Consider the following 60,948-nt stretch of genomic DNA (forward strand, 5'->3'; position numbering starts at 1 on the left):
TCCGGGGGGAAGCCTAGCAAGAGTCTGGCTTCATCGCCTTGCATTTCTGAATTTTTTGTGAGGCTGAAATTTTCGGTGATGGAATTTATAATTAATTAAATTAAAAATACTAGTAATAATTAAAACTCCAAGCGATGCTGGGTTAATTCTAGTACGTGTCCAAAGGCGAACCTAAAAGCGTGGCAAATCGAATTCCTTCCAAGCGTGGTAAAATCATGAATTTTCCCAAGTTCAAAAAAAAATCCAAGTAAAATGTGTCTTGCCCAACTTTGCCTTGGATGAATTTTCTTCCTCATCAACTAACCTAAAATCAAAGGAAATGAATTTCAAATCGAACTTACGTCAACAAATCGTCTAAAACAAATTAAAATTGGTAATAATGATTTTCCATACTTTTTCTTCCCACCAAAGCTATTACTCAACAATTAAAGTGTCATTCAACATGGATTATTTATTTATTAAGTTAAAATTAAGTATATAAAAATATCTATATTCATTTAATAAATGAATAACCTCAAATAAAAATAATGTTTAATTCATTTATTTTCATAAATAAATTCGTTTGTCGACTTTTTATATAGCTCTTATTTTTTATATTTTTAATAATTAAAACTGTGAACCCTAATGAATTTAAGGATTACGACATAATTTCATCATTTTTCTTTGACTTACAAAGAAAAATAATAAGACAGAGAGTTGATTGTTAAATATTAAACTAAAGTTAAATGAATATGTTTAGGAATATTTTTATAAATATTCAATAAACAAACACTAACCATTTTTAAAATAAATAAATGAATATGATATTAAAAAATTATAAAAATATAAATCGAATATAAAATAATTAAAAAATAAATATGAGCAAGACTCGCTTAGCCTCCCTTTTTTTCATTCCAACAATCTCAACTTCTCTTCCCTTTCGTCTTAACATCACACTTGAAGAATATTTCACGACGAACCCCCAAAATGAAAAACAAAGAATATAATAATTTTCTTGAAATTTTATATTGTAAATGCAAATGCCTTACCTAATTGCTTGCAAAAGTATCCTCGATCTTTGACAAAGGTTAAGAAATGTGGTAACTTGTAAGCTTAAAGGAAGCTTATCTATAAAGGAGATGGGGGAAGAACGAAGGAGATGACTGATGAGAGGTGTAGAAAATTTGATTAAAGAAGGCATGTAAAATGAATAAAATAAATGTGTTATATGCTTTGGGTTGGGCCTATCCAATGGGCCTGTACCATCAGCTTGATATTTTTTAGATTTGATTCTTTTAAGCTAACAGGTCAAGCTTGTCATTTCATTCCTTCTCAACTCTAAGATAATTAAAATAATAAAAAAGATATGTATTTTAAAGCAATCCTTCTAACTATAGTTTTTTTTCATTTAATTATTTTTTAAAAATAATTTAAGATAAATATAAAATAATATTTATTTAAAGGATAATTTATCGATAACATACGTACTCTACAAATACAATTATTCAAAAAAAAAAATTTTAGACTAATCAATAAGTTTATTTATTCATTAGATTTTCTAAAATGTATATTTTTGTTAAAATATTTTCGTTGATTGATATCTTGGTGTGACAAAATCTAATATTGGCATTAATACCTTTAATGACATGTAGCATAGGTTGATTCAATATTGTAAGCGAAGTGGAGATTTAGGTAAAGGGTTATTTATATTTAAATAATAATAATTTATTGAAAACTAATAGTAATACAAGGTTAGGAATGTCAATTAGGTGTAGCAGGTGTGGGATACTCCTCCCACGTTTATCTCCTTCAAAAAAGTTTATCTTCAACCAACGATATGTTGTACGTTGATAATCTAAAATCAACCTTCTCTTATAACTTTTAAGATTAAAATTATTCTCGTCCAACTATTTATTTCTCTTAGGATTTTTCTAATCTTCGTTGTATTACGTTGTCACTCATTTCTTATAATAAATTTATAAGTATTAATTGATTAAATATAAATAATATTTTAATAGAAAAATATGGAATGCATGTGTTTCAAACTCTCATTACGTATGTACTATTTTTTAATTGTCATAATTTTTTTAAAAAAATTAAATGATTACAAAAGTAGAAATATAATTTTAATAGAGTTTAAAATATTTAAAAAAATAAAATTTTCATATAATACCACACACAAATGATGATACGAGACAAATAAAGATAATATAATCATACTCACATATATTCCATCGTCTATAATAAATTTAATTTTTATCATCATCCCTTTTTCATCGCCTATATAATCTATATTCATCTATGTAAGTTAAGGGTAAAATAATATTCACTCCACTAGTTTCTCATATTGAGAAATTAATTTTTGGACTCGATTCACCACATCATCTATAATCTCAATGAATGAGAATCACAATCTATACATATCACACATCATCGATGATCTTAATGAATGATAGTCACATTCCGTACATATCTACTAAGCGTAGGTCAGATATAACTTCAGTTTTTCTCTGGACCGTACTTCAAACAAAAACATAGGAATCTAATTTATTAATATTACTTGCCATATAAGATTCTGCAAAGTACTAATCCACTGTACATATGTAATCTCTTCATAGCATAAAAGTTATTTAATTAATGTCAAAAATTCAGAATAATCCCCAACACAAACAAATACTTGAAATGTTTATCCACCAATTCATTCTTACACCCCACTCTAAGCTTTCGCTATTCTTAACAACATATATAATTATATTCTCTACAGTAATAATTATCTATTTTATATGTAAGTATCTGAAAACCTTTTCTTAAAGCTATTAGCATGGGAAAATATTGAAACTGTAAGGCCGATTGACCCACTCACCAACCATCAATAGACTGTTTGTATGAAAATTCTTCTATACGATCATAAAAGAGATGCATGGGGGACTTCTTCCTCTCCAACGGCCTAATTAATTATACCCAGCATTAGCAAAAGGTTGTGCAAAAGAGAAAGGGGGGGGGGAGTAACCATTATCCTGAGCATGGCTCAAGCAAGACCCTAAAATGAAAGTAATCAGCCTGGCTTGTTACTGCATGCCTTGGTGGAGAAAGTGGTGCATGACTGTTGAGCCTGCGGTGATCCCGGTGCTGCAAGGGCAGGCGCAGGTACCCCATTGGAGGAATTGTTGTTTTCATCGTTGTTGACTTTACTGTTTCCGTTGTTTCCCGGTGGCGCTCCCATAATGGTCGAAATCGCTGCTGCTAGTGCTGCGGTGAAGTTCGGATCGGAGGTAATGGCTGCAGTGACTGTTTCCACCATGGAAGCTGAGCGTTGCCCTAACTGCATTGTCGGTGATGAAGGTACCTTGGGAGGAGCGAACATGGTGTTCCCTAAAAGCTGCGGATAACCGTGCAAAGGTAAAGGGAACGAAGCTGTGGAAGGTGGTTGGCGTAAGAATGGGACGGCGTTCGGGCCCTGAGTTAAGTCAAGGGTTATGGTGGGAAACGGGGCGGAGGCCGAGAGAGTGGCCATCGAAGATGCGTAAGGCAAGGAAGGGAAGTACGCAGAACTTGGTAGGCCGTCCTTGCTTTTAGTTGAACCCGATAGCAACATGGCTGCTGCGGCGGACGTCGTGTTAGCAATAGCTGTGGCTACTGCTGGAAGAGGGTGATTGTGGTTCCCTTCGTATGTTGTTATTAGAACGCTTTTATCATCCGCACATCTTTGCACCTGCTTACGGACTGGGCAGCCGACCGCCATGGTGCAACGGTAGTAGGCTCGAGGACAAGGGTTCCCCTTTGCCATTTTTTGACCATATTTTCTCCATTGGCATCCATCACTTATCTGAACCAAGAAATATTAGTTGTTAGTACTGTCAGGATACAGATAAACTGGGATGCAACGAGGGGTTGATCGGACCGTCATCCTTAAAAAATTTAAATTTGTATTCTTTAACATAAAATTTTATGTAATAAGAATTGTGCTACATAGGTGTATTACTCACCAAGGGAGCTTCTGATCTTGCTCTAATAGACACCCTAGCCTTCCTAAAAGGGACTTCAGAGCCTTGTTCTTCACTCTTGGACTGATCTAGCTTTGGACTCTTGAGTGACCCCCAGCTTTGAGATGATTGATCGGTACCACCATCGTCGATCGAAACGTGCTTTCCCGGCATACTTTGAACCATTCGATGGTCGCGTTCATTCGAGACAACTTCCATGGCGTTTTCTTGTGATGCTGCTGACAGTTCTTGAGTCTTGTCGTCTGACACCGAAGGTTCGTTGACATCTAATGGAGCCGATGGCCGTGGGTCCATGAATTGTTGGACAGACATTATGGTACTTGGCATCCCATTTACTGCATCCTTCTGTTTGAAAACCAACTCGTTTGATTAGCATTAACCAATCACCACCATGAATATCAAACAACTAAAAATATATTTATGATATAATCTAAATATCTGAAATGAAAGTACACAGATAAATTATCTGTGCACACGAGTGGTCGGAAAATATGCCGAAATAGGCAAAAGAGGTTGAGCTAACGCCGACTATCGTAGCCTTTTACTCTATTTTCGTTTACTAGGACAACTGGTGGCACATGCTGAATCATATAAATTAGGGGGATCGATTTCTTTATGAATTTAATGAAATTTTCGCTTTAATTTATTTACAGTTTCCAAACTTCAATGTCGCTTTGCATAATATTAAGAAAGGTTGAAACTGAGATATTACCAATAAGATATTGAATAAAAGATTCCAATTCAATTGAAGCACATTAACCAATTTCTTTTATGCATTAAAAAAAACCATGAATCAGAGCCTGGGAAACTGATGATGGAAGACTATGGTGTAATCAAATATGTTATGTTTAAACATAAATCGAACCTGTTCTTGATTTCGGTGAGCCTTTTTTTGGAGCGCCATGCATAGTTGACCTTGAAGTTCATTGTAGTTTTTGGTAATCTGATCCAACGTGCTTCTTAATCTCCGATTCTCTTCGTTCAACGTTTCTAACTCGATTTTAAGAGCACCCTCCTGAAGAAAAAAAACCCCCAAATTTTCTTACCAAGTTTAAAATCAGAAATTAAAAAAAATAGCTCCATCTTAAGAATAAAAAATCTCCTTAGAAAACTTACTTCAGCGTTGCTGTTAACAGGTTTCTCTTCATTTGTTGCTCTTGAAACTCCTGGGCTTGAACTAAGAAGGTTTAATCCAATCTGAAACATCATAATATTAAGTAAATGATGAGTGAACTCAAATTTCCAAATATCTAAATTATCCCAGATAGGTTAAATGAATATATATGAAGAATATTAAAGAAATAGTTGGGATAATGATCCAAAACCTTACGTTTACACCCGAATCAACAAACAAAGACGATCCATTATTATTATTATTATCATCATCATCGGTCTTGCTCTCTTGATGATGATCGTGTGATTGATATTGAGTAGAAAAGAAATCCATCTCCTTGATGCGTGGTTTAACGTGATCGCTAGAATCATCAAGGCTGCGATCGGGCACACCAGAATTCTGTCGGAGGAAATCACCTGAGTGCAAGAACGTCAATTCTCGACGGTGATGCTTCTCCATGACTAAACCAGAAAATTAAAGGGAGAATACTAAAATAAGAAAAGGAGAGAGAGAAGAAGAAGAGTAGTTATATAGCTTTTTCAAGTTCTCAACAAGAAAAGAAGTATTTACGGTAAGAGTAGAAGATGTATAACTTAAGTAATAATAATTCCAAAAAAGGGCAAAGGGGTTAGCTTTTAAGGTGGCCCAGAAAAAAAAACTTATTAGAAAAGAGAGATTGAGAGAAAGGGTAAGCGAAGACCAGCCGTTTTTCTCGCGGGAGATATGACGTAACAGTTGATGCATAACGCTACGTGGCAAGTTCTGAGTGAGGTAGCCCGGAGCGAGGAGTGAAACAGTGGGGAGAAAAGGACGGGAGAGACGGAACGACGTTTAAGATAACGGGGTCGGATTATGGCAGATTCCCCCCCACCCCCATTTCTACTGCTGTTAATTTGAAAGAGAGGATTACGCCACGTGGGATGGGCGTCGTGTTGAGGTCAAGGCAGTTGACGCCCGGCTGAATCTGACGGTGGTTATTTAGGGATTAAAATAAAATAAATACAAGGGGTCTAGCTAGTGGGCATTACCTAATATGACTGACTTATGAATCTATCGTATTATATATATTTATTTATAATAATTTTTATTTAACTCGTTAAATAATTTTTAGTAACAAAAAATTACTATTCTTTTTATAAGTTTTAAGTTCAATTAAATGTATACGATATATATATTGATTAAAAAAAATCTAAAATTCTATATTATCTTACGATTATCTATTTAATAAATAAATAATTCTATATTAAATCATTTTTATTATATTCTAATTTTTTAAAACATTTAAATCATTTGGTGATTATGTTTTTATATTCATATGTATAGAGAAATAATTACATTTGGGGGATTTAATTAGTAAAAAAGATCGTCATCAGAAAAAATATTTGTTCATACATATTTACATTTGGTTTAGGAACCTTCCTTTCTGGGATTAATAAAGCATTTTCTATAGTAGTTCTCTTTTGAGTTTCTTTTGAGAATATAATATTTCCTTATTTTTTTAATGTATTAGATAATTCTTTCTCTTAGATAAGAATACCTCTTGAATAATATAACTATTTCAAAATGGTTATTTTTCTATGCATAATTATATCAGTATAAATTTATTTTATTTATTATGGAACAAAATGATGCCTATAAAATAAAAATAACTCAATTTTTTATTTTAAGTATTTATTTTGTATGTGTTTGATTCAAGTTTTATTTTTAGTATGTTTTTTATTGCATTTAATATTTAGGATTAATCTCCATAAAATGTTTTTTATATTATATCTTTATGTTCTTCATTAATTTTTTCGGATTAATTGATATGATATTTCAATGTACAATTCATACTTGTAGTATAAAAAATATACTATGTTTTTGTATTCCAAAGAAAAAAAGAATATTAAATTGTTTATGAATTTTTTTATAATATATATATAAATTAGTTAAGACATGAATATTGTAATGATTTTTATGAATAATTAATTTAAACTTATTAAGACATGAATATGTTAACAAAATTAGTTAGGTTTTCAATTAGATATGTCACCATCAAATTAAAAAAATCCACAACATAAAACAAGATAAAAAAAATAAAGGGGCCAAATCAAAAACTGAAGTTTGTACGGCAGCAAAGTGTATAACTTCACCATAATAATATACCAATTATATAAAAGCATAGTATTTTTTTTTTTGGGACGAGGGTCGCGATTATTTATTGCATTAGTCGTTGTATAAGATTAATTGCACGAATTAAATAATTTTAGTAGTTAATAGTTTTTTTTATTTTCTTTAGATATTTTAAGTTTAAACACCGACAATAATATAATCATTCATTGTTAATTAATTTAGAGTTTTTGAATATATATTATCTTATATTCACTTCAAATTTATATAAAAATAATGGCTTAATATAAAAATAAGTGCCTAAACTATAGCTAAAATTAACTTTTGGTGCATAAAGAATTTTTCGCTAAAAATAGGTGCCTAAAGTTTTATCCATTACACTTTAGGCACCTACTATTAAAAAGAACTGTTAAGTGACACATATCATGTCTATATTTATTTACAAAAATATTTTCAAATAATATTTTATTTTTAAAAAATATGGGTGTGACACGTGTCACTTAACGTGTTTTTTAAACTGTAGGCACCTAAAATTGTAACAGGAAAAACTTTAGACACCTATTTTGAACGAAAAAATTCTTTAGGCACCAAAACGTTTTTCGAGACATTCTTTAGGCACTTTTTTTGTATTAAGCCAAAAAGAATATATGAAATTGAAACAATTTTAAACTTTGAATGAATTAAATTAAGGGTGAAGTATATAAATAGTCCTTCAATTATAGGGCACTACTTTGTTAAATCTCCAACTATTAAAAGTTACGAAATGATCCATTGACTATAGGACATTATTTTGTTGAGTCTATTGACTATTAAAAGTTATAAAAGGATCGACTATTCATATATTTCAAACTCGTCATTTTTCATTAAACAAATTGATGATAGTTTATGTTGGACATTAACTTGTTAACTGAGATATGATAGTCGTTTGAGATTTTAACATCAAATTTTATCATATCACAATTAGTACGTTAACTTTCATATTAGACTGTCATCAAATTTTTAACAGAAAATAACGAGATTAAAACATATGAATAGTTATGTGACTATTTTGTAACTTTTAATAGTCAAAGACTTAATAAAAAATACCCTATAATCAAAGAATCATTTTTTTAAACTTCTAATAATCGGATAACTCAATAAAATAATACCCTATAACCATAAGATCATTTGTGTACTTTACTCTTAAATTAAAAATTTTAAATTTAAAAATATTGAAACTTAAAACAAAAATAGCCTAATTCTCCTATCTAATACTTTTTGCGATCAAAAGAAAACGCGAGGATCATTTAACACGTGTAGAGTACGTAGTGATATTAATATAGGCTTTGGTTAAAGAGTATCATTAATTATTTTTAATTTTACCTAATGTATTATTTATAGTAATGAATACTTTGTTATTAAATAGGTGAATCTTATTTTTAGTAATAATACTATTATTATAATATAGTAAAAGTAATAAATTTAAATATATGTAAGTATGTAATAATCTTCCATATAAATATTTGTTAGTATTATGATTAATTTACGTATTATATAAAAATAAAATTTTGGAATTATAATAGTTAATAAATCTTGATATTTTTCTTAAATTTTAAATTTTATTTTTGAATACAAACTAAGATCCAAGGCAGCATATAATAATCTTGAAAAATACCCAAAAAGAATCCGGTTGAAAATTTCTAATAATATATACACATCAATATAATTGACCGGCTAAAAATATATTAATATTATGCCAAAAAAAATATGGCAATGCTTTCAAAAAAAGAAAGAAAGAAAGATGACATGGGACTCCAATATTCTGATAGCTATATATTTTTGAAAATGGGTGGTATGACCATAAATGTGTTTAATTTTTATAATTAATTAAATATTTAATCTTGACAATTGTTTTTTTTTTTTAATTTAACATTGCTGTGTAGATTGAATATTTAATCTGCTTTCATTTCAAAGTTGTTTAATTTTTGTTATAAATTTTCAATCATGCTATCACACGATAGGTGCTTCCAAATTGTTATTGGTTGAAATTGAAATTCAAAGCTACACCTTATTATTTATGTTACTATTTTTCCACAAGTAGTGTTGCAGTATATATCAACAAATGTTTTTAAAACCTTTTAAAAGTTAATTTAATATATTGAAGTTTAGGGTTAGTAGGGTGGCAAAAAAATCCGAACCCGACGGGGAAAACCGAAAACCGAATTAAACGGGTCGGGTTCGAGGACGCTAAACGGGGACGGGGACGGGGAAAAATCGTTTATGCTAAACGGGGACGGGTTTAGTAATCCCCGACCCGATTACCCGATACCCGACCCGATACCCGGCCCGATAAATATTAAAAATAATTATTATATATATATAATATTAATAAATTTAATTTATATTAAAAAATATATAAAGGAGATTAATACAGTATTATAATGTTTATATCGTACTTGGTGTTAATTAGTTTGACTTTGTTAATCCATGTTTTAGGGTTTCCAGCAAATTAAAATCCAATATACCTTTGTGTTGCCGCCTCCCCCCTCTCTTTCTCTCAAATCAATTCGTCGAGGTCTATTGGATTTCCGAAGGTATGTAATTATAATTTTGTTTGATTTTTCTGCATTCAGTTTTGTTTTCCTGCTTGTGTATCTTTGATTTATATATGGTAATAAGAAAGCTTGAACCATCATAGGTATAGAAGCTCGGGGTTTTATCTTCGGTCCTCCCATTGCACTAGAAATTGGAGCAAAGTTTGTTCCCTTGAGAAAACCGAAGAAGTTGCCCTGTAAATAGATTTGTATGTATAGCCACTTCAGTCGTGCTCGTCGTTTCTCGAAAGTATCTTTTTTCTAATACTGCAAATTTTAATTATCATTCATATATGTAGATTTTATTTCTCTTTAATTTTCAAGGTTATGAAACAGTCTCGTAAGTTTCAGGCTCTAGAGTTGCAATTTTACAGCAAGTGCAAGTTCATTCTTAAGTCCATTTTTGTATGATAGTTGAGCACATTAATTATCTAATGAATGTAGAATGTGACTGTTTGATCAAAATCCTATGTTAATGCTTTGATGTTATCCATGTTTATTCTTTTAGATTGCACATGTCAATCTAAAGGGAGAAATGTACCTCTGAATCATATTGGTTTCCATTGACCTTTAGAAATTAAGTAGTCGTAGATGGTATATCTGCTGCTGCATGTACTTTTTGATTTAAAGTTCAGTGGTTTAGATAAATCCTTTTGTATAGAATTAGTGCTTTAATTTCCAATTAGATTCTGATTATTATAAAAAAAATTAATTATCTAATTATTACTACTTCAAACCATAGAAATCACATGCTAAATGTTAATACCATTTCTGATTATTAATAGCTACTTTTCTTTAATGAAGGTTGTTTCATAGCAATAATGGAAGGTCAACGATCCATAGATGATAATTCTAATGCGCGGGCACAAGCACAATCACAAGCTGAAAGCAATAACATGACTCAATCATCTCCGATGCCAAATAACCAAGGCCCATCCATTTCACCCATAGAAGAAGAACAAACACAAATCGATGATAGCAATATTGGTACAAATAGTAGAAAGCGAAAACTTACTTCAATTGTATGGAATCACTTTGAGAAGGTGAATGTTAACGGTGAGGATAAGGGAGAGTGTCGTTATTGCAAGAAAAAATTAGGAGCAAATAGTAAGAATGGGACACGACACTTGCATGATCATTTCAAGAGTTGTCCAAGGCGAACTTGTAGAGATATACGTGAACAAGTGATTAGGATGGGGCAAAAAACAACGGATGGACAAACAAATCTATCATGCTTAAATTTTGACCCCGAAAAATCAAGAAAAGATATTGCAGAGATGGTAATAGTGCATGAATATCCACTTGTAATGCTGGAACATCATGGGTTTCGAAAGTTTGTGGTTGGTCTTCAACCTTTATTTAAGGTTCCATCTAGGAATACCTTAAAAAATGACATTCTCAAGATTTATGACTTCGAGAAAGAAAAAACAATGCGGTATGTTTATTTGTTTAATCGGTTTCTAATTTGTATCTTGTATTTATTTGGTTTCTAATTTGTATGTTGTATTTATTTCAGTCTATTGGAGAAGAATCGAAGCAAGATTGCCATTACGACAGATATGTGGACATCAAGTAATCAAAAAAAAGGTTTCATGTCAATCACATCGCATTTGATCGATGATAACTGGGAGATGCAAAGCCGAATAATGAGGTACTTTAAACTTACCTTTTCTAGTTAGGTACTAAATATAAGAACTAAATTGATTATAATTACTTATTTACTAGGTTTATATACGTGCCTTGTTCTCATACTGCTGAAGTTCTTGCTGATGTGTTGTATGAATCTCTATGTGATTGGAACATTGATAGAAAAATATCAACAGTTACAGTTGATAATTGTAGCACAAATGATCTGATGATTCATTTATTATTAGACAAGTTGTCTTTGAACTCGTTGATTTTAGGAGGAGAGTTATTTCATATGAGATGTTGTGCACACATATTGAACTTGATAGTTCAAGATGGTTTATCTGTTATTGGGGATGGAATTGAGAGAATTAGGGATAGTGTTTATTTTTGGAGTGCAACACAAAAAAGAATAGAAAAGTTTGAAGAAGCGGCTCGTCACTTGGCAATTGATTGCTCAAAGAAATTGTCTCTTGATTGTAAAACACGTTGGAACTCGACATATTTGATGTTGAGTGTTGCTATAGTGTACAAGGATGTTTTCAAACGTTTAAAGCAACGAGAAACACAATATAGAAGTTTACCTACAGATAGAGATTGGGAGTTAGCTTCAAGTATTTGTGGAAAATTGCAACTCTTTTATAAGGTGACTTTGATGTTTTCGGGTACCAAGTATCCTACAACTAATGTATTTTTCCCATCCATATGTGAGATAAGAATTGCATTAAGTAGGTGGAGTGAAGATCGAGATGAATTGATAAAAGCAATGGGGGAGAGGATGCTTGTTAAGTTTGATAAATACTGGTCAGTTATACATGGAGTTATGGGAGTTGCAGTTGTATTAGATCCAAGATACAAGTTCAAAATGATGGAGTATGCTTTCCCGAAGATTTATGGTTTTGAAAAGTCTGATGTTGAAATTGTAAAACTAAAGGAGCTTGTGTCTCGTTTGTTTCAAGATTATGAAACGTGTAGTTATGAAAGTTCACGGAATCGAGATGTTGATTCAAGTCGCAACACTAGTGACATGGAGGTGGAGGGGGGGTTTTTCAACGACTATTTTACATTCATTGAAGAGAATAATTATACAGGTATCACTATATGAGTTCGTTTTATTTATCTTTTGATTTTTTTTATTTATCTTTTAAATGTATAAAATTATTACTGTAGGTATCACGTCGGAGCTTGATCATTATATTCAAGAAAAAGTAAGGACACAAAATTCGGAGCTTGATATTTTGTCTTGGTGGAAAACAAATGGTTTCAAGTATCCAACATTACAAAAAATTGCCCGAGACATATTAGCAATTCCAATATCCACTGTTGCGTCTGAGTCTGCCTTTAGTACAAGTGGTAGATTGGTGAGTCCTCATCGGAGTCGTCTTCATCCAAAGACGTTGGAAGCGCTAATGTGTGCCCAAAGTTGGTTAATAAAGGAAATAAGAGGTAATCAATCAATTCTTTTACTTATAAGTTTATTTTTTTCAATTGTATTGTTGATATGATATGTTATATAAATTAATAAATACAGCAACTTGTTCACAAGAGTCCGAAGCATATTGTAAAAGCATCGAATATGACCGTGATGATGGTGACGAGGTACTAAATTGATATACAAGTTATACGTGATATCATTAACTTTTTTATATAAATTTTGGTGGCTTATAATTTTTTTTGTGTAATTGTAGCAATTGGGGGTCACAATTGTTTGATGACGGTGGTGGTGTCGTTGACGTGACTTGGAAATTGGAACTTTGGAAGAATGATTTCGTTTATGAAAGTTGAAACATTATATTATTAGTCGTTGTCATTATATTTGTCTATTTGAATTGTTTTGTTTTTATATTTTGGATGCATTTGGTGGTGTTTGGCGTTTCAAGTAAATTTAGATCCGACAATGACATTATTTTTTAAATAACTCGTCATCGTGTGAAATTTAAACGGTAACGGGAACCCCCGCGGTGAAAAATAATCATATAAGGTAAACGGTTATTTAAACGGGTATTTTTCACCACGGTTATCCCCGCGGTGAAAATTACCCGTTTAAATAAATGTTTATGCTAAACGGGGATACCCGTTTCCCCGCGGTTTTCCCCGATTACCCGATGGGGATCCCCGTTTAAATCCCCGTGGTTTTTTAAGCGGAGACGGGTACGAGTTTTTTAAACGAGGACGGGGACGGGGGGACCAATACCCGGCCCGAACCCGGCCCGTTGCCATCCCTAAGGGTTAGGCTTTCATCATATAAACTTATAGTTAACTAGTGTATTAAATGAAAATATTATAATATAATAACTTAAGACAATATAATATAGTCAGTAATAAAAACAGGTAAAATTTTATTGATTCGATTAATTATTAAAACCGTGATTCTTTCATTTGAAAAAAATACATAAAATACTTTCGGTTAATTATGAACAAGATTAATGAGTATGAAGGGATATAAGATTAATGCTAGGGGTAAATTTATCAAATTTTAAGAGAGGTTTGATAAAATTTTAGGGGATGAAGATGAGTAATCAATAAAAATAATTAAATTATTTGAGAATATATGGAGTATTAGTCTTCAATAAATTTTTTTTTATCACAAATGATTCCCATTCATTCCATGAATTACCCACAAATTTTACAAAACGTATATCCTTAAATATAAAACACATAGGATTTAGAAATCTTATCTAAAATTGGTCTTTGAAAGTTAATTACAAAAGGGGTGAGTGAAATAGTCACCTCTTAAAATTTTAAATTTTTTTTATATATTTTTAATATTTTTAATATATTTTATTGAAAATTTATTTTAACCTTTAGAATTTAATAAATTATCCTGAACTCTTAAAATCTTATAAATCTATACCCTTACATCAACTCTTAAATAGGGGTGGACCTCCATGGAGTCCGGGGTATCTCGGGCAACTCCTCATCCAGGGGTGGACCTCCATAGTACCCGGGTATCCCAAGCAACCCCTCCACAAGTGTCACCCCTAATCTAAATGTCACCCCTCAAAAATGTCACCCCTGAAGCTCTTGTAACCCCTGACGAAGACTCCTGGGTCCGTCTCTGCTCTTAAATTCACTTTTGCCAATAGATAAATCTCATATACCGATAATCACCGAGCTTTATTTTTTTTTAATAAACAAAAATATCAGTTTAATTTGTGGAAAATTTTGGTCAATGGTTGAAAGATGTCCTTAGACACTGAAAGCCACAGCTGGAGCCCGGAAAGTCTCTCTTTCTTTATCTTGTTTATATAAATAATTGTTTAAAAGATAGGTATTTAAGAATGACCAGATTGTCTCCAGCTTTACACAAAGAGAACAGTCCAAATCTAATTAATTTATACATTTCCGCATGTGAAGGATTCCTGTAAGTCAATGTGTTCAATTAAACAAGCCAACGTCGTGAACTGATATATTTATTGCAGGGATTAATTTCTTCTGACGTCCTGAAAATACAATTTGAATTTTAAATTTATCACCAAATTTTAAAATCTTTTAATCGAAGCTTCAAGTGTTTTGATAACTCTAAATGTTTGGAGAAACTCTAGACACCTTAACACTTGATAGGTGGAGAAATGACAGTAGATATGTGAGGTTCGGAGAAGACTCGAAGAAAGTATAATAAATATTAACATTAAATGCCAATTCAAATATTACAGGAGTATTTAAAACAAATGAGTTAAATTATAAAAATCTACACATATTGTATCGTTTGCCTTTTAAAATATAGTAAATTTAAAATTATTATACAAGTACACATATATTTATAATTTGATTTAGTACGTTAGATTAAATTGACATTTAAAGTTTGAGTTAACAATTAATCTTATAAAAGAATTTTATTATTATTGAGAGATCTTGACAACCAAAAATTGTTGTTGCGGGATACACTTAGGGCGGATGTACAATTTTATATTAGATGTAAACTTAAACTTATAAAATTTTATGGGACGAACTTAAATTTATAAAATTTAAGGGGTGAAAAATAATTTTTAATAAAAATATATAACAAAATTTAAAAGAGAAAATAACCTCAGTGACCAAAAATCTTAGATAATATACGATTTTGACCAACTTTTTTTGGATTTGCGAAAATGACCAACAAAATCGCAATGCGATCTCTAATTCGCATTGCGATCTCCACTATCGCAAATTCACGTTGCATTTCGCATTGCGATAGTTGAAAATCGCGTTGCGTTTTTCCATTTCGCGTTGCGATAGTTGGAGATCGCGTTGCGATTTTCCATTTCGCGTTGCGATAGTTGAAATTGCAACGCTATCTCCATCATCGCAAATTCGCAACGAATTTGGAAAACCGCAACGACAACTGTAGACTATCGCAACGAATTTGGAAAATCGCAACGACAAGTAGACTATCGCAACGCGATTTTCAACTATCGCAACGCGAAATGGAAAATCGCAACGCGAAATGGAAAATCGCAACTCGATTTTCAACTATCGCAACGCGAATTTGCGATAGTGGAGATCGCAATGCGAATTAGAGATCGCATTGCGATTTTGTTAGTCATTTTCGCAAATCCAAAAAAAGTTGGTCAAAATCGTATATTATCTAAGATTTTTGGTCACTGAGGTTATTTTCTCAATTTAAAATATATAATAATTTTAAATTTTTAAGAAAAACGATCGTCCTCACTCGTCACGTCTAGGTCCATTTCTAAATATACTATGTGGTCTGTTTGGAAGGAACATTTGTATCTTTCAAAGGCGCCCATGTCTTTCTTCTAACGAAGAAGGAGACAAAGAAAAAGGAAGAAGAAAACAAATTATTACTAAGTCCCAAGCTTTTTCATTCACACATTCCTCCATCGGAAAAAGAAAACTGTATATGAAAATATGAATATAAAAGGACAAATCTCTCGACTGTTATACACAAAACAAACACATCAAATGGTTTATTTTTTTTAATATCCGTCATGCAATTAAATCATCATCTCGGATCATGTGTGATTCGCACTAGTTAATATTATCTGCCACATACATTAATTAGAAACAAGTCTCCTGCACTTATTTCATTACTACATTATAAAAATCAGTTTTTTTGGGTGATGAAACATCAAATTTAGTGTCTGGAAGAAAGATTGTAAGTCTCAAGTAATATTAATAATATTTAGAGCAAAAGATTAAAAAATTTCGGTTAATACTTTTACTCTTTTTTATGTTGTGGATTTAATATTCATTATGAATAATTTTTTTTCTTCTTACTCTAAATAAGAATTGTTAAAAAAAGTTTCATGAAACAGTTGGAGCAAACCCCTTTTTGGTTTTATATTAATTAAATGAATAAAGAAAGAAAATAAAGAGGCTTTCGTAGAGTTCCATATTAATGAAAGTAATTAGGCATATTGGTTGTAATTGGTAACTGGAAAAATAATAATTCAATGAATATATTAAAGGGTGGTGAGGGAAGTCACGTGCATGACGATGCAAACGTGGGACTACCAAGACTTTTTGGTTAATTACAGTCAAAAACTTCCAACAGAAAGCAAAAGAAAATTGAATCTAAATGAACATTGAAGTAGAGCCGCGTTTATATAGCTTTTTCTTATATAAAGATTTAGAATTTTATTGACAATTTGTATATATCTTGTAAATATAAGTGTTCGAATCAAATTTTTTAAGAAAATAATATTATTTTTTTATCTATACAGCCCTGTCCAAGCAGTAATGGGGAAAAATCATAGCCACATAGAGCAGTTGGAGGAGAATCGGACCCGCTGGTTCCTCTGGCGCTTGGCCACACATACAGCCCCCCGTCTCGGGCTAGCTATATGTCTATGCCGCCCCCAAACGAAGGCCTAAACGCTAGAAAGGAAAGAAACCGTTGCGGTTTATTACTCACGTTGACGCCTCTTTGTTTTATAAAGTTATATAAAAAAATTAAACCCTAAGGACACTCTATAACCCCCCAACTTGTCACGCACAATTAGTCGTTAGATCGACAGCTAGCCGTGCCCTTTGCTGTAGATGTAGGTCAACTTACGTTTACATGACGTTTACATACTATCTTTACTACAAACTAGTCCAGACTAAACATGTAAATGTTATTACGGTAAACTACATCATATATATAAGTCAAGTATTAGTAAGAATACAAATGAATAATTGAATTTCAAGAAAGTTACAGACATGTCACTCGATTTATCGATTGTAACAAATAGGTCACCTGCCATTAAGTGTGTAATAGATGTTAACTTTTAAATTACAATTGAATTATTTGATTGTTACAATCGATGAATACAGTGACCTAATTTGCAACTAAATATTTAAAGTTGTTATGCACTTAATGACGTAGTGACTTGTTTGTTATAATTGACAAATATAGTGACTATTTTGTAGCTTTTTTAAATTTAGTGATGTATTTGTAATCTTACTAGTAATTTAATGAATGTGGTGTAATTTATCCATGTTATTAGAACCGTCCTTTTATTTCTTTCGGCACGGGTCAAATTATGGTTTTGGTCCCTCTACTAAGTTCAAATTTGATATTTAATCTATGCACTTTAATTTGGTATTATTTTATCCATATACTTTTAAGATGTTATTAATCAGTCAAAATAATTAACAATGTTAACCTTTTCGATTAAATAGTACTGTAGATTTTATATATATAAAAAAAACCCCTCACAACTCATCATGCTGACATTGTTAACCGCTAAGACTAACCAATGACATTATAAAAATAAGAAATCAAATTATATCAAAATAGAACGGCTAAATTTCAAATTTTGAGTACAATTGAGGGATCCAAATCATAATTTGACCTAACCATTATATCGATATCAAAATGATTAAATAGCTTATATTTTGATCCCTAAACTATACTTATTTTATTATTTTGGTACCTAGACTTATTATTTGTCCTACTTTGGTACCTAGACTATCACTTTGGCCCTAATTTACTCAAAATAATTCCAATAAGAACATGACATTTGGTACATAATAACTAGATGCCAGTAAATTTTTGGGTAAAATGGGATGGAAATGATAATTTAGGTATCAAAGTGAAATGAAAAAGTTTAGATACTAAAGTGGAAATGGGATAGTTCAAGGATCAAACGTGGAGTTAAACCAGAAGAACTAGATGATCAGCATGTTTTGGTGGGGAGTTATGCGGTGCGGCGCCTAAAAACGGCTAATATACGGCGTGACCGGTTAAACAAGTGACCGGTTAAAATTTAGATCGATTATGTTATATTATTTAACCGGAAATATTATAAAGTATAATAACATACTAGGTAGCACTTATATAATGTAATAGGTAGCGATTATATTTACCTATTTTATAAGTAAACCGGTATATTTATACCGATAGCAATGCAAATTTACCTATTACATTATAATATGTTGAAAGTGTCCATACTTTTTATAAAAAGGATCGATACTTTTTCTAAAGTTATGTAATTTATGTTTCAATTTTTTTTAATAGTGTTTCATGTTTTCCACCTACAATATTAATTTAAGAATTTCATTTACACAAAAAATTATTTGATTGTTTTGATATTTTATAAAATAATATTTAGAATTTAAATTTAACAATATTAACCAAAGATAATAATAAATATGTAATATATATGTTTATTGTTTTTAATTTAATAATAATATATATCGTAACGTAAAAAATAAATCATTAGACGCCTATAATTACTAAATTAATATCTTAAAACTCACTCAAAAGATAACCTTAAATTAATGTTTTCCACAGTGAAAAAAGTATGGACACTTTTATAAAAAGGATAGATACTTTACAATATAAGCACTACCTATTACATTATATAAACGATACCTATTACATTATATAAGCGCTACCTATTACATCATATTTTTACCTATTATATTGAAAGTGTCCATACTTTTTATAAAAATGATCGATACCTTTTTTAAAGTTATGTAATTTATGTTTCAATTTTTTTTAATAGTGTTTCATGTTTTTCACCTACAATATTAATTTAAGAATTTCATTTACACAAAAAATTATTTGTTTGTTTTGATATTTTATAAAATAATATTTAGAATTTAAATTTAACAATATTAACCAAAGATAATAATAAATATGTAATATATATGTTTATTGTTTTTAATTTAATAATAATATATATCGTAACGTAAAAAATAAATCATTAGACGCCTATAATTACTAAATTAATATCTTAAAACTCACTCAAAAGATAACCTTAAATTAATGTTTTCCACAGTGAAAAAAGTATGGACACTTTTATAAAAAGGATAGATACTTTACAATATAAGCACTACCTATTACATTATATAAACGATACCTATTACATTATATAAGTGCTACCTATTACATCATATTTTTACCTATTATATTGAAAGTGTCCATACTTTTTATAAAAAGGATCGATACTTTTTTTAAAGTTATGTAATTTATGTTTCAATTTTTTTTAATAGTGTTTCATGTTTTCCACCTACAATATTAATTTAAGAATTTCATTTACACAAAAAATTATTTGATTGTTTTGATATTTTATAAAATAATATTTAGAATTTAAATTTAACAATATTAACCAAAGATAATAATAAATATGTAATATATATGTTTCAATTATCAAACTAATGAGGTCCGGAACATTAGAGGCCTTCAACAAATTTTCCAAAATATAAATACACAAGAATGTTCAAATAATGTACCGACGAACAAAATTAATCCGATGAAAAAATGTTATTTCTAACGAAGTCCGGAACATTAGAGGCCTTCAACAAATTTTTCAAATACTCTCGTATGTTTCTGCCTTTTTCTGAGGACATACATAAATAATTTCAATTATCAAACTAATGAGGTGCAATTTTACTAACAATAAACTAAATTCGCATAAGCATGAATAAATTTGTGTCATACCTAGAGCATTGTCGTTCGAATGGGAAGCAGCGTAAAAGGTATGTGGACATATGCAATTGTATTTCTATATAAACACATAAGTTGTTAAAATAATCAATGTCTGAACACATGTTCAACTGGAAAAACATATTGCATAAATACAACTTACCGGATTATAAATCATTTTTTCCGCTGAATCATCGACCAAAAGTGTATTTAGCTCGTTAAAATCTGGACACGAGTTCCAAACATCATTGAGATCTTTACAGTAGGTAACAGAATCGTATGTTTTGCATTTTTTTTTATCCTGATCACAAACAGTCGAACATAAATATGTAGGAATCATAGACAACGAAAAGTCAGCAAACTGTAATGACATTCATCTTACCCACACGAATAGAAAATGCTCAGAAAATACAGGTAGTTTCTCAAGTACACGGTCGACGTTATGCCTGAGATTGTAATCAAGTTTGAATGTTAACATTCAAATGTATATTAACGATTTTGACTACAGTAATTCAATTGTTCCAAAAATGTTCTAACCTCATCTTTGAAGACCAAAGGGCAACAACAAAATTGTCGACACAAAATTGCATAAATTCAAATAATCCTCTTCTGAGGACAACATCTACAACATGAAGAAAATGAGATTAAAGTTCTACGCTTATATGTTAAAATAATGGATACAAAAGAATAGAATTAAAACCTGCAGGCAGTCTTGGGATGTAGGCAAGGACACCATTGAGATCAAAAATTAAAAGTTTTCTTGAAGGCGGCGTTGCAGACACGATATACTTGTTTGGATCATCATCATCATCATCATCATCGTCATCATCTTCATCGTCAGCTTCATCGTCATCATCATCGTCATCTTCATCGTCAGCTTCATCTTCATTGACCGCTTGGTTGTCCACATCTGTTAAAAGAAAATAAAATACAATTCAGAACGTGTAAATGTTTAGAAACATAAATAATGAATTACCTAACTCATTTGATTTCGTTGACGTAATTCGTTACGCAACATGGAGACTTCATGTTGCAATGATGAAATATCGGATCACATTCCACTCACAAGGGAATCAATATGCTCCCAAAAATTGACCATGTATTCCATCACGGTCTTAATTGTGACATCCTCTGCAACTGGAGCTTCTTCCATCATTGCGTCTCTACTTGGTTGCTCTTCTTCATGGCCAACGGGGTCCATTTCCTCCCTCTCTTGATCTAATCCGACCTCCTTGACACGCTTCCAACCGAGTTTTTCAACAAAATCATATCCCGCTTTTTTAATAAATACAATGTCAATCTTGCGGGTTAATCGAACAGGGGCGTCATGCGAAAAATCAACTTCCTTCTTCTTCAACAGATGGGTGATGACACATCCATATGGTAGTGTAGTTGAAATTGTTGCTCCCTTTGTGACCATATATACAATTGTATTAAATATGAGTTTTGCAATGTTTGGAGCCGTTTTGGATTTATACTTTGCTATCCACCAATAATCGTTGTCTCGAAGCGTTGAATGTTTTCCTCCACTAGGCCGGATATACCATGTGAGCATTTTGTGAAACACTCTCGACTCTACATCGAGGTGAATTGGGCTATTTCTAGCAACCCGTTTAATTGTAGACCAATCTACACCATTTTCATCTGAATCCCCTTTATTCGCTACACCTAAACCCTCCGCAATAGTTTCTGGAGATATATATATATCATTTCCCATGACATGTGTATTAATTCATATTATATTAGTCTTATTAGGCTCGTGCTGTAAGGAAGCATTGTTGTAGAAGACTCTAACTAGGTTGGGATAATATCTTGGTTATACACCAAGGAATTCAAGCCAACCCCAAGATGTAAATATAGATTTAAAACTAAATGCATATTTATCATCAAACAAGAAACCCAGGTCAATGACACGTTCGGGACGAATCTTCCTTACTTTAAAACTCATCTGCCATCTTTGTTTCTCCATATCGGATCTAAAGTTCAGAGTTTCGAAGGACCTTATTTCCTCAGAAGAATCGTTTGTTACATAAGGAGGTTGTGGTTGAGAATAACTGGGTAGAGAAGAGCTTTGAGAAAGACCGCGCTTCTGACGCTGACGTTTTGGAGCCATTTTGGTTGGATGCTATTACAATGGAACACAAACACATTCAGGAAAAAAACTCCAATATAGAAATCAATCAAACCCATAAAATATCGATAAATTTACCTGAATATCTGATCGTCACTTATGATAACGCTAGAAGAAAGAGGAAGAGTCATCTTCTGCCTGCTTGCCTTTATGTTTAGGGTTTTTTGATTTAGAGTACTATATATAGTGAACGGTGGAAAAACACTTGATATTTAAATTAGTATCGACAAAACATTAAACAGTGTCGATACATATTATATACCAATTCTCTCATAAAACCGGTATACTTGTACTGGTTAGATTGAAAAATTACATATTACATTGTACTTTTGGTTTTCGATGTTTTTGGGATCGACACTTTCTATATATGGATCGACACTTTATGGTTGCACCCTGTTTTCCATTCATTCTGGACCAAAAATATCGACACAAACTAAAAAAGTGTCGACACATTATTTAGACATATTCTCTCATAAAACCGGTATACTTGTACCGGTTAGAATGAAAAATTACATATTACATTATACTTTTGGTTTTCGATGTTTTTGGGATCGACACTTTTTATATATGGATCGACACTTTATGGTTGCACCCCTGTTTTCCATTCATTATGGACCAAAAATATCGATACAAACTTAAAAAGTATCGACACATTATTTAGACATATTCTCTCATAAAACCGGTATACTTGTACCGGTTAGATTGAAAAATTACATATTACATTATACTTTTGGTTTTCGATGTTTTTGGGATCGACACTTTTTATATATGGATCGACACTTTATGGTTGCACCCTGTTGGCCATATTGTAAATTTGCCTTTTACTTTAAAGTATCAACATGACCCTTAATGTGTATAAGAAACATGTACAACAACATACTGCTAACTTTTCTCATCTCATTCATAATTATATTCACATACAAAATTATAAATCGTATACAAAATTATAAATCTTATACAAAATTAACCCTACATTTACATCATTGCATCATTTTGTTATTCTTATGTATCATGGCAGCTTTTGTTATCTCCTGTCTTCGTTCATTTTGATTGTGGCTTACGAGATCGTTTAATATTCGCGATCGATCCCCCTCTCCAACAACCTATATTCAAATTGTCAGAACGTTAAGTATTGTAAACTACAGCATTCAATCTACGACTTTTAACAATTTTACCACAAACAAATTTTTCTTTCCACTTACAAAATCACCAGTTGCCCCTGTAGAACCGATCGATTCCATCCACATCATCACATACATGCCGCAATCATGTCTGTTACAAAATTTAAAAACCACACATGTCAATTATGATGAATACTGCATAAATTAAGCTTTCTATTTGTGATAACATCTCATACCCATTCAATTGCTTATTCTTCTTATGCTCCACAAATTTGAAATTTTTCAAGGGATACTTTCCTAGAGATCCACAGGATTCAACCCAAATGCGTTTCTTATTATAAGAATCTAATATTTTAATCTGCATTAAAATAGAAGAAGTTATGATCCAAAAAAATTATGCATTATAATTTACATAATGTCATTTCATACATACATACATACCAATCTCTTAGCATCCTTCACTCTCTGTTTAGCTGCTTCAGTTGTAAACATACTATCATATATTATTGCAACACGATCTACCATATCCAACACCAACATATATCAATGTGAATTATGGTAGTTTATTGTGATCATGATCTGCAACAAATTTCACACCCAATTTGACAAAATTCAACATTCTATATCCGAAAACATCATTTGCAATTGGTATGGTGTCTTACCTTCTCACAGTCGGTGAATTTCACATAGTTATTTAGTATGGGACCCCAGAAGGTAGCAATACTCTCAATACTTTCTTTGCTGTTGGCATCCAATGCCTGCTGCTGCAATTACGCAACAAACATTATTAATTTACCGTCTATAACACTACTTATCTCCATTTATTAATTTAACTCACCGCTAAGTGGTATGGAAGGTAGCCAATCCTCCGGAGTGACTTCTGAGAATCGTATCATACTGTCCAGGCGAGCAAATCAATAACCTAACAAAATTAATTACACAATCAGAACATATTCAATAAGTTTTAACATTTTCTACTTTCTACTTACCACATCGCCAACCCATTCTGTAGGCTTTAACGTTGCAACGTCGTATACACTAGCGAATTGATCTCCCATTGAGATTACAGAATATCTGTATGAATCATTAGGATTAATATGTTGTCATGAAATATTTAAATATAACTCACAAAGCAATATATTTCACTTACTCCGATTCTAACTCACTATTCCATAAATAATCACAAATTGCAGCTTCGATGTCATAAATTCCGCTTGGAATATCCGCTTTTTCAACCTACAATTTTGCATACAAATTTTTGTCACAACAACATAATAAAAACCAAATTAAGTTTTCTTTTATTCAACTTACCTTCTGTTTCTTCTTCTGGGGTGCAGGACATTCCGAATCCAAATCTGCTGCTATAACACTCTCCGGTGTATAAATGACATCGACTTCCTTCCTCCTCATTTCTTCCATCTTTTCTTCTTCCTCCTCCCTCTTTTCTTCTTCATATTTTTTCAGTTCATCGTATTTTTTTCTACATAGCTCTTCATCTCTTTTATTTCACCCTTCAATTGATCTCCTTCATCCAAGTATTTATCAACCACCCCCTTCACCCCCATAAGTTCACTCTTCAATTCCACAACCTCCTTCACCACTCCCTCAAATTTTTCACCCGTCACCATCTTAATATCACCCCTTAACACAACAACTTCTTTCACCACTTCACCCCTCAACACCTCTACTTATTTCACCACTCCATCTATTTTTCTTTCCACTACCCCCTTATGCCTCTCAAGTGTATCTTCGACTCTCTCAAGTTTCTCTTCGACTCTATCAAGTTTCTCTTCGACTCTTGATTGTCTTTTCATGATATCAAATTGGATTTTTTTGATATCAGCCAATTCAGACATCAAAATGTCGAAGTTACTATGTTTTCCCTCACCGTCGTCCCACTCACCGTCATCCCCCAATACAACCATCCCTCCTTTATTCTCCTCTGCCTCCACTGCCTCCTCTACATCCTTGCCAATAACCTTCAAAATAAAATTACAATATTAAGACATTGATTATATTCTTAATATTATTTAATTACATTTATTACCCTTTCTTGCTTCTTCGCTCTATCCAACTTTAACTTCACCATCACTCTAACCACCTCTTCCTTCCCCCATGCACGGATGCGTGCCACTCCGGTTCTTTCATAAGCCGGCACTGCCTCACAGCCCGACCAAAAATCGAACATTGCAACCTGCATTTATAATAAAATTTATATTTTTATATAAAAACACAAAAAAGTTATTCAACTCATTTACCTCTAAGATTGCTATGCACCCTTTGAGGTATCTCTGGCTGTCCTTTTTAAAGGTGATTATTGATTCAATCAATCTCGAATGGATATATTCAGCCCAATTGAATTCACCCTTCAAGCCTTCATCACAAATGAGCTTCATATGTTCCTTGTTCATTGACGTATTACCCGTTGGACAAAGAAAGATACCGACAAGGTATAATAGAACTCTGGCCTTCAGCTCATCCCCAACGTAAGATCCACTTTTTATTTCCTCTTCAATTTCAGCATATGTCACTTTATGCTTCAAACCATATTTGGAGGCAAGTGCTTTCCAGTCCTTACTCTTACAGACTTCTACAACACTTTTGCCTTCATTTTCTACCCCCAATACGGCTGCAGCACATGGGATCCCGAGAGGAAATGAAAAATCACCATACTTAGCAATACATTGTCTGACATCAAATTGCGCCATCAAGGATCAACACAATTCCCTCCGAATAGGTCGATCCCTTACTCCTACCAACGATCCAAAACCTATTTCTCCCAGCACATTCAACTGACCCTTCTCCTTAAGATGTTTAATTAATAAATTCACCCTCTTAATGTTGCATCTTGTCGACACTTCCTACATTTTTTAACAATATATAATGTTATAGTTCTTATATATTTTGTATCAACGTATTTACAAGTTTAATGAATACTTTATTTTCATGTGCTTTCATCTGTTCTTTGTATTCTTTACTATCATTCCTTGACTGTGTGATGTAAGGTTCATTTTCAGCATCACTCATTGAATTCCATTTGGACCTCACATCTTTTGTCACCTAATATTAAACATAAACGTTTCTTAATCAATACATTAACACTAAATACTACTCAATGTCAATTTCATTTTACATACCGAACCGCTCTGTGTGCCATCTTCCTTCATCCTTTTGCATTCGACCATACTGTCAACATTTAAAATTTGTAATCAATTTAAAGTTTATCGATACTTTAATCCAATTATCATTTCAACAATAATAACAAAAAGACATTGATACTTACTAGAAGTACATATATCTACCCTTTGGTTGCTTTCGAGTCTCGACCTCAATTTCAAAGTCATCTGCTCCACCAACAATTTTCCAACCCATTGACTCCATTTTTCCTTCATATATCAGTTTACGCAAATCAAATTATTTTGTTACATACACTTTATTCAATATACAAATATAGATAACTACTCTTGTGGTAAAACGGTTTTCTTCAAAAGAATTTGAATGGCCACACCAAAATGTGTTGGCACATTTATACAACCTATAATATCATTTTCTACCTATAATATTTAATAAAAGTATCGACATTTATATTTTTCCTTGAATATCACTTTCTACCTGCAATCGATCCCAAATGCTTCTTTATTCCAAAACCCCAAATAACACATAAAAACCCTATCACGATTACTGTAATAATAAAAAATTAGGGTTTCGACAACATACTTTTCGATTCGACTGCAGCAACAAACAAACAAACTTCACTTTAGAAACGCCTTCTGAAATGCAGCAACAATTACGCTTCGATTTCAAAAACTCGTCTGTTCTATCTATTTTCAGAGGATATTTAGCTTATATTTTCATCGGATATGTTATTTATATTTAATTGATATAAATACAAAAGTGTCGATACTTTTATGTCAGGTGTCGATACTTTCGAAAGGATAATTACCTATTTCTTTGAAAGTGTCGATAATTTATTACACGTACTTACGAAAGTATCGACACTTTCAATATATCCGATATTATTTTACCGGTTTTATCATTTTGATACATGTTTTATCATATTTTTACTTGTTATATCGTTGTGGATCGATATATTTTTTTTAAAGTATCTACACATTATAGGCGCTAAAACTGTTTCTCTTTTAAATTCACAAAGTGTCGATCCTTATATAAAGTATCGACACTTTCAATATATCTGGTAACGTTTTACCGGTTTTATCATTTTCTTACCGGTTTTATCATATTTTTACCTGGTATATCATTTTGGATCGATACATTTTTTAAAAGTATCAACACTTTATAGGACTTAAAACTGCTTCTCTTTTAAATTCACGAAGTGTCGATCCTTATATTAAAGTACCGACACTTTAAATGTATTCGGTAGCGCTTTACCGGTTTTATCATTTCAATACTGGTTTTGTCATAGTTTTACATGTTATATCGTTTTGGATCGACACATTTTTAATTTGGATCGACACGAACCGACAAGTTAAGTTTACCGGTTGCACAATTTTTTAATATTTTTTCATGACTTAGACCTACTACATTATCATTAGACAACATTTCCGGTAGCGCTAAACCAAATTTATTAAATATCTTTTAATATATCCGATAACATCGTATATTAACTATATATTAACCCGCCTTTCCGGAGACATTCCCTGTTTTGGTGGGTTCCGTGAGAAACTCATAAAGTACGATGGAAAGTGAGAAAGCGATGTTTTATATATTTTTTTTTCTTCTTTTCCATTTCCTTTTCCGTTCTAGAGATGCTACATTTTGTTGTCATTTTTCAATTGCAAATGAGATAGGGAGGCTGACTTTAATTTATCCCAAAAGTTCAGGCTCTCGGCTATGCCCTCCCGTAGGACCAAACTTGAAGAGCTAATATCCTTTTAGGAACTTTGAAAAGGGAGCGACCTCATAAGCAAGACTGATATCTAAACACATAGATGAATACTTGTAGATATGAACAAAGTCTTGGTGTTTTCTTTTTCTTCCACGAGACCTTAATTTAATGGTAGAATTAATGTTATGAAAACTTTGAGATTTCATATTTGAGTCATAAAAGTAGGTTAAAATCGTACTCGAGTTATTAATTATATAAATTATGTCAGATATAAATCCAATTAGCATTCTCATTGTACTTTTATTAGTTAACTATAATTATAATTAAATAATTGAGATTGAATCGATAATTAATTGATTTAGTGATATGAGACATTGGATCCTTTGAGTAAGATTAGAGATTTGAATCTTGATATAAACGAATATAACAAATTGAATTGGAAGGATTGCCCACATAATGGTTTGGTTAAACCGAAAAAAATGAAAATGATATTTTTGGTAGAAAATTGCCTTTCAAACCGTTAATCTGTCACCTTTACCTATAGGGTGGGTAATTCACTTCTTTGCGTTAAGAGATAAAGAGATAAGAATCTTGAAATTAGGGATTCCATGTGTGAACGTTTGGTATTCAGTTAAGCAAAACAGACGTGCCAGCAAGGGAGTGGGCAGCCAGTAGCACCTTTCAATGCAACCGATTCTTTCAACGCTTTAATTTATCGGTAAACTACATGTTTAGTCAAGTAACTTTCAATGTATTTTTGTTTTGGTCACTTAACTACTTCTCTCAACTAATGTAAGCAGGAAATCAAAAAGGCTAACGACAACATTAATTAAAGTAGGGAGATTAATTGAAGATGTAGCCGTGCCTGTTGGTTATAATGCTTGTATTATTGGAAGCTTATCATGTGGTTAAGGGAGATTGCATGCAGTGCAATCTTTTCCAAGCAAGGATTTGGTAAGAGAAAACGAAATCGATTTAATTTTAGTAAAAGCAATAAATCCAAAGGACAAATGGGTCGTTTGGGGCATTAGAAAATGTGTTGAAGAAATGGTGTTTTGATGGGGACGAGTGAGCATCTATAAAAGGCAGTTAAGTTTTGTGATAATTCTTCAAGATCGGGACCACGTTTCTTCTTGTTTCCTTCTTGATTGTAAAGTCTAACCCTCCCTTACCTCTTTTCCCTTTATAGAGCTATCTTGTTAGTCGATAATGGTCAATGGATCACGTAATGATACCGCTAAAGATTACTGGTTTCTGGACCTATTATTTTAGTTGAAATCGGTTGCACCATGAACATGGGCTAATATGTTACCAACAGAAAAGGCCGAACAGATTGGTAGGCCTTTGGCTTTGACCTGATATGTAACCCACAAATATAAGTCAACTAATCACCCTAATGTTTATTAGGGTCCTGATGGGTTGTGATATGACTCTATAGGATCGTTTTATTAAAAAAAATTGGCCGACCCTATAGGGTTGTTTTATTTATTTATTTTTGGTGAAAGGTATGATTCCATTAAGATAATATCATACATTGAAAAATATTAGTATATGACTCGTTAAAAATCTTCCTAACCTAAACAGAGAAAAGAGTACCCATAGTAATATCGGAGAAACAAAATACATCGACAACAACACAATTCTCCTCCCCTGCACTCTTAGCCAGCGTATCAGTCATGTTATTACCCTCGCGCCAAATATGTTGTATAATCGCATTCCAATTTCAACGTCCAAGCTCATCCAAGTGCCATTTAAGAAAGTGATTCCCCTTGAAATTATCCTTCAACACAGTAATAGCTTCCAAACTGTCCACCTCAATTATCACATTCCGGACACCATACTCCCAAGCATAGAAAAGAGCGTAGAAAGTGCCCTAAAGTTCAGCATCCAGTGCCGAGCAAATACCAAGAAATTTAGAAAACCAAAAACGCCAATCACCTACTTCATTCCTGGCGACCCCCTCACTTGGCGAAACCAGTCGATGGGCAACAAGATATCAAATCAATCGTTGCAAAATTACAGTGATAACATGATAACGACTGAAAGTCAACAGTCAAAACGCTTCTAAAATTTTAGTAACAGATATCAAAACATTCACAATAAAAAATAACCTATAAATATAAGAAAGGTTCTCTCGTTTTGAGAATTAAGACTTTTTAAAAAAAATCTAAATTTTCTCAAAAAAAATGCACATGTGGTACATGACAAAGAAATCACAAATACAAATCGAACCAGATCATCAATTGATTGATGGCATATAAATCATCATCACTCTTTTTTATGATAAATTCTAAATATATTAACCTTACTTAGATGGCAGGAGGAGGAGGAGGATTTTAGGGGAATTCCTAATAGTTTTATAACTCATTACCTACAGAAATATGAGGGAATAAAGATGAACAACTGTCACCCAATTAAATATTTTTAGAATTTTTAGCCTCCACACCACAAATTAATCTATATAGTCTATATCTGGTTTTAGATGTTTATAATCTTTTACTTTCTTTTAAGCTTAGGAATGGAATACCTTTATATCAAAAGAAAGAAGAAGAAAATCCAAATTAATTACAAACGTATGTTAGGTTAAATGAAAGGAAGTTCAATTTTTTAAGCAATGTTTTGAAGTTGGATATAGTTGGAGATCATGTAACTATGATACACCAGATGGAAAGTTTCGAACCAAAAAAAGAGAATGAAATTGAAGTCCTAATATTAAGTCCAAAGCCATTAGCTCTACAGTGCAATTGGTAACGTTGAATCACAATCTCCTGAAACATTTCGTTTCATAATAATAGGCTGTTCAAATGTACATTCAAAATCCTACACATCTCCCATCCTATATATTATATGTCTAACTATTCATTTTCACTCCACGAGAAACATCAACAGAAAAGGAAAAAAATTGTACAAAATTCAGCACTTGGTGATCTTCAATCTCTGAACAGCTGACAAGAACATCCTACACATTGCATTACAAAATATCATCATCATATAGTTGATTTTAAACAAAATGGAGAGAAAATAGGTTTAAATTACTTACTCCCACGGAACATCACCAACCATCATCCAATCCCCTTCCTTGTCTTCATATGTTAACACGTGGCATTTCTCGTGCCGGTCTCCGTCCACCTCGGCCGCCTCCGACTCTGCCCCTGCACGTCATCGAACATCAGTACCCCGACAAGGGTATCGATCTTTCCCAAAAAGAAAAAAAGAAACTCCAGAAAAGGGAGACTTAACAGATAATGTTAGTGTTGAACATGAGCTCGAGAGTCCTTATCAGATCATAGTAATTCTCGTGAACCAACAGGTCCAATTTTCGTCCAATTGGAATTCCCTCCATGTAGACCTTAACAAAGAAAGTTGCACTGCTGCACTCATTTTCTTCTTCCGCCACTGCCACCGCCTGCCTGAACAGAGATGGTCGCCCCCTGACATACGCAGGCAATTAACGATTTAACTCACTCATTAGCAGAAAAGCAAGAACTGTCGAGAGAGATTAATAAAGGAAATTAAAGTACTCAAAACACCTTGCATAGGAAGGAGAGGTAGAAGAAATGCTAAGACCAAGTCTGAGATCAGTGCTAAGGTCCCTCTGCGAGGAACAAGAAGAAGAAGAAACACCATTAAAGCAGGTGCTGCTCTCGATAGAAGATGAAGAAGAACTGGTTCGCCTCCCCATTTTTCGAAGATTTGTTGGTGAAGAACTTCAGGAGTGAAGACAAATGAGCTGCCAGCTTGGGGTTTAAATAACCAGAAAGAGTAACAACACGTATTTATATACGAAAATACTAGGCTAAACTATCTATTTAGTCTCCCACCTATTACTTAGTTTCTACTTTGGTCACCTAACTATTATTGTTTTCAAAATCATACTTAATGCTATGTTTTGGTTATGCTTTTGTCACCCATTGTTAAAAAATAATAGAAATGCCAAGTCAGCATTAAAAACAATAAAAATGACATGTTGGTATCAATGTTAATATTTTAACGAAGTATAACCAAAACAGAACTAAAATGTAATATTAGGTATAATTTTGAAAAAAAAATAGTTTGATGACCAAAACATAAGCTATGTAATAGGTGAATGACCACATAGGTGGTTTACCCACGATACTAACTAGCTCTAGCTAGCAGTGAACTTTGTTGGGAGAAGCAAATCAAAGAACAAAAGCTCTTTGCTTTCACGATATAACTGGCCGTGGTTGGTTGGTGGGCTGATATGTAGACAGGGCGGCCGACATGTACACGTGTCATCTAGCAATATTAAACCACGATTCATTACATTGTGTTTGGACTTTGACTCAACGGGGTTCATGGGCAGCCAGTTTCATGTTTGGTGTTTGCTTGTGTTCAAGGATTCACAGGTGTGTAGTTCGTGTAGCTTGTGACACATGGTAGTAATTTGCGGCATCCCTCTCGTTGAAAAGGTGCGTGTCAAATGTTAATTGTGTGATTTTATATACAATGTTTTGTCAATAGATTGGAAATTAACACCACTGTATAGGTACTTTTTTGAAAATAAACAGTGTATGTACCTGAAGCAATGAATTTAGACAAATTCATGGACATTCATATACAAAAGCATCGATTTCATAAAACATACCTTTTGACATAAAAAAAAATACATGTAGGTTTCAAAATCATGTCCCAAATCAATGTTCAATGAATATGATTAACGTGTAACGTAAACTATAAATAATTTAAGGATGAAATTATTAAATAATTACTCTCTTTAAAATTATAATTAAGATATAATTAATAATTTTAATATTTATTTATTAAGCTAACTTATTACTAAATAATATTTGTTTTAAATTTTCTCAACCAGTTGGCCATAAATGTTTAATCACCCTTGTAATTATTGATATTCGAACCCGTATCTCTACGAACAACATCAATTTCTTTAATTACTGAAATAATTTTATTTGTATATTATACTGTTTTTAAATTAAAATGAATAGTGACAATACATATACATAATAAGATTTCAACCAAAATATATTAGCAAAAAATTCATAGTGAAATTTGAATACGAGATCTCAGAATTCTAATAATCCTGTTTTCGCTGGTAAACTAAGGTTTAACTGGCAAGAGACGATATTGTTAGTAATGATGGATTTATATTTGATGAGCTACTTACGCACTATCAATAAACCACAATTTAACATCTTATTTATAAGAAAATAAAACCCTCATTGAATGCCTTATAAACAAGGATAAACTACACACATCATCATTCAATTTCTCGCACTTGTTATAGTCATTAAACTTGGGAAAATTTTTAATATTATTACTCAATTTTAAAGATCAATTTTTTGGTCACTTCATAGTTATCTCTCTAAATATATGGTAACATGTCAATTTTATTAATTTTTGAGTTAGCATGTAGGCAATGACAAATATTTTATTAATATTAATATTTTTAATCCAATTGGATTCTCCACCGATTATCCTCTTACCACCTGGCATCTTATCTCTATTCTATCATCTCTCATCTTAAATCAATCATTAATCGCATGCCTATTCACACCTATACCATTATGTCTTTTCTGAAATCCAATTTATCTCTAATGGCATTGTCATCAACTAGGATCATTAGCAACTAGGGACATCATCTCTAATGACACTATATTCGGTTCAATTCATCACCTCTAATGGCAAAACCTTTGGATCTCATCCTTGTTGTGAACACTATAAAATAATTTTTCTAAACTCTAAACTATCTTTTTCCTTTCCCAGACCCAAACTTAGTCACCCTTGAATTCATTAAACAAATCAAGTCTTATCACACTTGTTTTTCTTCAAATAGGCATCAAACCTGAACCTTGAGAGAAAAAGATGAAAAAAGGATATGTAGAAATTCAAAACGACGTTATTTTGAAGTACAAGTTGTTTTTTAAACAATATTGTTTTGGTCTCATTTTCCATGTCATAGTGTTGTTAATTGTTCAGTAGAGGAGTAACTAAAATATATGCAATATCATAACCGAGTGATAATTTTTTTTAAATTTAGTGACCAAAACAGAAGTGAAAAGAAATTTGAGTGATGATCTCTTTAATTTACCCACTAAATAAATATCCCTTGAATATAGTTAATGAGATGATAGATTGTAATAACAGTACAAGGTCGGTTCAATTGGTAGGCAGCTTAATATCATTTAAGTAAGTTCTCAGATTTGAGTCCTTGTATATGCAGATAATCTCCGCTAGGAGACTTACTCACCAAAACCAGATGTACGACCCGAATCGATCTAGATTAATCATGATGAAGCCTTAGAATTAGAGGATAACAAAAAATAATATCAATCTCATCTGTACACGTTGTTGCTATGCGACAAGTTCTAATAAGATTTCCATATATATATATATATATATTGTATAAAACCTATAAATTGTTTTTTTTAATATATTTTTGGATTGTTTTATTAATTAAATTTAATAACTGAGATTAAATTTTTTAAGCAAAGAATAGTTCACTTTCTTTTCTTTCAAAACAAATTAGTCATTTTATATAGACGCCAAACGCTTGGATGTCTGCGGTGTAGGAATCAATGGGTCCCTATAGCTTCGTCCATAATGTTTTTCTTTTGGTATTTTTTTTTCATTTTTTTATTTTGGATTCGAATAGAAATGTTTATTTCATGCTTTTCGATCTTCATAATGTACCTCATACTTAGACTTCCAAAGGTTTCGATTTGACAATAAATATGGAAGAATACAACATACCACTCTAATGTTCATCAAATGTTTATCTTATCCGACATGTTAAATTAGTGAAGTATAATGCCAAAAAATTAAGAAATTACAAATTTTAAAAAGTAAAGTGGATGTTATAGTACATACCAAAATTACCGACAGTTAAAATCATGGAGGCATGCAGTCAACAAAACTTTGTAAGCACACGAAAAATAATGAAACACAGGCATTTTCCCCCCTAACATTGTTCAGTCAAAATCTTTTCCAACGTGTAGAATCCACGTGTCGACTAGAAGTACCTCATCTCTCTTTAATCAAAACCAAAAATAATTATTACTAATACCATTGACTATAAGCACTCAGTAGCAGTTATTAAAATATTTAATGATTTTGAGATCAAGATATGTAACATATTAGTTTATTAATTTAAAAAACAATCATTGATTCTTTTGATTATCGTATTAATTAAGGACACTTAGCACATTGAGGGATCTCCCATGCACGTTAAATTATAAAGAGGGAACAAGAAAAGTCGCTTACACCAAAAGAAACGCCAAATTTAGCGAGCGGAAAGGGCAGAGAAACTGGAGAAAAAGCAAAAGCTGATGTTCCCCACTACCAAAAATGTTGCTTCAAATCGATGCCCATCATCCTCCCTTTTTTCACTGCTCCATTCACTTTTTGTTCTCTCCAAACCCTAAAGCTTCTTCTTTTTTAAAAAAAGAAAAAGAAAAACAAATCCGAGAAAGACAGGGTCAGGCAGTGACACGCCCCCGCTGTTTTCCAGAAGAAACCTCAAGTCTTAAGTTATTTTGTCAAAAGGGTTTTTGCTCGTAATGAGAACCTTCATTGTCGTGTTCGTGCCAAGTCCCTTTGGTTATGGTTTTTCTTTTACAATTCTAATCGGCCCCCCGTGATGGGTTTTCTGCCTTTGCTTTTATCGTCTTTGACTGCAATGATTTTGCTTTTTGAAATCAATCTGTTTTCTTTTTTTCTTGAAATGTCGATTACAAAGAAGGATAACAACTCAGCCGCCGACGCAGTACTAGGCTCAGGCATTCTGCTTCCTACTGTCTATACCGAATCAAGTCTGTTGTTTATAGGACCCTTTTAGGGCAGTTACTAGAATAATGTCTTTCACGCAGTCTTCTATATATGCGTGCACGGTATGGGCGCGGCTGAGTACACTGAATATATTATGGGTAAAAATTAAATTGATCAAATATTAAATTTTTTGAATTTAATGAGAAAAAATGTATGACACTTAAACGAGAATTATCAATCTTACAATTTACTAAAAGTATCATTATGTTAAATCACATTATCATTCTTTCAAATATTTAAGTCCAATAATCTATATATATGTATATTAAAATGACTCATCATTTTGTCCTAAATAAAAACTTAGTGAAATAATTACATCGACCTTTTTGGACTCGTGGTTTGTTTAAATGAGAAGATTAAGACGTGGCTGAGGAAAGAAAGACAAGGCTCTGGCCAGTGTCGGCAAGTTAGAACTGGCAATAATTGTGTGTAGAATCAGGGAACCACTCATTGTTAGCCACCAAAATCCAAAACAATTAATACAAATACAACGATAAAGAAAATAAAAAAGGACTCGCCGTTGCAGTAAAAGGTGAACAAAAATGGCATCTCAATGGCAAAAGCTGCTGGAAGCGAAATAAATAGCAGAATCCCAAGTCTGCCTCCAGCAGACAAGGGAAAACGTCAGTGTAATGGAAGACACAAACGCGATAACTTTCTTGATTAGGCTAAAATACACTCTAAGTTATTCAGTTATTTGAAAAGTTATAAACAGATTATCTAGTTTTAAAAAGTTATAAGTAACTCACTAATGAAATCACTTCTCCGTTAAAAATAAAATAAACGTCCGACGATGCATGGTATTATAACAATTTTAATCTCAAAAGTTTAAATATTATATCAATTTAGTTCTAACCTAACTTTTTAAAAAATAAATTTAACCTTTTATATTTAAAAATTTATTAATTCATTCATTGTTTTTCTCTCTCAAATTTCGTGTTCTTCATCTTCATCTTTATCGTCTGTATTATAATCCATTTAAATATTTTTTTTGGATAAGTAAAGATTTTATTAATTCAAAAGGAGCAGCAAGCTGCTACAAAGAACAATATAACACTAAGACAAATCCCAATCTAGACATAGCCTCCTATTTACATCATCAATCAAGTTCATACTGCATCTATACAATTTAATTCTTATAGAATCTCTAATTTTATGAGCAATTGCATCAACCGAACAATTAACACCTCTAAACAGCCTATGATTACGTTCCTCCCAAAGAAAATAGACAAAACCAGTCCAAGCAAGCTTTAGGATACAAACAAGAAGGGATTTACCCCTCAAATTCAAGGCCAGCCAGTGCAAAGAATCATCCCAGCAAAGAATCGACTGGTTATGAAGACCACAAGTCTGCAAGATTACATCCCAAACCTCTCGGGCGAAAGAACATTCTAAAAACAAGTGATTTCGAGATTCCAGCTCAACTCCACACAGACCACAGATATGATCAACCTGAATTCCAAATCTGGCTAACCTATCCTTTGTAGGAAGCCAATCCAGAATCACCATCCAAGCCACAATGGAAAATTTTGGGACATGAGCAGGAAACCAAATCAATTTGTGCCATTCAACTCACGGATATGGTCTCATATCCATGCACCTCTAATCTGAGACAAAACAGCAGCAGAACCAAAAAGTCCCCAAGCATCCTCCCTCATTTTCACCAGCTTTCTTAGGATCCAGCTAAAATGAGGCTTACAGTCAACTGTCCAAAAATCCATAGCCTTGAAACAGTAAGATTTGAGCCAAGCAATCCACAAAGAGCCCTCATCAGCTAGAATTTTCCTGATGAGCATGAAGCAGCATGCCCTACTCCAGTCAGAAAGTTTCCTCAAGCCCAGACCACCCTCTGATCTTAAAGAACAAACCTGACTCCAACTCACTCTAGCCCCTCTAGCTGAAATATCACAACCTTTCCAAAAAAACCTCATGCATAATTTTTCAACATCTCTGATGACCCCTCTGGGCAAGACCAGCTGCCTGCTCCAATAGCCAAAGATACTAAACAAAACCGACTTAACCAACTGTAGCCTCCCCCCAAAGCTTAAGTGCTTGCTCGACCATTTATCAATTTTATCCTTGATTCTCACAAGTAGAGCTGAGCAGTCTTTGCTAGAAAGTTTTCGAGTAACCAAAGGCACACCCAAGTACCTAACAGGCAACTGACCATGCTTGAAACCAGTAGCTATACAAATCAGATCCAGACTACACCGAGGCACCCCACAAGCAAACAATTCAGATTTCATAGCATTAAGCCTTAAGCCAGAAAGTTCATAGAATCTCTCTAGAATGCTAACATCACCCAAAACAGACTCCAGGGATCCATGGCAAAAAATGAAAAGGTCATCAGCAAAACAAAGATGAGTAAGTGAGATTTTTTTGCATTTTGGATGGAACCTAAACACTTCATGCTTAGCAGAAACATTCAATAATGATGAGATGACATTCATCACTAGAACAAAAAGATAGGGGGATAAAGGATCACCTTGCCTCACTCCTCTAGCACCCCTGAAATACCCTACCAAACTGCCATTTAAAGAAATAGAGTACCTAGGAATTGTAATGCAAGCTTTAATCCAACCACAGAAAGTTTCAGGCAGGCCCAAGGCTTGAAGGACAGTCAATAAAAAGTCCCAAGAAACAGAATCAAAAGCCTTTTGAAGATCAATCTTTAAGGAACATCTAGGGGAGAGATTTTTCCTAGAATAACCCCTAACAATCTCTTGTGCAAGCAATGTATTTTCAGCAATATTTCTACCTTTAACAAAAGCTGACTGACTAAGGGAAATCATATCAGGAAAAACAGATGCTAGCCTAGTAGCCAAAATTCTAGTAATAGTTTTATAGACAACTGAGCAGCAAGATATAAGTCTAAAATCTTTGGCCATACAAGCATTTAAAGATTTAGGAACCAATACAATGGTTGTGGCATTAAAGGCTGGCAGGAGGGAAGATGAGTGGAAGAAGAATCTTACTGCATTAAGGAAATCACTGCCAACAGTCTCCCAGGCTGCCTTGAAAAACCAAGATGTGTAACCATCAGGCCCAGTGCTTTTGTCCTTACCCTGCCTGAAAAGAGCTTCCTTGATCTCCTTATCAGTGATCTCTCCAACAAGGTAATCACCAGCACCCTCAGGCAAAGAATAAGCCAGCAAAGATTGTAGCCAGACCACAGAACAACCCTTAGCAAAGGGATCATCAGTACCAATGAGATGCTGGAAAAATTTTAGCAATTCAGCAGCCATGCCATCAAAAGATTCATGCAAACCCCCATTTTCATCTTTGATAATTCTGATTGTGTTTCTCTTCTTGTTAGACTCAACTCTCTGGTGAAAAAACCTAGTACTTCGGTCACCTTCTTGCAACCAATGCACTTTTGCTCTTTGTCTATAAAATTCAGATTCAGCTGCTACAAGTGCAATCAATTCAGCCTGGATCTTTTTCTCCTCAGCCACTCTTCTGTGGCCAACATTTGCAAGATTAAAGATCTGAATATTTTTCAGCTCAGCTTTCTTCGCAGCCACTCTACCAGAAATGTTAGAAAAATGTTTCTTATTTAGATCCCTTAAGAGAGGCTTAAGCCTTTTCAATTTGCCAAACAAGGTTAACATAGGGTCACCAGCAAACTGTTCCTGCCAAGAATCCTTAACAACCCTCAGAAAATCTTCATTATCAGTTCAACAATTGAAAAACTTGAAAGGTTTAGGCCTATGGATTTGGGCAGTCTTCTGAGTCCAAATAATCCCAGGGCAGTGATCAGAAACCCCTTGAGCCTGAAACTCCACAAAAGAGTCAGGAAACTCTAGCAACCATTGAGAATTAATGAGGATTCTGTCTAACTTTCGTGCCAGGAAAGAGTCTTCTTGCTTATTGGACCAGGTGAACAGAGGGAATCCATTTAAAAATTACAATCTTAATAGTTTTCTTTTTGCTTTATTAAAATTTTCTTTGCTCAAACCTATTTCAATTTTTATTAGAAATAAATATATAATATATTATTTTTTATAAATTAAATAAATACATTGAAGCTATGAGATATAAAGTGTTGTGATAGAGGAAATATACTATAAATAGAGACATTTTATTAATGTTAGAGTGTGTGTATTTTTAAGGTTAGATGTGTTCTATCAAAAGTTAAATTGATTTTATGATATTTTTTAGACTTGGATGTTTTTGTTTTTAATACTTTTCAGGATAAAACATTTTTATATATGGTTTAATATTCAATCATTAGGAATATTGAGGGATGATAAACGGTGAAGAATAAATAATAGAGAGATCTCTTGAGATTATCCGTAAATTTGAACAAGTGAAGTTGAATTTCTCGGTTATCAGACAGTGTTTTAGAGATGTACCTTGTTATTTGTTTCCCTTTTATAAACTAAAATTGTTCACCCTGAAGGTTGCATCTAGCAGTAGCCTGATTTTGTGCATCTCAAGATAAAATTGCCCCAAGAGTTCTGTACTCATAACTTACAGATGCATTTTTTTTTTGCTAGCAGTGCTTTTTTTATTATAAGTTTACTTGACTGACACTAACTTTACAATATTTGATGGAGCATTATAGTTCTTAAACCGATTTACAATTTATATTCAATTTCTGGGCGTTGATTTTCCTTTTAGTAGTTTCATTTCCAGTTCTTCCATTTTCTAGGTTTTGTTTTCCTTTATGCATGCTGATTGGTTTTTTAGTTCTCTTGAAAATGAATTTAGTTTTATTCTCATAGGTATACATAGAAAATTAATTACAGTGAAGAGTGATCTGGTATTGTTATTACTGAATTCACAGTTCTAGTAACTTATTGTAGTTGCAGTAAGAAATTTCGTGTTGATGCCCTACAAACATATTTTTCAGGATCAAATGAGTGACTGTCGAAGTTTTGGAAGCAATTGTCATCCATCCAGCCAATCTAGAAAGGTTTCGATGGGGATAGTCTTAGATTCCATAGCTGAGAGAAAACCTGGAGCCGTTGAGGAAGATAAGTCTAAACAGACAAACGAAGAAAAAATCAAATCTTCCAATGGAATTTCTGTGGAGGGGAAAAACAAAAGGGAAGTTGTTACATCTTCCAAAGGGAAGGAAACTGAAGCTACTGAGCAGGTTAAATCTCCATAGATTACTCCTAGATCAGCACATGAAAAATCTCTTGCTCCAGAGACTGCTTCTTCCAACCTTGGATGGAAGAAACATAAAAAAGCGAGGGATGTCGAAGTTATGCATTCAGTTCAGTTTTTTCAAATCACAAAAAATCTGTGATCTAGTTCACTGGCTCAAGAAGTAACTGGCAATAATTTAAGCCAAAGTTAAGCGTTGATCACGGTAGAAACACAGTTGTAAATCCTACACAAAATTCAGATACTATTTAAACTGATTCAGAGAATCCTGATCAGACCATTAAGACACCAGTAACCCGTTCTTTGGCCCGAAAGCGAGCTCCAGCCAAAGTGCAAACAGACAAGACTAGGGTTGGTTTATCCTCCAAGCAGAAGCATCGACAAAGCAGCTTCTCTTCTAGAGAAGAAAGATCTAGAAAGCTACCTGGTTCTGTCAATACCGGCTCAAAATTGCATAGGAAAAAGAAAATTGAGAAGAAAAGTTCTAAAATAGATCCACGTAAGATCTGTTTTACGGTTGAGGATAGATCTGATGAGATTAAGCGAACAACTTTTACGCGTGAAACTCCAGTACCACCAAGGAAGTCATCTATATCTGGCAATAAGATGGAAAGATTTCCCGGCTCCTCTAACGAGGAAAGAAGAGAAAACTTCGAAAATGTGCCAGAGAAACACTCTTTTCATTCTCCAGTGACCAACAAGAAAAACCAGTCGGTTTATTGTGACAATCCAACATCACTAGAGAAAGGGGATAAACAAGAAGATGTTTGTAATATATCTTTGAGGAATGTTGTGTGCACACCAGATAATTTCCAAAGTCCAACTTTTGGATTCAAAGCACCTATCTTGGACACTTCTCCAAGCCCAAAACCAAAAACTGTGGAGGTAGAGGCACGCAGAACTTTACCATCAGAGAGAATTTACCATGGGAAAGTCAGGAGCTTCAGGACTTTCCAAGCTTCAAGACCAGTCAGTAATATATTAAATTCACAAGCTCACTCACCTATATACGTAACTATTCTTCAGGATTCTGATATGGGAGTTGAACATACTAAACGATATGTGCATTCTGAATCATCATCAGAAGAGGTTGTCAGAGAGCTTTGAAGATGGTTCACCCATTATTAAAAGATACGATTGTAAGTAAAAAAAAAAATGCTTGCTTGAAACATGCTATATACATTTTTCCTAACATTTCTTGGAGGAATCCATTTAATAAATGGTTTACCTTTAGTTATAAATTCCCAGTTGATTGGGATGATAAGACTTCATATGTGCACTTCTGGTTCACGTGCTCACAAGAAATTCCACCTGAGTTGATATAATTGGGCTGTTTGTTTCAAAAGTAGAAAGATCGAAAAGTTGCAGTTATATTTTGGAACTTTTGATGAATCTTCTTGATATTTGCACCTATGCTTATGGCTTTGTGATTGGAAACTTTATTATTCCTTTAGTAACCATTTTAGAGCAAGTTGACCCCAAAAGACAACTGTTTAGAGCAGACCCTTCTGAGTTCTTACCACTGTTAATTTTATAACATAACTAATTAGCATCTTTTAGAAGAATTATTGGTAATTTTGTCACATCAGGCTATTTCTCCAAGACTGATTAATCTACCAGACTCTATTTCTCAATTTCCATATCTTAAGTGACTCAAAAGTTCCAATCAGTTTGTAATGCATATTGTGATATGCATCAACATATATTCTCAATTGCATTTTCTTTTCTGATTTTTTCTACATTATTAATGGAAGATCCTTTGATTCTTTATTTGATGTTTTTGTCAAGGTCATACAGAAAATCTGATCTCACCAGACACTGTTGTTTCAGAGAAACCAAATTCCATGGATTCTGCAATCAAACGGTTCCATGAAGATATCAGACTTAGTGAATGCATTCCCACCAGAACCTGTAGAAAAGGTACAACTTCCTAACATCTGAAGAGCTCTTCTTATCTCTCATCACTTTTGTTCTGAAGTAGGTTTCTTCTCTATTTTTCTCCAAAGGGGCAAGGACAGTAGAAAGTTTTTGGTTCCAGGAACCCTCATAACAGGACCAGGAGGATGAATTGACAAGGTTCTCATTTATATCCAAACAGATTATGAAACAACTTTTGATACTTTATTGGACCATCACCTTCATTCTTGATTGTTTCAGGGCTGTTACACTGTTTGCTTCGGCTTTAAAAACCTTTAAAAGGAAAATGGATTCAACTACTAGAAATAAGTTTTCTGAGATTTTGGTGTCCATTTCCGAGGAGATTAAGTCACTTTTGTCGAGTGCTCAGTCTGAGATTGAATCTGATGTGTATGTATTTAAAACTAAAAGACTTCCAAATCTAACATGTTGATACTTACCTTTGTCTGCATGTCTAACATGTTGATACTTAACTTTGTTTGCATATCTAACAATACTTACCTTTGTTTTTATATTGTTTCAGAGGGAAGCTGATTAGTCTGAATAAAACAAAAAGGAAACGCCTGGAAATAGGATTGCAAGGTGACCGTTTTGATTTAACTGAATAGATTAATTGGCTGCGGTTAGATGCCATCGGTCCTAATAGTATTTAGAAAGTGCTTATTTGTATAATGTCTTAGACTACTATTTTGCTGATACTGGTGTTGCATACTAACAGCCCCAAATAAGTGTCTATTTACTTGTAGTTCAATGGTCTGGCACAATGAGTTACTGTAGATAACTAGAGAGATGAAAGAATTTTGAGAAGAAAAGTTTTTTATCCTCTTGAATCTCAGTTGAATGCAGTAAGTTAGGCCTAGAGAATTAGTCAGATTATAACAGCAGTAAATACAATCTTTAGAGTCCTATTAGGAGTTAACCTACTTAGAATTCTAATCTAACTTCTATAAGTCATAGAGTACAAGTTTAATAAGAAGTAAAACACTAATTTCAATGACTTGTCCACTTTGCTAGCGGTAGTAGTCTAGGGACTTGGCATCACTGGCGAGATTTTGTCTGAGAGGCATACTATTTCCTTGTATTTAGTCCTTGTATATTAGTCATCTAGTCATGCTTTTACTGAGAACACACACACTTCTAATAAAAGCATGAATAGGTTCCTATTTTCTGCAAAAAATGGTTGATTATTGATATGTGGTGGAAAGTAAGCCATTCTAGTGTATTCTTGCAAACAAAGTTTCATATTTTATTTTCTTACAAATTTGCAATGTTATTATAATAACTTGATACAGGAGCGCTTTTGGTCTTATGAAATCTCTGTATTTAGTTATTTATGCTGGTAAATAAACTCTATCTCAAGAAGGCCTTGAAGATTTTTTTTATTTGCTTAATTTCTTCACAGAGCAACAAGAACAATTAAAGCATATACTTGAAAAGTTCAAAGAGGGTATCCGTCATCATCTCTTGGACTGTAATAGCATACTTGAGGGGTTGGAAGCTCACCAAATTGAGTTAAAGGGAATCATGAAGAAACGAAGTACGACACCTTTATTTAGTTTGAATAAATTCCTTAACTATGATTACATGATTACATCATTGCATCTTGTTTTTGTGGACTTTTCCATTTTTTTCTAAACCCATAGTGTGATGAGTGCATACTAACATATGATCCCATTTGCTGCCTCCATCGTAAGATGCTGTCCTTAATCACTGACATGTGATGTTGAAGTGAAGCTAAATTTATTTGAAAGATTTAATTGGTGGACATGGCAGATTTCTTGGGACACCTTGATTCAGTCTTTGATTTTTCTTGCAAGACTATTTCAGTTTGATTTTTCATGCAAGACTATTTCAGTTTGGATAAATTAATTGTCATAAAGGTTTTTGGATATGGAATCACCTATGATAGTCAAGGACGGACGCAAGATTTAAAGTTTGGAGGGAGGGGGGCGAATTTGAACTTATAAAATTTTAAGAGAGGTGAAAACATATTTTTAATAGAAAACATATTAAAAAAATCTAAAATATATGTTAATTTTAGATTTTTAGTGTTGGAGGCTGCCCCCACCCGCTCCCTCCTAGGTCTATCCATGGATATTGTGATGTATCCCAATCATAAACCAAGGACTAAAGGAAATTTTCATACATGATTTTAGAAATAACATGGTGTGCTAGGTCCCGTTTGAACTTTGAATACTTGCACTTCCAAAACTTGGTATTAGTGGTTGCATTCAGGGGATAATGTTTACACCCTTCACATCTATAACTTTATATTCCAAAAATGTTTATTAGAAACTGCAAAAGTCCAAATTTGGTTACAACCCGGCATTGAAAGTTCTAACTTGATTTCAGATCAAACAGAAAAGCCTCAAACGGTTAAATTTATAATTTGATATATAGTTATAAAATCATATTTGACAGTGTTATGCATGTATCAAGCTACTGTCATGCTTAAACAATATTCTGGTGCATCTTGCACACCTGAATCTATCTCATATTTTCAGGACACCAGGTGCTACATCCGACGCTCAATGTCCATTGAGTTGTGGGACTTCCGTTATCATCATCATTAAGAGCCCCTTCCTTCTAATCATTGTCGTCTGTAAATTTTTTCTTCAAGGATTGGTCACGCTTTTGTTTCATCTGCCCTTGCTTAATTGCTACCTGGAATAGGAAAATTCCAATAATTCATAGTAAAAAGAAGAAAAACTAAAAGTTAAAAGACAAGAAGACATGGGTCACGGTAAGAACACGTTTTTCTTTTTCCTTCCTCAATGCGAAGGAGCTTGATGGGGGTGACTAAATGATCAATCAATTGGGCTGTTGCCATTTGGTGATGTGGCTCCACTTATGGCAGGGGCAAATGCATTAAATCTTCTAGGTAGTCACCGCATCTCCATTATTTTAGAAAAACTACAAAAATTAGTTTGAGAAAACAATAATAAAATTCATATACCCATGTTTTTATATTAAAATTTTGATTTTGATTTTTTATTTTTATGAATTTGCCACTGACTTAGGGATGTGGCTAGTCATGGTGCTGGACCCCTCAGATCCACGTGAGTGTCTTCCATTTCTTGACGGGTCTCGTACAAAATTTTGGCCGTCTTATTCAAGTTTCGAAATGTTTCGCTACTGCCCCCCCCCCCTTTCATTGGCATCGCTAATCGTCGATTACCATCAAACTTATTAATTATTATGTGGTTTTCAATTAATCAACAACTATAATTATCAAATGGGTAAACTACATTTTTATAACTCCACTTTGCTCGTATTCTTATTTTGGTCTTTTAAAGATTTTTTTTTCACTCAACTTCGATTTCTTTTAAAGATTCTTTCGCAGGGATATTTATGCAGGGATTAATTTCCCGTTACAGACGCACATATGATTTTAATGACTGCATATGAATACTGTTTTAGCTATGTATTTATGTATTTATTTATACATGCATTGCATTTTATCTAAATTTTTAATTTTCTGACTGCCGGAGGTCTTCCACGGAAGCTACTCTCAACCTGGCGTTGGGGGTAGCCTACTACCCTACCTCCCCCTTACCCCATACATATGGGAATTGGGTTTTGTTGTTGTTGTTGTTGTATTACTCTTGTTTTAGTCAATTGACCATTGAGTGAAAAAGAGGTGACATGAGTGATTTTATGTTAACATGGACTATTTTTTCTAACTTGAAAGTTCTGTTATTTGCCTCACTTTTTATTATGATAATGATTTTAAGCTTACTTTTATTCAATTTAGTCCATGCTAACCTAGCTTGTTTAGATGCACGGATCTAACACACTCTCTCTAATGGAAAATATCCAAGTCTCAAGTGCATCCCCTGCCTCCCCGAGTCATGTAGGTCTTAATAAGCACTGCAACATCCCTCTTCCTCTTCAAATATAATCAACCTTATACAAACGCTATGGACCACATGACATGCTAATTACACCTGATATAAAGTTAACCACGGCAACGATATGATCATATTTTTTTAGGCAAATAGAATCCATTAGTTTTATTAAAAAAAAGAGAGTGAACATATAACTAAGATATATCCTACAACCACTGACATAAAAAACTAGCCACTTAAGATCGTATGAGGACCATGCAAAGAAAATGTTAAAACCATATCTAAAAAACTCGAATAAAAGAATGATACGAATAAATCTGATTGCATTGGCAAATAAACTATAGTAGGCGATTAAACTATTGAATGGCCATCGACTGGCAAATCAGAATCGAACGTCGTGAAAAAATTATTTTAGAACGCAAAGCTTGTATCCAAATCTAATCCGATGGTCCAAAATCGGAAAGATCAACATGATAACAAATAAGCACCATATTGATTAATTGAGGTGTCGTCAAATCCAACATTAAGAAAATTAAACAAAAGAAAAAAGGGCCAATCGATCATAAATGTGTTGAAAGACAGAAAACATCTCATATAGTCCTACAAAAACGTATCATAGAGGCAAATTATTAAAAAATAAAAAATAAAATAAAACAAAAAAGAATAGGATGAAATATAAGAAGATAAAGAAAAAATATGAAACATAGGCGATCGGCGATCAGCACTAATACTGATGCTGCCATTTATCAAGCAAAAATGAAAACACAAATAAAAAGTACACGGCTGGAGAGGATATTTTTTGATATGATCACATTTTTATTTATTGATTCATCGATTTATCAATATAGTTTGATATGGGCCACCAACCTGTGTTGTTCTGTGTCAAATGAATTGCGATGGTTTGGGCAGAAGCCGATTTGTTTCGGCAAAGTCTTTAGGTATTTAACCTGCTAAATCCCAGCATAGTTAGGCTTATAGGGGTCTTCTCTGTGCAGCCTTTTAAGTTTTCCATAGAATTTAACCCAATACTCCCAGCCCAATTAAAAACTGATCATCTTTTCCTATCAGGACTCTAAATTGTGTTTGATTAAGATTATCGATTAAAGCATAAAATATCAACAATAATATCTATTCCGGTTTAATCTGAAAAGTACCCACTGGAAAAGTGAAATGTTTTTGGATCTGTCATTTTCTTTCCATCTTTCCCTTTCTTAATTATTGCTTTCGAAAACGAAATTAATGAAGGGTACATATCACACCCTGGAAAACAAAGCAGCTGCAGACTAAAAGAAACAGCTTTAACATCAATTTATGAAACATAATTATTTCTAAAAGGATGGTAATGAAAGTTGACTCCGGTTTTACACTATGAGATGTAATCATTCAAAGTTAATGGAGAAGAAAATAGGGATTTGGTTTGACAGAGCTTCACAAGGCCGTTTTAATCAATTCGCCAAAGCTTTTTGCTCCTTTTCATCAAAGTCAAATTCTCCCATCATATTTCTTTAAATCCGGCTTTACGGTATATTTTGTGACAAACTCAAAAAAGGATTCAGGTAGTGATAGGTCGAGGGATTGACGAGGCACTCGTTCTCCTAAAAAATTTAGATTCTTGTATAATTTAGATTTTTTTGTATTTTATATTGATACTCTAAGATACTATAAATTCATCATTAATATAAAATTATATGTCAGCTCTTGGATTTAGGTCTTGTAAGTAATTATTATGCTCAATTTCACTTTAAAGATTTACAATATTCAATCAATTGCTCATAATTTGATTTAAGACGATAAGGTGAGGTGGTTCAAGTTAAGCTCAAATCAATCTTTGTTATGAGTGTTTAATAGAGATGTCTATTGACAAATGCATGTGCTTATGTTGCCTAATGGGGCTGGTTTAGTGGGATACATTAAGGGGGTGTTTGGTTCAAGGATTGTGGGATTCCCATGGGATGGAAATCCTACATTCCCATGTTTGGTTGGCCGGGAATCTCATTCCCGATAATGTTTTATTACCAATAGTAGATTTTTTGGGGTATATTATCGGGAATGTCATTACCTCCATTCCCTTAAGTATTGTAACATTACCGGCGTTTTGGACTAAAATGTCCTTAAATTTTTATTTTTTTCAAAAATATCATTCTTCTATCATTGAATAATAAAAATTCTACGAAGGTTAAATTACAAATTTATCCTTAAATTATTTTAGATTTACAAAAAAAATTCTATAATTAAAATTTTATATGAAGTTCAGGGATTAAAAAAAATTACCCTTTCATTAAACCTTTTTTATATTTTTAATTTTGTAAAAATTTTTATATAAATATTATGAATTTAATTTTTTTAAAGAAAATATATAAATATTTTACAATTTGTAATATTATACAAATATATAATAAGGACAATTTGGTCAAATATACATTCCAATAATCTTTTATTCCTTTAACCAAACACGGTAATCTTATATTCCTGCTAAACCAACCAAACACAAAATACAACATTCTCAGTAATCCTATTCCCTGGTAATCTTTTATTCCCACTGGTAATCTTACATTCCGTGAACCAAACGCACCCTAAGAGTCATTCTAAATAGACAACCCCCAAAAAAAAGCTCTCCAGGCACTTAAGGGGAACGTGATATGCCTCATAAGTTTAAAGATCAAGAAAAAAAACGTGTGGGGTCATAATCGAGTAAATTATAAAAAGTATAATTCAAAATTCACTCGTAATATTTAATAAAATAGTCATTCTAATTTCTATTATTTTCTAAAAATTTTAGTCTTAACATTTTATTTTAGAGAAAATATTTTCTGATTGAATGAAAACTGTTAATTGACTAATGGTCAATATTTGTCACTAACGTGACAAGTCTTATAAATTTAAAGTGAAGATATGTCATGTGTCATCTTACCACTTATATACATGTACCATGTAACACACCACCACCATGTACACATACATGTGTTACATCATCACTTTAGATATATATGGTTTGTCATGTTAGCAACAACCATTAACTATTAATTAATAATTTTCATCTATCAAAACTATTTTTTATCAAAATAATAAAAGATTAAAGATTAAAATACTTTAAAGAAACTACGGGTCTAAATAATCACAAATATTTTTACTAAAATAAAACATTAAAGATTGAAATACTTTAAAGAAACTATGGGTGGGACTTTGACATGTGAAATTATTAGAGGTTTAATGAGAAGTTAGCATAATGTCTAATCCCATTATCCCACATTGATAGTTGATATTTCTTGTCGATTGGGTTTTCGAAAAGATTTTAGTTTAAAATAAAGAAGAAGATAATGTGACGTGCGGCACCCTCCTCTTCACCTTTTGTTCAAAGACACAGAGATTATGGCCATTTTATATTTCAAACAATTTGTTTATTACAAATCTTCATCATCCTTCTCTAATATCCCATCAGCCATCACTCAAATTCTATTTTCCTTTTGGCTCTGAGAAAAAATGTTTTAATATTTTGTGATTTAATAACCAACGGTTGATATTGGTTTTGTTAAGCTGGGAATTATTTTAAGATAAAACGGGGACAATCGTTTCACTTTCTTCTTTCTTCAAATAAAAGAAAACATAATCGGCGTCTTCTTCATTTAATTCATCAAAAAAGAATCAGATTAATCGAAATAAAATAATACAGGCCACTCAATGGATTCTAATTGTTATTTTTCTCAAGTCAAGTACTCGTTAGTTCTGTATTCTTTTTGTTTCCTATTTCATAGACCATAGTAATGCTTGATGATTTAGAAAATGCATTTATTTTTAATGGCAAAATAAACACACTAACAGAGAAGAGAATGCGAAATGAAGACTCGTATTTAAACAAAAACCCTACTTGATGCCAAGTCTTATTCAATAACCTAACTTATAAAAAAAGAAAACGAAAACGTATAGCACACCATTAATCAACTCTATTTATATATCTATAGTTTTTTTACGACATCATATATACGTGGGGCAGTCCAGATGAACTATTAAGGACGTGTAAAATTGTATAGCATTTATTTGATGAGATGTGTATTTGGATTTTTATGTTAAATATAATAAAATAGATATATTAAGAGATATATAAATATTATAAATAAGAAGCTCTTTTGCATTAATCAAATCCGCAATCTTCTTCGAAATTTATAAAGTTTTCCTCATTGATCTTTAATATAAATATAACTTGGGAAGTTTGGTTCAAGGAAAAAGATCATTGTAGGGGAATAAATTTTTTCGGAATCATATTTTCATATTTGGTTTAATAGCATTCACTCCGGTAATGAAATATTTCCACCAGTAATAATTTTTGGGTCTTTTGTCGAGAATGTAATTCCCTCCATTTTCGTAGGTATTAGTCAATTTTCTCACCTTAGGACAATAATACTCTTAAGATAATATAGTTACTTCAAAATGGTCCTTACTTTTGTATATAATTACATGATCATAAATTTATTTTATTTCTTTTTTAATGATTTCATAATTTTTAATACTTGTTATAGAATAATATGATGCATATAAAATAAAAAGTAAAACAACAATATCCATTTTTTATTTTATTTTGATTATTTATTACATATATGTGTTTGATTTAATTTTTATTTTTGGTGCGTGTTTTATTACGTTTATTTTTCATAAAAGGTGTTTGACAATTATATTATAATAATCATTATAATATAACGAAGGTGTTTGTTTATTTTATTATAACGATCATCATTTCAATGCAATTATGCAAAAAAATAGTGCTGGTTAGGTTAAGTAATTATTTAAGCTGTTTCTACATTGACATGGTTCTTTCCCGTTGAGTATATGAACATATAATATAATAAAACCCAACAAGTCTAAAGGAATATCAATGGAAACAGGGCATGAAAGCTACTGGAGATTTGAATGGCAGGCAGAATAGTAGCCAAGATTTGTCGATGCAACGGCTGACAGATTTACCACACTAAATAAATAAATATTGATCAACTCTTCAAAGTTAAAAGCCAAAGGGAAAGCTTGTAGTAATTATAATAAGATATTAAAGAAGATGGAGTTGGTCAAGTGCAAATTAAGTGTTATTTTTATGTATTAATTAATACTATAAATAATGGCGGACAAGCAGAAGAGAGAGAAAATATTCCAGTGGAAAGTAAACGTGAAAAAGAAAAGAGATTTGATTATGGTATAAAGGAAAGTAAGAAATGAGTAGCCGCGGGTTAAATCTTAAAAGAAGGGTTTGCCGACAATCAATATATTAGTACTAAATCCCTTGGAAAGGACATGGTCCTCTCTGGAAACAATGGATGTATTTACTATTTACTTCACCTTTTCATCATCGTGTTCTTTGAAAATGGCCTAGAGGAAACATTCAACCTAATCTATAACTCAATCTCCTCTCAATAGAAAACTTAAAAGTCAATTTTCATTTCATTTTTATTTAAAAATTATTGAGGAGAAAAATAAAATTGTGATGTTTTTTATGATCTATTATTTTTAATTTAGATAAAATTTATAAATAATTATATAATAGAAAAAAATGATAAATAATCAGGAGGGAGAGAAGGTTTTTTTTCTCCAACTCTACTCGATGATTTATATAAAAACACTTGATGCTAGGATGATGATGATTATATATAAATTAATGTAATAAATAAATTTAACCGTTAGATAATGGATTTAATTAATAAATTACATTGATATGTCAATTATATATTGAGAGATTGTAATTAGTTGAAAGATATAGAATTTTAAAAAATTTCAAATTAGATAAATAGAAAAATGACAATGAATATATAATTTACATGGAGATTAGGAAGAATCGCAAAAAAAATTTAATTGTTATTTTATAATGAATGCAAGAAACATCAAGTCATCAAAGTATTGAGAAAGGAGGGGAAAGATGAGGTGTATTTACCGAAAAATCACCCAATTTTTTTTTATTTATGTGTAAGATATTATTAGAGAAAATTTTATGTATCTAGTATATTTTATAGAAAGACGCAGATCATTATTCGTGTCTTATCCAACGTGGTGTCATATCAACGTAAAACCTTTTTGAGACGGGTGTTAGATTCGTAAAGTTTTTTAAAATGGTACTTAACAGGTAATTAATTTTTGTTAGGGTGATTTTTGTGTAAAAATGTCAACTTTATTTATTTTTTGTGAAAAAAAATTTTCTTCATTAAAATTTTTAAATCTTCTTTTGTAAATTATTTTATAACTCGATAAATTTTAGTTTTTGTATGAAATTACACAATACAGTTATGTCTACCAATTACCACTTGTCATATTTTTAATGTCTTTTTGACCCTTTCAAAATCTTATATGTATAATTTAGTATAGGAAAAATTTGAGGGCAAGTAATTTAAAATATGAATAATTTTATAAAAAATTTATAACTAAAATACATGAGTTATAATTATATCAAATATTTTAATATATTTTATTTTCATCATTAATTTTTCAAAAAAATATTTTTTATTATTATATTTTTAATTCGTTTTAGTTTGATAATTGAGTCATTATTTTATTAATTTACGGTCATAGGACTTAATTTTTAGAAGACAAGAAATGAAAATGATTAGTAATTAAATTTTATTTTTTCCTAACAAACAAAACACAGTTACTTCGTTAATATTTCATGACATTTTTATACAAAAATCATCTTAATATAAATTAATTACCTGTTAATTACTATTTAAAAAAAATTATAAATCTAACACCCATCCCACTGCAAAAAAAGTGTTAGATTCATAAAAAAAATTTAACAGTATCTAACACGTAAATAAAAAAACTAGATAATTTTTCGGTAAATACGCCGAAAGATGAAGGAAGGATAGGTCCCAACGATATATAGAGGAATGATCACGAGGCTTACTGTCGTCTACATATAATCATAAACGAAAACGATAACATCCACAGCTTTTTTGAGAACTCTGCGTAAATGAGCTGGGTCCCAAAACACGTGGTCGAATGATAGCCCTAAAAACAAAGGGACACTTCCCCTACGTTTTCATCCCCCTCTCCTTTCGATGTTGCATTGAACATTCTTGAATAGGAACGGTGGTCACCTTTTCTCATTGGAACTTCCCCTTTTGGGGCTGTTTGGGTCCCTTTGTTAGGGCTTTTTCTTTATTTATTTCAACGAAATATAAGGCTGTATGTATATATATTTACCTTTTTGGCTTTATTTTTGAACCTTGAAAGGAGGAAACTGATTAACTTTATGGCCCCTATGGCGACTTTTAATTGAGCAGATGTCACATATATATCTTCTAAACCGCACCCCCAGCACCCAAAATCTAATCAATCTTACCCTAAAATCTTATTCTTTTTTCCCTTGTAGGGATAAACATGAAGTGGGTAGCGTTTAATCGTGGCTACATATAGAGAGAGGGGCAACTCAGCATGTTGAGGTGGGGGAAAATATAAAAAAAATACCTAAAATTTGATTTTATGGTGGATTTGGTGATTAGCACACTCGTGCAAGCAATGCACCTAGACATCTGATTTGGTCACACCACCCTTTGCTTTGTTTTTCATGTCATTCTTGATTGTACTCCTTGTAGGCCATTGCCTAATCTTTGGTCTTTAACCTTAATTGCCGTTCTTCCCTTTTTAATTATTGCCATCTCTCTCAACTGATTCGTTAGTAAAGATAATAATGGAGTTAGCTCGGAGCCAATACAATTTTAAATTCATTTTTATTTTATTTTAATTGTTGACGTACAAACTAAACGGTTTCAGTAATAATTAAGCTTCTTTTAAACAAATATAACTTTATAATTGATAAAAAAATAAGGGTAAATTACGTGTTTAGTACTTAATCTAGTACTTTTGATCTGTTTCAGTAATTAAACTTTTTATTTTTAAAAAAAATATATCTAAAGTTTAGTTTTTGTTCATTTTAGTACCATGTTGTTAAAAAAATTAGTTTTTGTTTCATTTTAGTACCCCGTTCAAAATTTAACGTTAAGTTTAAAAAAAATGAAAGTTTAAGTATTAAAATGGACCAAAAATAATAGTTTAGGTACTAAACGTGTTAAGATTTTAATTGTGGGTTACTAAAATAAAATGAAAACTAAATGTTAGGCATGACTTCAAAAAATTTGAAAGTTTAGGTACTAAAACAAGTGAAAATTGATAGTTTAAGTATTAAATGTGTAATTTATCCAAAAAATAATTATATTGAAAATTTTCCATATCCATTAATGAGGAAATAACCTTTGTCAACCCCCTCCTTTCACCCTCACCCACTATCTCTCTATTCAAAATGAATTAATTCAAAATATTAAATAAATTAAATTTTGTCATTTTACTCTTTATTTTTTATATTTTAAATTATCTAAGTTTTATTTCACCCTTATGAGTTATAAATATCATTGCTCAAATTCTGGTCATTAAAAGATAATAAATTATCATAAATTAATAGGACCACCTAGCGAAGAAAGTTTGGATGTTAACAAACAAAAGAAATCCTCTTGTTCCTAAGGTAGCGATTTCTATATTTGCAAATTTGTGTGATGAACTATAGATTTCAGCTTTCGATTTCAAATATTTTTTTATAATTCTTTTAAATAGTTCATGATAATTGTAAGATAATATTTTATTTGAACTTATTTTTTTTATAAAAAAAATAACACTCTCTTTCGATGAATTATTTTCTTTTGATATATTTTAATAAAAACATTATACATATTAAAACTTGAAATTTACAAATAAAGTACAACTTAACCTACCAACTCCTGATACCGTGATTAAAATTTCAAAAAACCAATAATGATATTACAATATTTCTTTTTGTAAACCCTAAATTCCATGTATGAAAGAGGATAGACCTGGAAAATGCCCTAGTCAACGTTTTACAAAAACTTAATTATTAACTACATGATAAAATTGATTTATGTATTTAATTAAGGGTGAATTATGAGGAAACAGCTCATTTTGCTGCATATGATAAGCTCACGAGGCATGGTAGCCAAGGATTTTAATTACTTTATATGATTTGATTTTTGTTGGTTATATGCGAATTTGGACATTGCTAAGGTCAAGGCTGCTGCTGCAATTGAGACAAAAATATTAGCTAATATATATTTTACATATATAATAGTGTTCATTGCTGGATCATTGACGAGGTCGTTTTTCGCGTCAAAATAATTTATTTCTTTTTAAATAAAATTTAAAGGAAATTAAATGTACTAAATGAGAAGTAAGGATCGATCCCACAAAGACTATGAAAACTCCCTAATTTATGCTTGATTTAATCTCTGAGCCAGGAAGTGGATGAATTAACTTGAGTAGTGGTTGGGGGTTTGTAGATGAAGCGAGTAAAATAAAAGTAAGGAAATAAAGAGAAGAAAATTAAAAGAAAGTTTAAAAGAAGATTCAAAATGTAGAAGTCAACCTTAGGCTTTCATTTTGATTCAATTTCCTCAGATCATCGAAATAGATTTACCCTTCGGGATTCATGTCGGTTACTTGTCTACAAAGATCAATCCTTGTGACTATGCTTTGTATACTGAATACTGTCCGCTCTTGTGAGTACTATAAAATGAGTGCGGATATGTGTGCAAGTATACACAATCGGACAAGTAATAAAGTGATAAGTTGAGTATCGTCTCCACAGGGAATTGAGGAAATCAAATAGGTTTGTCAAGGCACTTTACTTTGTCACCTAAGTAAAGTTAGTGATGGTATATACAAATGATAATGCTGTGGCAAAATGGAATGACTAATGTGGAAATGGAATGATGGTGGCGTGGTAGTAATTGGATATGTCGTGGCAAATGAAATTGTAAAGCATGGGAACAAATAGAAATGTCAAGGCAAAATAAAATGCAAATACTTGATTTAACAAATAGGACTTTAGCTTTCTCACACGACAAGCAGCGATGTGAATGAGTTATGAGAGTCACAAGGAAAACCTAAGTTTGTTTCTCTGAATGGTATTTCTTCTATGCTTACCCTACCCGACAGAGTCTACTGAGGTGCCTTATGCTATCTCTAGTAAGGGACTCGACAGGTTAAAGATGCCCTGGCAAAACCGATTGGCCTAAACCCCTGCAGTGATCCTATTGGTCCAGATAACCGGATATGTCTCGGTAATACCTTTTTACGGCATCATTAACACCTAACCTATCATTCATGCTCAACTCCTTTTAGTCGAATGAAATCCTAGCCTTATCTTTAAGGTGGATTAAACCTAGTTACTATCTAGAACCCCTTGTTTATGTAGTTCCTCCCTAGTTTCTCTCGAATACTAAGGATATTTTTCCAAAGTATTCTCTCGAACCCTAGGAACCTCCTAAGGAAAGGCTACTCTCGTAGCTCCTACAACATTAAGGCTTTAAGTTTCATAAACAAAACAAAATAAAGCATATAAAATCAACTATTCATTGCAATAAAAACTTAAACATCCAAGTGAACTCCCACCAAATAGGATTAGTTCATGGTGGGGTTCAAAATAAACAAGCACAAAGCAAGTTTCATTCGTTCCTTACAACCCAACAACAAAATATGAAAGCAATAACTAAGGGGAGGAGAAAAAGCCTTTAACATGCATTGCCAAATGCCTTCCTCGACCACCAAGAACTGCTCCTAGCGAACTAGCTCCTCTCGGATTCTTAGAACGCCACTCCATTCGGCTTGTCAAGGAGAAATGCCACGACAAGTAGGATTGACTGAGAAAAGTGAGACCTTTTCTCTCTAACTTTTTAAGCTCTAAACCGGGTAGAACCAAAATCTTCTTCAATGTGGCTTCATCCTCTATTTATAAGGGAAAACATATCATAGGATTTGTTGTTAACTATCCTAAAAAACCCTAAAATCCATGGTCAAGTGCTTGGGAGTCGAGCAATACAGTCTATAATGCAGCCTGGGTAGCTGGCTGGGTGACCGGCATAATCCCGTCGCAGGCGCCCAATGACAGACAAGATCTGTAGGGTCAGACGGTGTCATCAGCAGAATCGGCGGTTGCAGCGCCGATTCCTCCACTCATATCTTCGAGGTGGATTTCTCGGGCAGAGGGCACGGAGAGTCGGGGACAGCTGGCTGGGAAAATGTCTTCTTTCACCTTGTGCGCTCTCAAAATGCCAGTCAAACTTGGCAATTTTATTTAACTCAGCAATCTCCTTATGTCAGTGCATTTTTTTTCCTCTTTACCTTGCTTTCAATACCTGCACATCATCAGACAAGTACCTTTCCCATAAAGAAGCACCACTGTAAAAATAAAATGCCACGACAAACTGATATTCACCACATGCAACTAAATGCTTCTAAATGCATCTATATGGTCCTAAATGAGCCTTTAGACATTCAATAACTTAAGTTAAAAGGTCCCAAAATGTGGCATTTTACGGAGTTATCAAATACCCAAGTGCAACCTTTGATTCCGGCTTCGAAAATTGATCTAATCAACATCAATTATTGTAGATCAATAACCGATTAAGTCTATGAAGACCAACTCGGATTGTTTTTTTCAATAACTACTAGTTTCGATCTCAATTCATTCTTAGCTATCAATTTTCTAGTTGTGTTCCCAGGAAGTCAAATGTGTTTTCAATAAGCCGATCCTTCCTCCCACACAGTTAATCGCAACAACATCCTGACCATAGTCAATCTTTGGTTTTGAAAAATTCTTTTGATTTTAAAAATAAGCGCAAACGAAATTGAGAGAGATTTCCAAAGATATTTGAGTATTTTTTCAATTCTCATGTTGGGATTAAATTATCGCTTTAACCCTCGGCTTAAAAGAAAATTAACTAAGCATGACAAAAGTCATACTTAACATTAAAATAAAAGCTTTAAAGTAAAAATAAAGAAATACGAGTAAAAGAGAAAAGAAGAAGTTTTATAAAATCAGAAATGAAAAACTTCAAGATTCGAATGATGAATGTTTAGACTCACCCTATGAGGGTATTTATAGCCTTCAGAAACCCTATAAATGCTAAAAATAATCATAAGAAAATACAAAAAGATAAATCCTAAAAAGATGATTCCTACATTGAATTTAAAATGCTTGAAATGCTCCATCCGTCCATCCATCTTCTAGAATTTGATGACTGAACGTTGGTGACTCACTGCCACGTAAGCATTTCATACCAATTGTTCTAGCCTTGATTCCAGAACAAAAAAGTACAGTTTTTATTCCTTTTAAGTACATTTTCCAGAAGTCATTGCCCTGAACATAAATCATGTGAAAATACCCAAATCAACAATAATAATGAAAAAAATGAGGAGTACTTAATCATAAAATGTTGCACAAAATAAACACTAGTCAATCATATTTCATCAATTATTCTTTCTCAGCCCAAAACTAATTATAAATAGGGTAAATTATGCGGATAATCCCTTATGTTTTTACTATGACCAACTTTGGTCACCGAAAAAAAGTAAGAGGGAATGATAACTAACATTATTAATCCTTTTGATTTTAGTCCTTAACGTTATCGATCCGTCCAATTTAAGTTCCTCCGCTGTTAACTTCTATTAACCCATTAATGAAATTATTACCTGTAATTAAAAAAATCACGTGGTCTCCACCTCCACCTCCCATTCTTCTTCTTCTTCTTCTATTTTTTCCCATTAACTACCCATTATCTTCTTCCAATGTTAAAACCCCCACGTCGCAACTCTGGTTCTTGGTCCTTTTTTGACGAACATTGCTGCATCTTTTTCGGTCGAAATGTCTCTATTGGTGGTATAGGTCAATTTAATATTGGGATGAATCCAACAAGAGGTTCCTCAGAGAGAAAAGAGTCTCGGTTTCATCTTCATTGCTTAACCACCACCGTCCACCATGATGATTATTATCGATAATGCATTTTCGGCCATCAAAATCAAAGGATGAACCTGAACCCGAAACAACAAAAGAAGGGCATCCAACGTTTGTGTTTTGGACAACTCCAACTTTGGTTCTGATAGTAATATGAGAGAAATGCTTTACGTTCCAATGATTATGATAATCTTCTTAGTTTTTTGATTCAAACCCCTCGATTTTTCGACTCGACGATTCTGAAGTCAGCGGCTATTATCTTGTCGGAGAGTAAAGAGCAACTTATCGACAATGTGTTGGGTTATTTACAAGGGTCGTGAGGGATTAGAGTGTGGTGTGGTGGCCATAGCTACAAGGGTACTTCGTGGGTTGGCTAGCGACGAAGCTTCATTTTTTATTATAGCAATGTGTTTGGGTGGATATGTTGACGGAGACGGAAGGGTGGAAGGTGGTGGATATCTTAAAAATTTTTGTTTTATTTTTTAATTGTTATTGGTTTAAGCACAAGAAGGAGAGGAGGAGGATATTTTTTTTATTTTTTAAGTGCCACGTAAGATTTTTGTTAATGGGTTAAGTTAATGACAGAGGACTTAAATCGGACAAATTTATAACGTTAGGTACCATTCCCCTTAATTTTTTTCGGTGACCAAAGTCGATCATAGCGAAAACATAGATGACTATCCACATAGTTTACCCTTATAAATATTAAATAGCACAACCAAGTGACATCGGAAATAAAAACTTGTTTTTTTTTTAATTTTGAGTTCGAATATCAAGAATACTAAAAGTGTAAACGTTCAATATTAAATGATTGAAAATTATCTTTGAATGGATATTACATTACACTTATCACAGATTAATAAAAAAATTATAAATATCAAATAACAAAATGGCCTAGTATAAACAAACAATAAAGTTGGAAACTTAAATCGAATCCGAGTCTGATCGAGAACCGAAAAAGTGGTGCAACCATTTCCCGAACAAATCAAGCAAACACATGAGGGTTCGAGACTCAAACCCTTGAAAAAAAAACTGATCACGTAAACAACAAACATCGCAAACATTCTAAGAAAAAAATATCGAATCAACCGCTTCAGAAAATTTCATTTTAATTAAATCGACAATTTCGACCTTTC

The 60,948-nt window shown here is 32.5% G+C and overlaps 4 protein-coding genes and 1 pseudogene across 4 annotated transcripts in view; 1 reads left to right on the plus strand and 4 right to left on the minus strand.

Annotated features, from left to right (window-relative positions):
* Positions 1 to 1,146, minus strand: part of LOC120186262 — a 4,703-nt gene extending 3,557 nt beyond the window's left edge. The window contains exons 1-3 of the mRNA XM_039190247.1: positions 1,029 to 1,146; positions 172 to 304; positions 1 to 63 (exon numbers count right to left, since the gene is read on the minus strand). The exon at positions 1 to 63 is cut by the window's left edge and continues 22 nt beyond it. Coding sequence (XP_039046178.1) covers positions 1 to 63; positions 172 to 296 — 188 coding nt within the window. The 5' untranslated portion in view covers positions 297 to 304; positions 1,029 to 1,146. The remainder of the gene's footprint in view (positions 64 to 171; positions 305 to 1,028) is intronic.
* Positions 1,147 to 2,568: 1,422 nt separating this feature from the next.
* On the minus strand, positions 2,569 to 5,617 carry LOC120186236 (probable WRKY transcription factor 47). Its single transcript, XM_039190225.1, has 5 exons — positions 5,314 to 5,617; positions 5,100 to 5,180; positions 4,849 to 4,998; positions 3,966 to 4,328; positions 2,569 to 3,805 (listed from the first exon to the last, which is right to left on the minus strand). Exons 1-5 carry the CDS (start codon positions 5,554 to 5,556, stop codon positions 3,035 to 3,037), a joined length of 1,608 nt encoding a protein of 535 aa, XP_039046156.1. The 5' UTR covers positions 5,557 to 5,617; the 3' UTR covers positions 2,569 to 3,034.
* Positions 5,618 to 31,194: 25,577 nt separating this feature from the next.
* On the minus strand, positions 31,195 to 32,042 carry LOC120186314 (auxin-responsive protein IAA30-like). The gene is made up of 4 exons (XM_039190292.1): positions 31,891 to 32,042; positions 31,601 to 31,791; positions 31,401 to 31,512; positions 31,195 to 31,319 (listed from the first exon to the last, which is right to left on the minus strand). The coding sequence occupies exons 1-4, from the start codon at positions 32,040 to 32,042 to the stop codon at positions 31,274 to 31,276; spliced, it is 501 nt and encodes a 166-aa protein (XP_039046223.1). The 3' UTR covers positions 31,195 to 31,273.
* Positions 32,043 to 37,219: 5,177 nt separating this feature from the next.
* LOC120186315 lies at positions 37,220 to 37,672 on the minus strand. The gene has a single exon (XM_039190294.1). The coding sequence runs from the start codon at positions 37,670 to 37,672 to the stop codon at positions 37,220 to 37,222; it is 453 nt and encodes a 150-aa protein (XP_039046225.1).
* A 3,346-nt stretch (positions 37,673 to 41,018) lies between these two features.
* Positions 41,019 to 44,843, plus strand: LOC120186316 (annotated as a pseudogene).
* Positions 44,844 to 60,948: the final 16,105 nt, after the last annotated feature.

The sequence above is a fragment of the Hibiscus syriacus genome, unplaced genomic scaffold, assembly GCF_006381635.1.
Source record: "Hibiscus syriacus cultivar Baekdansim isolate YM2019G1 unplaced genomic scaffold, ASM638163v2 tig00113337_pilon, whole genome shotgun sequence".
In the NCBI taxonomy this organism is placed as follows: Eukaryota; Viridiplantae; Streptophyta; class Magnoliopsida; order Malvales; family Malvaceae; genus Hibiscus; species Hibiscus syriacus.

Coding starts and splice junctions, on each gene's coding strand:
- LOC120186315 (XM_039190294.1), bottom strand. CDS start 37,672: ATGGTGATTCTGGATTGGCTTCCTACAAAGGATAGGTTAGCCAGATTT.
- LOC120186314 (XM_039190292.1), bottom strand. CDS start 32,042: ATGGGGAGGCGAACCAGTTCTTCTTCATCTTCTATCGAGAGCAGCACC. Junction 31,792..31,890: donor ACCTCTCCTTCCTATGCAAG/GTGTTTTGAGTA, acceptor TGCGTATGTCAG/GGGGCGACCATCTCTGTTCA. Junction 31,320..31,400: donor GTTGGTGATGTTCCGTGGGA/GTAAGTAATTTA, acceptor TGCAATGTGTAG/GATGTTCTTGTCAGCTGTTC.
- LOC120186236 (XM_039190225.1), bottom strand. CDS start 5,556: ATGGAGAAGCATCACCGTCGAGAATTGACGTTCTTGCACTCAGGTGAT. Junction 4,999..5,099: donor CTGTTAACAGCAACGCTGAA/GTAAGTTTTCTA, acceptor TTTTTTCTTCAG/GAGGGTGCTCTTAAAATCGA. Junction 3,806..3,965: donor CAAGATCAGAAGCTCCCTTG/GTGAGTAATACA, acceptor TTCTTGGTTCAG/ATAAGTGATGGATGCCAATG.